The 72,089-nt window shown below is 37.9% G+C and overlaps 2 protein-coding genes and 1 non-coding gene across 5 annotated transcripts; 2 read left to right on the forward strand and 1 right to left on the reverse strand.

Annotated features, from left to right (window-relative positions):
- Window positions 1–25,977: 25,977 nt before the first annotated feature.
- Window positions 25,978–26,083, forward strand: LOC133035271 (small nucleolar RNA R71). The gene has a single exon (XR_009686548.1). It is a non-coding gene; the product is annotated as a small nucleolar RNA R71 (small nucleolar RNA).
- A 5,037-nt stretch (window positions 26,084–31,120) lies between these two features.
- Window positions 31,121–36,776, reverse strand: LOC133034994 (RNA-directed DNA methylation 4). 3 transcript variants are annotated; one of them, XM_061110612.1, is made up of 11 exons: window positions 36,558–36,776; window positions 34,206–34,404; window positions 34,037–34,117; window positions 33,858–33,949; window positions 33,673–33,747; window positions 33,511–33,552; window positions 32,735–32,886; window positions 32,539–32,654; window positions 31,884–31,962; window positions 31,717–31,787; window positions 31,121–31,632 (listed from the first exon to the last, which is right to left on the reverse strand). In XM_061110612.1, exons 2-11 carry the CDS (start codon window positions 34,312–34,314, stop codon window positions 31,367–31,369), a joined length of 1,083 nt encoding a protein of 360 aa, XP_060966595.1. In that variant the 5' UTR covers window positions 34,315–34,404; window positions 36,558–36,776; the 3' UTR covers window positions 31,121–31,366. The 3 variants fall into 3 exon arrangements, with proteins under 3 accessions (XP_060966595.1, XP_060966596.1, XP_060966594.1); XM_061110613.1 differs by lacking the exon at window positions 36,558–36,776 and having other exon boundaries at window positions 33,858–33,946; window positions 34,206–34,537; XM_061110611.1 differs by lacking the exon at window positions 36,558–36,776 and having other exon boundaries at window positions 34,206–34,533.
- A 1,583-nt stretch (window positions 36,777–38,359) lies between these two features.
- LOC115719965 (uncharacterized) lies at window positions 38,360–42,310 on the forward strand. Its single transcript, XM_061109439.1, has one exon. It carries the CDS (start codon window positions 38,360–38,362, stop codon window positions 42,308–42,310), a length of 3,951 nt encoding a protein of 1,316 aa, XP_060965422.1.
- Window positions 42,311–72,089: the final 29,779 nt, after the last annotated feature.

Here is a 72,089-nt window from a genome sequence, read left to right on the forward strand (position 1 = left end):
ACAACACCGATAAGTGACACGCTAAATCACAACGGGGACAAAGGTTCTAAAGCCAAACTTAACCTACTGTAACTTAACACAAAATACCCCCAAACTAGCAGAGAACAAACTGTCTGAAAACCCGAAACTAGCACGAAACGACAAGTTGAGAAAAACCGGTTTCTCACCCTACTGCAAAATCCGGGTAACCGGTTTTACAAGCAGTGTAAAACCGGTTAGCCGGTTTTACCCAGAAAAACCACAAAAATCAATTCTCCAACCAAAACGTTTCCAAACTCAACCAAACTTTCCAGACCTGCTAATTAGACCCTAATAAACATTTTCCAGGTGATAAAACAAAGCTTCATGCACAGAATCAAAATTTGCCATTAAAGCTCAAGCTTTGAGTTCTAAACTCAAACTTGAGCAAAGCCACCTAGCATGCATTCAAACCCACTCAAATCTACATAAACATACATAAAATCACCTCTGAAAGCTAATCAAAACAATAGCAACATCACAGTAACAGATTCACAACATATCTTCAAAAATCACATTTTTGCATATAAAAAGCTATAGCTTGCTCAACCTAATAATCATGCATCAAAACAACTTTAAATAACCCTAATCTAACAAGCTTAAACCTCTGAATTTAACCTTGTTGCTCCAAAATTCGCCCAAAATACGTGGACCAGTCGAGAGGGGACACGTGGATCAGATAACTTGAAAAGATTTGCTAAGTCTTTTTATGCCACCGGGAAGCGGTGTTAGCATGGGTCCCGGAGGAGACACCCGGAGTACAAGGTACTCCAGGAAGCTAGTATAGCATGAAGGCTCTCCGGGATATGTCAGGTCTCTCCCGAGCAATCAAGTCGCATTTAATGCTGCATGGGAGGAAGCGTGTTGGAACTGTAACACGCAATAAAGTCTGACGGCACAACCCCCGAACAGCAGCGCTACAGTAATGATCATTTAAGTCTAGCGACGGCTACTCTGCGAAGAGTCACGTCAATCACAAGACAAAAAGGACATTCTCCATAAAAACCCTACAGCACCTAGGGATTTGACCATGCATTACCCATGGTATATTCATCGGAAATGCCCAACTTTATGGATACTTACAGACACATGTGTAAGAACAATTCTAGGGATTACCCCACCAAAACACTATAAATACCCCCTCAAAGCTCATTTAATGGGGTCGAGAATCTTGGTTGCAAAAGAGCAAGAAGAGAAAAAAACTCACCAAGAACATTCTCTGTATTTAAGAGAAAAATATTCTCTCAAGTGTAGAATCTGTATTAAATACATCCATTAATAGCAGTGGCTCGTGGACTAAGGCTCATTAACGCCCCAACCACGTAAAAAGTCTTCATCTCACTTTCTTACAGCTCCTTATTATAATTATATTTTAATAGTTGCCGAAAACCTCGGTCAACATATTGGTGCTTTCATTGAGAGCTGAGGAAAGCTGCTTCACAACAAGCATTTAACTTCACGACAATGGTGGAGACAAGAGCTACACGTCATCCTCGCCCTCTAGAAGACGCTCAAGATCCCAATGAGGAAGATGTAGCCTCAAGGGCAGCAGAGGAGTCCGAGGAAGAAGAAGAAGAAATAGTTCCCGATGAAAACTACGAGGAACACCTCGACGAGTATGCCTACGACGGAGGAAGCTACTCGGAACTGGTGCTCCTTAGACAAAAAGCTATCGATCATGAAGCTGAGATCGAAGCTCAGAAAGCGCAAAATCAAAAAATGCAGGAAGTGATGCTAGCCATGCAGAAAGCCATGGAGGCAGCTGGTATTCACGTGCATCCCAAGGCGATGGCCGCTGGACTCGACGGGGAGCCAGCAACGTCTTCGCCTAATTCCCAGCAGCAAAGGCCTAGGGAACCTAGCCCTATAAGGCACCCTGCTGAGGAAAACCAAACAAAAAACCCTACTTCGCACCCCGGTCGAAAGAAAAAGGCGCAGGATCCGCGAAAGGTCCGCTCGGATTTCCCTAAAGGGAAAGGTCCGCAGAGGGGCAAGCCCCAAAGAGGGAGTCTTGGCCCTCAGGATCGAGGGGACCGGAAAAGCGTTTCCGTGCACCAGGAACCAGGGAGTAGAGGAAGAAGAGGACAGAGATGTCCACCCATTGATCTGAGAAATCAAATCAATGGGAATCAAGGTGACCTCCGGGACCACCTTGACCAAAAAAGATACAGGCCCGTAGTCTCTTCGGGTACTGTAAACGAAGGGATTATGGCAGAACTTGCCATACTTCGAAAAGATATCGCTCGAGTCTCCCGGAGGCAGAAGGGAGATGACTCCGACTCGGACAGTGAGGATCGGGAGCCTTGTGCCAAACATATCCTGGAGGCGGAGCTCCCTAAAAACTTCAAAATGCCCGAAATGGCAGCATATGCGGGAACTCCGGCCCGGTGATCACTTGTCACGGTTCAACCGGTCATGACGATCATGCGGGTCAGCAATGACGCCAAATGCTTATGCTTCCCCCTCACTCTGAGCGGATCGGCAGAGGAATGGTTCAAGAAATTGGAACCAGGATCGGTGGGTTGTTGGAACAAACTCCAAACCAACTTCCGGAGACAGTTTGTCGCTGCCAGGAAGGTCAACTTGGAGGTTAGTGCCTTGACCAACATCAAGCAACTGCCCACCGAGACCTTGAAGAATTACATCAAGAGGTTCCGAGAGGAAGACTCGAAGACCAAGAAGGTCGACGACGGACAACAGCTTGCGCTTCTCCAAGCAGGAATCCACACTGGGACTCCCTTCTGGAACGAATTACAGCAAGAAGGCGCTGCTTGCCTTCAGGACTTCCGAAGCGAGTCCAAAAATATATTAACCTCGAAGAAGCCCAGATCGTGGCTTACGGAGGCTATTATCCCACCGGGATAGCGGGATACATGCCAGGAGTATCGCCCTCGGGTACTGTCCCGACCGCGACCCCTCCGGTAAGTGGCATACAGTTCTCTGCTACTCCGGATACAGCCAGGGCCAAGCTTTGGCCCCGGCATCTTCCCATTACGGCAACCCGTCCGGGGTGAATGGACGGACCCCTTCACAGGCTGCCCCGACTGCTAGCTTAACAGGCCCTACCCAGGGGTCGAGGAGCAAAAGGTCCTCCAAGGGCAGCACCCGAACGGGAGAGAAGCGCCAAAAGAAGGGGTACACACCCCAATACACCCAGTACACATAGCTCACGGACTCTCAGGAACGTGTATATTTTGCCACAAGGCAGAATACGCACTACCGGAGACCACAGCCATTGTACAAAGACAGCTCCCGGAGAGATCCGAGTAAAAGGTGCGAGTACCACAACGACATTGGTCACAGCACCAATGAGTGTAAAAATCTCAAAGACGAGATTGAGAATTTGATCCGTTTGGGCCACCTCTATGAGTGGATCAAAAATAGGTTGCCCCACCTTAATCCAGGGCAGGTGGCAGGGGGTATGCCTCCGGGAACACCAGGGGGTATAGCAGGAGTATTGCCTCCAGCTGCTCCCGCAGGTGACACCCAGCATATACCCGAACTACCGCCCCGGCCTAATGGACGGGTAGCCATGATCTCCGGAGGTCCCCATATCGGAGGAAACACTCGCAAGGAGCGAAAGAGATATGCCGAGGCCGCAAGACACAGTGAGGTGTGGGAGGTCACTCAACTCCCGGCTCAAAGGCCTCGGCTAATGGACCAACCCATAACGTTCACGGAAGAAGACGCCAAGGCGGTGCGTTTTCCTCATCACGACCCGCTGGTCATAGAGACCCCCATCGCAAATAAGGTGGTGGCTAGGGTCCTGATTGACAACGGGAGTTCCGTGAACTTGCTCTTCAAAGAAGCCTTCACTGCGATAGGGTTGACCGACCGGGACCTCTCGCCTAGTGGATCGCAGCTCACAGGGTTTAACGGGACGACGCTAATCCCGATGGGAAAAGTCAGGCTCCCGGTCACTCTGTGCCCCGATACCCCCCAAAGCACATTCAAGTATTGCACCTTCGTGGTGGTAGACTGTCCAACAGCCTACAACGCAATCTTAGGCCGACCGGCCCTCGTCGACTTTGGTGCAATAACCTCAATCCGACATCTATGCCTAAAATTCCCTACCCAGGAAGCCGGAGTCGGAACGGTGAGGGGAAATCAAGGAGAGGCCAGGCAATGTTACAATGTTGCCACCCACTTGCCAGTACTCATGGTCCGGGGGCCCCCTGAGATAGAGAAGGCTGAAGAGGACGAGTTGGATCCTCGCATAGGGTCCGAAAGGGTCGTAGAACCAATAGAGGACGTCGAAGAAATACCAGTGTGCGACGACGACTCCACCAAAGTACTCCGGATAGGGAGAAGCCTGGATCCGGAGGAAAAAGATAAAATAATAAAAACACTGAAGGGCGCCATCGACATTTTCGCATGGCGCCAAGAAGACATGACCGGCATCAGCCCTCATGTCATCACCCATGTACTCAATGTCAACCCGGACATGCCCCCTGTCCAGCAAAAGAGACGCCCGCTCGACTCGGTGAAAGCCGAGGCCTTAGAGAAAGAGGTGGATAAACTTTTGTCCAATGGCATGATCCGCGATGTATACTATCCGGAATGGCTGGCCAATCCGGTCCTGGTGCCCAAGCCGAACGGGACCTGGCGGGTTTGTATAGATTTCACGGATCTAAACAAAGCACTGCCCAAAGGCCTTTCCGCTGCCCAGGATCGACCAGATGGTAGACGCCACGTCCGGATTTAAGCTGTTGTCTTTCATGGAGGCCTCTGCTGGGTACAACCAAATAAAAATGCATACGGCGGACCGAGTGCACTAGCTTCGGGACCGATAAGGGGGTATACCGTTACCTAGTCATGCCTTTCGGATCGAAAAACGCCGGAGCAACCTATCAAAGAATGGTTAACCGGATGTTTAAAAGCCTCCTGGGACGAAACATGGAGGTATATGTAGACGACATGCTCGTCAAATCCAAAGCATGCAACAGCCATGCAAACGACTTAGAGGAATGTTTCGAAGTCGTCCGGAGATACGGCATGAAGCTCAATCCGAAAAAATGCACCTTCGGGGTCAAGTCGGGAAAATTCCTGGGCTTCATAGTCAGCCAAAGGGGGATCGAGGCGAACCCGGAGAAAATCCAAGCTCTCCTGGACATGCCATCCCCCAAGAAACATAAGGACGTGCAGAGTTTGACCGGAAAGGTAGCCGCACTGAGCCGCTTTATCTCACGGTCCACGGACAAGTGCATACCCTTCTTCAACATACTGAAGAAATGCCAAAAGTTCGAATGGACAGATGAATGCGAGGAGGCATTCAAAAGGTTAAAAGACCACATGGCCAAACCTCCTATCCTATCAAAACCCGTCCTTGGAGAAGACTTGTTCCTTTACTTGGCCGTCTCCGAGCATGCGGTCAGTGCTGCACTGGTCCGGGAGGAAGAAAAAATTCAGCACCCCGTGTACTATGTTAGTAAGCGCATGGTAGGGGCCGAGACAAGGTACCCGGTTATTGAAAAATTAGTATTCTGCCTCCTGATGGCATCAAGGAAGTTGAGACCATACTTCCAAGCCCATCCGATCAGAATCTTGACCAATCATCCACTCCGGCAAGTTCTCCAGAAGCCTGAAGCATCCGGAAGGCTCCTCAAGTGGGCGATGGAGCTGAGTCAGTTCGACTTACATTACGTGCCCCGGATTTCCATAAAAGGCCAAGCCTTGGCGGACTTCATCACCGAATGTAATGAAGCCGAGGCGGCAGCCAATACACCGGAGCCACCCATCCCCACTTGGAGAGTATTTGTGGATGGAGCTTCTAATGAGAACGGTTCGGGAGCCGGAGTGGCTATGATATCACCTACTGGATTGCGGCTCCAGGCAGCACTCCGATTCAACTTCACAGCTTCGAATAATGAAGCCGAATATGAGGCCCTGATAGCAGGGCTAAAATTGGCTAAAGCTGTAGGAGCCAAGAGGGTGGAAGTCTACGGCGATTCTCAGCTGGTCGTAAACCAAGTTTCCGGAGAATACCAAACTCGCGGCGAAAGGATGGCCGCATACGTAACAATAGTCCGAGAACTACTCCACGAATTCACGGACTATAAAATATAAAGAATCCCCCGAGAAAAGAACGCTCACGCGGACTGTCTGGCTAAGTTAGCCTCGGACAGCGAAATCGAAGAGCTGGGGGTAGTACCAGTGGAACGCTTGGCAGAGCCAAGCATCAAAATAAAAGAGACCACACAAAAGGTTGGGCAAGAACCCAGCTGGATGGTCCCCATCATAAAGTACATAACCACAGGTGAGTTGCCCCAATAGAGGGCACTGTCTCGAAAGATTCAGTATCAGGCTCATCGTTATGTAATGATGGATCAAATTCTCTACCGGAGAGGACTCAGCATGCCTTATCTAAGGTGTGTATTGGACCCTGAAGCTAGACAAATCATGCTGGAGGTCCATGAAGGGTTCTGTGGAGATCATACGGGAGGACCCAGCCTCTCAAAGAAAATATTGAGGCAGGGGTACTTCTGGCCAACAATGAAAAAAGATTGTATAGACTATGTCCAAAAGTGTGACTCGTGCCAAAGGTACGCGAACATACCGAGAGCTCCTCCAAATGAGATCACTTTGATGACCGGCCCACGGCCCTTCGCGGTCCGGGGGAATAGATCTCATCGGGTCTCTACCTACGGGAAAAGGAGGGGTAAAGTATGCAATAGTAGCAGTGGACTACTTCACCAAGTGGACAGAGGCTGAGCCTATGAAGACAATAACTGCTAAGAAGGCATTGGACTTTGTTATCAAAAACATAGTGTGTCGATACGGCTTGCCTCACAAGATAGTCTCAGACAATGGAAAGCAATTTGATTGCGAGGAATTTACTGATTTTTGCAACCAACACGGAGTGGTAAAAAGCTTCTCCGCGGTAGCCCGGCCTCAAACAAACGGCCAGGCAGAAACAGTCAATAAAATCCTAAAGGTCACCTTGAAAAAGAAGGCACAACGTCTGTAAAAATAAGCGGCCAGAAGAATTGCCAAGGGTATTGTGGGCCTACCGGACGACCCCCAGAACCACAACCGGTCACTCGCCGTTCTCAATGGCGTACGGTTGTGAAGCAATGGTCCCGGTGGAAACATTATTCCCATCCCACAGGAGGACGACTTATGATCCGGCCACCAATCAGGCCCTGCTCCAAGAGGCTCTGGATCAAGTCGAAGAACTCCGGGATGAGTCCCAAATACGGATGGCTGCTTATCAAAAGAAGGTGACCAAGTATTTTAACTCCAAGGTTAAAAATAGAAAATTCGCTATTGGGGATATGGTCCTAAGAAGGGTTTTCCCAGCCACCCAAGAACCCGGAGTGGGGGTACTTGGACCAAATTGGGAAGGACCATATGAAATCGAGGACGAAATCGGTTCTGGCACTTACAAACTGAAAAGAATGGACGGAACTACTGTCCCAAGAGCCTGGAATGCCGATCACCTCAGAAAATATTACCAGTAGCGAATTAAACTTAGATTTTGTTCAAAGGGTTTGTACCGTCCAAATGTATGCCTCCTCTATATTAAATAAAACTGAGTGCCTTAAAAACAAAGTTTCTATGCCACTCAGGGGGGTACTAGGGTATACCGCACGGACAAACAAAAACAAACTAAGTAAAATATCCTGACCCAAAGGGCAGGTCAATCTAAGTAAAATATCCTGACCCAAAGGGCAGGTCAAAAAATATGCGCAAAAATAAAGAGCATAAGTATAAAAACCCTGAGCCAAAGGACAGGTTAAAATACCTAAGTGTGACAAATAAAGATCGCATATATATAAAAAAAATATCCTAGCCCGAAGGATAGGTCATACACATGTAAATGGCCCGGGGACAGGCCTTAAGATATAATTGTCTCCCCTTCAAATAAAAGTTGCCGCCTATATGTAAATTGTTCTAAGGCAGCAGCAAATATGTACAAACAAAAAAAAAGTTATAAGAAGAACAGGTAGAATCTGGGTCAATAATACGGTTGCTCAGTCAGCCCGCGGAGGAAGACGAGGTCCAATCCGTGCCTCAAGCGCAGCATCAAGCTTCTTCTTCTTTTCTCGAAATCTGGCAATCATTTCCTCGGGTTTGGGATAAAAAGTAAGCTTGATACTCTGATCATTGGTGGCCCAAACCATGTAGACACCATCATCAAAGCGCTTCGGGCACCGGGCGCAGGAAACAGGAGAAAGGAGCTCGGCCCTCTTGGCCTTCCTGGTAGACTGATCTTTGTAATCCCTAAGCTCCTTCAACTCCGCAGCTAGAGCGGCCTTGGATTCGATATCCGACTGGTGAGTCTCCTCTAGAGACCTCACCTTGGCGGCCATTTCATCCAAAGCCTCCCTGGCCTCCCGGAGATCTCGCCTGGCCTTCTCGACAGCCTCGGTTTGAGCCCTTAGTTCCTCCTGGTGGTGGGCCTCCATCCTGTCTCTCCGCTGGGCCTCGTCCCGGATCATGGCCTCCGCCTAAGCCTCCCTCCGTTTGGCCTCCTCTTCCTTGGCCTTGGCCGCTGCCTCCTGGCGCTCGGCAGCCTCCTGGTAGATCTGCCTCTCCGCTGTGAGGTCCTGGAGGACCTTCCTGACGTCGTTCATGTCCCCAAAGTCGGACAGAGCGAAGCCATGGTTTATGATGTTCCTGGAGAGGCGACCAGCCTCAGCAGCAAGCTGAACCATAACGAGATATAAGGAAAAATTTCTCAAAGGAAGAAAACAAAATACAAACAACAAAAAGGAAACGCAAAAAATTGCAAAGTACTTACCACTGTGAGAGAATGGCTGAGGTCCTGGACCTGGAAGATAGAGTTCAGGGAAGCACAAGTGGCAAACCGCTTGGGCGCACAACGTGTAAGCTGAGAAGCGAACTCACCGGTCATCTCCGCGGCAAAGGGAGCCAAAGTGGGCCCCAGGAGGGGACGGAACCAGTCCGTTAAGGGGTCCAGATTGAGGTTCCACGGATCATGATAGTCCGGGTGGTTGATGCTTGCCTCAACCTCGGCTCGCGAGAATCCTCCTAAGGGCCTCCACTTCGGCATACCCCCGGGAGTACTCGTCCATAGCATAGTTGTGTTTGGCTATGCGAAGCTCCTGCCTCACCTCATCCCCCGGAATCGGGGTAAGATCAATGTGGGGAGGAGCAGGATTTTCCTCCATCGGGGAAACCCCGCCGTCTAGGCCATGAGCAGGAGTGTCGGCCCTCCGAGGCCTCTTCGGCTCGTCCTGGGCAATCATCTTGCCCTTACGCTTGTGAATCAGAGCCACTTCAGGCTCCTCCTCGTCCTCCTCTGCTACCACCGGAGGGGCTTGAGGCTCTCCAGTACCCTCAACGGCTTCCTCCGAGAAGTCCCACCCTTTCCCTTGGCCTTCTCCCGGAAGCACCTCCTCGTCATCCACTAAGTCAATGGTTTCGGGAGCGCCGAAGGAACCTTCAAGGAAGGAGCCGGGGAGAGGGGGTGAAAGCCGGAGGAGCCACGGGAGTATGAACCCCGCAAGTCTGTTCTAGGATGGCATCCATGGAGGTACCTGTTCCAATAAAATAAGCAAGTGTTAGAAGTTCGTGAGGAACCGCTTATAAAAGATGCAGCAAATAAGCTACTCCTACCCGAACTTCCTAATTCGGCCCTAGCAAAGTCCCGAACTTTAATGCTGGCAGCATCATCTCCAAGATAACTGTCCGAGGGCCGAAACCAGCTGGACGCTATGTAAGCCGACGGACCTAAGGGAATAGGTTCGGAGGGCGGAGCCCATCCGGGACCGACCTAGGTAATCTCCTAAGTTCGTAAAATAAAATTCCTTCAAATGATCCCCCACCGGTCGACGGCATCTTAAACCTACGGAGACGCTCGTCGAACCCTATGGGCCTATGACTGGTATATTCATCAACGGAAGGAACATAGCGAATTATCAAGGGAGACTTACCACCGGCACCGGAAGTGCTAGCACCGGGAGCACCCGAGTTTGGTTCGGGGGCTGAAGGCCGAGGCCGGAAGTTCGATTCTCGAAGAACCTTCAAGACGAAGGGGCCTCCCCGGAAGGACCCCCAATCTCTTCTTGAAGTATCTTGTCAAAAAATTTAGCCTCGGACTTCCCGCCAATGGCTTGGCTCCTTCGCACCACCGGACTCCCCACGCGAAGCCCTCTCCCAGGGGCAGCCTGGGCCTTAGAATATGCCTTCTCCTGGGCCTTCCGGTAGAGATAATCTTGGTACTTCTTCTCTGCCGTAGCAATGAGCTCATCCCGGAAGGCCTTCTCCGCAACCGGCGCCCTCACATTGGGGCAGATGACCCGTGAGAGGTTGGAGTCATCCACGGATTGATGAGAAAGGATAAGTTTGGCCTTCCTACAATTCTCCGTGGTGACCAGGCCCCCGACATCAAGATCGGCATGGTCGTAGGAGGCGAAGGCTTGGGCCCTTCGAAGGAAAGCCTGAGTGGGAAGCGTCCGCTGGTAAGGTGGGATCCGCACCCACTCCGTGAGAAGCTCCGGGTGGTCCACGGCCCTGAACCCGGACGAGAAGAAAAAGCGGTGGCGGTACTCCTTAACATGAGTCTGCCTATTATATGGAACCACCCCCTCGTTAGCAGGGTGGATCCGGAACCCATAAAAACCATCCTTAAGTTTGTCCCCTTTCTTGGGGACGGATACAAGTTCATAAAAATATAAAATTTCCGCCGGGCTGGGAGACCCCCAGCCACGGGCGGTGTAAAAAATGAATAAGCCTGAGAGCAGGCGGTAAGCTTGAGGAATAAGTTGGTATGGCGCAAGGCCGACAAATACAAGAAAATTCACAAAGTAATCTTGGAGCGGGAGCATGGCACCGGTCATCAAATGGGTCTGACTCCAAGCCCCGAAGCCCTCATAGTTGTGGTTAGGCGTCTCCGAGTCACGAGGAGGCCGGTGGAAGGTCCCCGAGGTGGAGGGTTTGATCCCAGCCACATTAATAATGTTCTCCAGCTGGTGAGGACAAGTCAGGGTCGATCGAAGCTCGGCCGCTTCCCAACCAGTTGCACGGGACTTGTACCCCTCCTGGGCAACGGGTCCCAGAGAAACCTCCTCCAGGGTGGCCATGCTTTTCCCTTTCTTCTTCGAAGATTTCGAGCCAGAAGCAGACATTTTATGTTCTGAGAAAAACAAAAGGGAAAAAGAAAAACCCAGCAGTTAGGTCCCATACCAAACCCTAAATCAAGAAAAAGGGAGTGGGGGTCCCCTAACCGCTGGAAAGAGGCCCCCTCCGGACACGTGTCACCTGGGAAACTCTGGAGAGAATCCCTCAACAAGTGTCGGGTGCAGTGAAATCGCAGAAAGTGGTTTCGCAAAAAGAAAAAAAAAGGAGAGAAAAGCCATCCTATGCCCTAAGCAACTGTTAAACGAAGAACACATGGCCCTCTTCAAACAGAACTGTATAACTACAACAGGGGCATGATAAATGGCGATTCTACAACTAATGCAGTAAACATAAAAAAAAAAAAGAACTCGAAGAACTTAAACACTCACACACCCAGAAGCCTCTAAGTGCGAACCCAGAAAACGAACGAAGTAAATATAAGCATGTTATTATCTAAGGATGCAAGAAACTTACAGTCGATCGTTGAACTGGAGGAACTGAAAGGTGGTTGAGTGAGAGTTGAGAAGCTTAAGCAAAGTCAAACACTGGAAAATTAAATGAAGTGTCTGAGTATTAAGATAGTTCGTGCTACTTCGAGAAATTTTCTCTCTAGGAAATTCGAGCAGAAATGGCAAGGAATGGAAAGTAACCGAAATGAAGGAAAGGTGGTGGCTTTTATAGGCAAAAGTGCATGAGGAACAGGCGTCTTCACCTACCAATCGCACGGTGGGGGAAACGCACGATTCGAATTTCCAAAGATCAACGGACCAGATCAATCTACCATTAAGGCGGTGGAAACGTTTGAGTATCCGTCTGACACCATCAATGCGCCGCATCAATCATGGGGCGTGAAACGAATCGACCTCTGCAAAAGTGAATCGCTGCATTTAATGCCATTATCAGACACACCTCCACGCGCCCCCAAGTCGTATCAGAAGACCGAGGAGGCGGCTGGAAACATTCCTGCAAAAAGCATATCGCTGCATTAAATGACATCATTTAATTTGCCCCCACGCGCTCGAGGCTCGAGCTAGGGAAACGAGGGGTCAACCGGAGACACTTGAACAAGCCTTGGTTTATTTTTACTAAGTAAACAAGGCTTGGGGGGTAAATGTTGCTCCAAAATTCGCCCAAAATACGTGGACCAGTCGAGAGGGGACACGTGGATCAGATAACTTGGAAAGATTTGCTAAGTCTTTTTATGCCACCAGGAAGCGCTATTAGCATGGGTCCCGGAGGAGACACCCGGAGTACAAGGTACTCCAGGAAGCTAGTATAGCATGAAGGCTCTCCGGGATATGTCAGGTCTCTCCCGAGCAATCAAGTCGCATTTAATGCTGCATGGGAGGAAGCGTGTTGGAACTGTAACACGCAATAAAGTCCGACTAGACAACCCCCGAACAAGCGGGCTACAAGAATGATCATTTAAGTCTAGCGACGGCTACTCTGCGAAGAGTCACGTCAATCACAAGACAAAAAGGACATTCTCCATAAAAACCCTACAGCACCTAGGGATTTGACCATGCATCACCCATTGTATATTCATCGGAAATGCCCAACTTTATGGATACTTACAGACACATGTGTAAGAACAATTCTAGGGATTACCCCACCAAAACACTATAAATACCCCCTCAAAGCTCATTTAATGGGGTCGAGAATCTTGGTTGCAAAAGAGCAAGAAGAGAAAAAACTCACCAAGAACATTCTCTGTATTTAAGAGAAAAACATTCTCTCAAGTGTAGAATCTGTATTAAATACATCCATTAATAGCAGTGGCTCGTGGACTAAGGCTCATTAACGCCCCAACCACGTAAAAAGTCTTCATCTCACTTTCTTACAACTCCTTATTATAATTATATTTTAATAGTTGCCGAAAACCTCGGTCAACAAACCTCAATTCACAGCAGCAAGAACACATTAAAATCAAGCATGCATCATCACCTTTTCACACATTTTTTTTCTAAAATTATAAAAAGAGAAGTTTAGAAACTTTACCAAGGATGAAGAATACTTAGAATGCAAGAGAAATAGCTTGAAATCAGAATTTTCCAGCCCTTGGAACACCCTCCAGCCGAAAGAGAAAGAGAGGAAAAGAGAGAGAGAGAGTTTTTGCAATTTTTTCTATTTTCTAAACTTATGATTTTGAGTGAAATGGAAATAAATAAAGAGAAGGCTTTAACTAAAAATCTATTTCAGCCAAATAATAAAATAAATAACATTTATTTTTCAATAATAAAGTCACTAAAAGACAAAAGTCATTGGGGCAAAAAGACCATTTTGCCCCTCCACACTAAAATCACATAAAAATCACTAAAGGGGTATTTTTGGGAAATTCTAAATTCCCGGCCATTCCCGACATTCCCAATGTCTAAAAACCCGCCCCAAACTACTAACATACTAAGTTGTGATTTCTACTGAGCCAAACGCCGAGTTCCAAAATACCGGGCACCGGAAATGCAAAATATGAAAACTACTGAATGACATAGCAATGCATTTCATAATTCAATAGATAACAGTATAATAAATTATTTAAATGGCTATAAATAATTTCCGTAATTAAACATAAACAACTGCTAATTTCCAAATTAACTAAGCGGGCTTTACAACTATCCCCCCCTTAAAAGGATTTCGTCCCCGAAATCTAACCTGAATAACTCTGGATATTGAGCTCTCATATCTGTCTCTAGCTCCCAGGTGGCTTCCTCCACCTTGCTGTTTCTCCAGAGTACCTTGACCAATGCTATGGTCTTATTCCGAAGGACTTTATCCTTTCTATCCAGGATCTGCACTGGCTGTTTCTCATAAGTCATATCTGGTTGTAGCTGAAGGCTCTCATAACTGAGTATATGAGAGGGGTCTGAAACGTATTTTCTCAACATCGAGACATGGAATACGTTGTGAACTGCTGATAAGGCTGGAGACAATGCTAACCGATATGCCACTTGACCTATCTTCTCGAGAATCTCGAAAGGTCCTATAAATCTAGGGCATAACTTGCCTCTTTTCCCGAAACGTTTAATCCCCTTCATCGGAGATACTCGTAAAAACACATGGTCCCCTACTCGGAACTCAACATCTCTGCGTTTCGGATCTGCGTAACTCTTCTGTCTGCTCTGTGAGGCAAGCATTCTAGCTTTTATTTTCTCTATTGCCTCATTGGTCCGCTGCACTGACTCTGGACCTAGGTATTTCCTTTCCCCTGTCTCCTCCCAGTGGATAGGGGATCTACACTTCCTACCGTACAACAGTTCATAGGGAGCCATTCCTTTCGTACTCTGATAACTGTTGTTGTAAGAAAATTCTATCAACGGTAGATACTTACTCCATGAGCCTTCAAAGTCCATAACACAGGCTCTCAACATGTCCTCCAATATCTGAATTGTCCTTTCGGACTGACCATCTGTCTGAGGATGGAATGCTGTACTGAATTTCAGCTTTGTACCCATTGCCCGTTACAAACTCTGCCAAAATTTGGAGGTGAACTTCGGATCCCTGTCCAAAACTATAGACTTCGGTACCCCGTGAAGTCTCACTATCTCTCTGACATATAACTCTGCCAACTGATCCACTGTAAATGTTGTTCTAACCGGCAGAAAATGAGCAGATTTCGTAAATCGATCCACCACTACCCAGATGGAATCAAATAAACCCGTGGTCCTAGGTAACCCGACCACAAAATCCATCGTGATATCCTCCCACTTCCATTCTGGTAGGGTTAGAGGCTGCAACAACCCTGCTGGCTTCTGATGTTCAGCCTTAATCTGCTGACAGGTGAGGCATCTCGATACGAATTCTACCAAATTCTTCTTCATACCGCTCCACCAGAAGTACGGTTTCAAGTCTTGGTACATCTTAGTGGTGCCGGGATGCAGAGAATATGGGGTAGAATGAGCCTCCTCAAAGATCTCATTTCTAAGTTCCACACAGTTCGGAACACAAACCCTGGATTTATACAAAAGCATCCCACTATCTGACACTGAAAAGTCCTTGGCTTGACCAGCCAACACCTCATCTCGGATCTTTACTAGCTCCGGATCTGTCATCTGAGCGACTTTTATTCTTTCTAACAGATCAGATTGCAGCGTTAAGTTGTGTAGCTGACCTACCACAAACTCAATGCTGGATCTAACCATATCATCTGCTAGCTGAGGTGAGATCTGAACCATACTAGCTATTTGCCCGGGACCCTTTCTGCTCAGGGCATCGGCCACTACATTGGCTTTTCCGGGATGATAGAGGATCTCACAATCGTAATCCTTCACTAATTCCAACCAACGCCTTTGTCTCATGTTCAAATCTTTCTGAGTAAAGAAATACTTGAGACTTTTATGGTCGGTATAGATCTCACACTTCTCTCCATAAAGGTAATGCCGCCAAATCTTCAGTGCAAAAACCACTGCGGCCAATTCTAAATCATGAGTCGGGTATCGCTGTTCATAATCCTTTAACTGACGGGAGGCATAAGCGATAACCCGGTCGGCTTGCATCAACACACACCCCAAACCCTGTTTGGATGCATCACAGTAAACCACGAACTTCTCTTTATCCGAGGGCAAAGCTAGCACTGGAGCAGTAATCAACCTCTGCTTTAGCTCTTGAAAGCTAGCTTCGCACTTGTCTGACCAGATAAACCGCTGATTCTTCTTTGTAAGTTCGGTTAGGGGCATTGAAATTTTGGAGAACCCTTCCACGAACCTACGGTAGTACCCAGCTAAACCCAAGAAGCTTCTGATCTCTGTCACTGTCTTCGGTCTCGGCCAATCCCTGACGGATTCAATCTTCCCGGGATCTACCTTGATCCCATCTTTACTCACAATGTGCCCTAGGAAGGACACCTGAGACAACCAGAACTCACATTTCTTGAACTTGGCGTAAAGCTTATGTTCTCGAAGTCGTTGCAGTACCATCTGAAGATGTAACTCATGCTCCTCTTCTGATTGAGAGTACACGAGGATGTCGTCGATAAACACAATCACACAGATATCGAGGAAATCCTTGAATACTCTATTCATCGTGTCCATGAATCTTTGCTGGAGCATTGGTTAGTCCGAATGACATAACCAGAAATTCGTAATGTCCATACCTAGTGCGGAAAGCCGTCTTTGGAATGTCCTCCTCTCGGATTCTCAACTGATGATAACCCGAACGGAGATCAATCTTAGAAAAGACCGTCTTCCCCTGAAGCTGATCGAACAAGTCATCGATTCTAGGTAATGGATATTTATTCTTCACCGTCAGCTTGTTCAACTCCCTGTAGTCGATGCACATCCTCATAGATCCATCCTTCTTCTTGACGAATAAAACCGGGGCTCCCCAGGGTGACACACTGGGCCGAATGAACCCTATGTCAAGCAACCCTTGGAGCTGAATCTTTAATTCCTTAAGTTCAGCTGGAGCCATTCTATACGGGGCTTTGGAAACCGGTTCCACCCCTGGTGCCAAGTCAATCACAAAATCAATCTCCCGCTGAGGTGGTAACCCTGGAAGTTCTTCGGGAAAAAACGTTCGAAAATTCCCGAACCACTCTAATGTCTTCTGGCCGAATGGTATCTGGCCGAGTGGTGTCCACCACCACGGCCAGAAACCCTAAGCAACCGCCGTGCAACAATTCTCTCGCTGACATAGCCGAGATCACCGGGATCCGAGATCCCTGAACTGAGCCAACAAATACAAACGGTTCTTCACTTTCCGGTTGGAAGACCACCATCTTCCTTTTACAGTCAATGCTCGCCGAATATTTAGATAGGAAATCCATTCCTAAAATAATATCGAATTCGACTAAACTCATCTCTATCAGATCATCGCTTAACTCTCTACCATCTATCCTGATTGGCATAGACCTAATCCACCTATTGGAGATAACCAATTCTCCGCCAGGTAACAGGGTTCCAAACCCTGATTCATATCTATCATAGGGTCTACCCAATTTACTAAAGACTCTGGCCGCCACATAAGAATGTGTAGCCCCAGAATCAAACAGCACTGAATATAGCGAGTTGTTAATAGAAAGCTGACCTGTGACAACTGATGGGCTGGCATCTGCATCAGCCTGCGTGATAGCGAACACCCTGGCTGGAGTGGGTATCGCTGGAGCTCGCGGTGCCTCTGGTCGGAGCGGGGGACAGTCCCTCTTGAAGTGTCCGGGCATGCCACAATGAAAGCATCCCTGACCTTTGCACTCGCCCCGATGGTGCCTCTTGCAGCTAGGGCACTCGGGATAGGAGAATCGGGTCTTAGTACCACCAGGACGACTCCCTCTGCTCTGGTTCCCCCGGAACCTTTTGTTCTGACTCGAGCCACCGGAAGCAGTGGGTGCTCTCTTCCTCTGATCAATGGCCGAACCACTACTCCCCCTGCTATAGCCTGATGCAGGAGGGGTAGGAGCTCCGCCACTCACCGGAGTACCTTGGGCGGTCGACATACACCCTACTGCGCCCTCAGCTCGCAGTGCCTTCTCCACCATCTGAGCATAGGTGGTGCTGTCGTCGGTGGTGATCATCAGGTCATGCCTGATCTTGGGATTCAACCCGTCCAGATACTTCTCCTTTTTGCTGAAGTCGGTCGGCACAATTCCCAAGGCTAACCTCGCCAACCGATCAAACTGAGTAGTATACTCAGTGACGCTCATGTTCTCCCGCTGGGTCAGGTGAGCGAACTCTTTCCTCTTGGCGCTTCTAACCGCCTCATTGTAATACTTTGCGTTGAAGAGTTCCTGGAACCTTTCCCAGGTCATGGTGGTGACGTCATGGATCTGAGACACCATGTCCCACCATACCAGGGCGTCCTCCTGGAACTGAAATGTGGCGCACACCACTCTATCGTTGCCGGTGACACCCATGAAATTCAGAATCTTGGTGATCACCGTCAGCCATTGCTCAGCTTTCATTACATCCGGACCTCCCAGGAAAACCGGAGGTGCTTGCTTCCGGAACCGCTCATACAAAGGTTCCAATCTATGGGCCGCCACCACTATCTCGGCCTGGGCAGCAAGGGCAGGTGCCACGGGAACTATGGGCACTGGAACTGTAGGAGCACCCTGCTGTCTCAACCTCTGAATCTCGAGGTCTTGTTCTTTGATCCGGGCTTGCATTTCCGCAAACCGCAACTCCCAATTCGGGGCTCCCTGATCGGCTGAGGAGCCTGGGCAGCCTGTGGCGGGTTCTCATCACCCCGGCCACGAGCCCTGCCTCGGGGACCTCTACCTCGGCCTCTAGCAGGTGGGGGAAACTGAGCTCCCTGTCCTTGGTTCGACCCTACGGAGTTGCCCTGACTCCTGGTAGTCCGCCTGGCGTCCATCTAGTTAGAACCGCCTGCGAAACCAAGAGTTGGCATATCAGGTCGTATTCAAGGAGAGCTTACTAATGCCGCTTAATTTGGAAATTAAAAAAAACGAAACATGCGCCTATTCTACTATCAGGCTACTAACATGCTTCCTAACAGGCTTTTCTTTTTCATAACTGAATAAAATAAACTACTAAAGCAATAAAGGCTTACTGAACCGTGAACCGAGCTAACTGTTGATGATGATTGTACATGTCGTGACGATCTTCGGAAGACAACCTGGCGGCTCTGATACCAAATTGTGACACCCTAACTAACTTAGGCGTATTACGTGATTTTTAAACGTACTGTGCAGCTTGTTGCTAATCAACGAGGTTTATGGAAAAACGTGATTAATTAAAATTTTGCTTTTTAATTAAACTTATAAAACAATATTACAAAAGACTCGGGATCCCGATTATAAAATTATTTACAAAAAGTTTTAACTGTTTAACTGTTACATAAAATAAGGGTCGTCTAACGACCAGTTACAAAAATCAGCCTTGCTGTCCCGAGGATCGTACGCTCCAGGCCTAACCGCCCCGACATGTACAATCTCATAAGCTCGCTCACGGTCCATCAGCTATAGCCTTGCCTTTACCTACACATAAACGTAAACTCTGAGTCGACAGACTCAGTAAGAAAAGCATAATAATACTCATACATAATTCTAACTGCCGTGTCCAACACGATACTGAGTCCCGCTACTGCCATGTCCAACATGGTGCGAGCCACTACCGCCATGTCCAACATGGTGCGGGTTTTGAACGTTCACGGGGACGGTACTATTGACAAGTATCCTCCGATCGGTCAAAGCCGGTCATACTCCGGCCGTCGGTCATACTCCGGCAAACTGTCGTACCGACGGGATAGGTCAATAGCACGGAACCACCAACCAAATGTCGGCTGATCGGTCGAGCCGGTCATACTCCGCCGTGGTCATACTCCAGCCTGTACCGACGTGACAGGGTTGGATGGTTCGAAGCCTATATACATAACTAATGTAATCTAACAGGCTTCCTACATGCACGCTAAACATGTAATCTACATATGCATACTGTTATACTAATCTTACCTAGATTCTGAATTCAGGTGTGCCGGTCAACCTGACTGGAACTTAGCTGAGCGGCGGATTACAGGCTCCTAAACCGTAAAAATCACAACACCGATAAGTGACACGCTAAATCACAACGGGGACAAAGGTTCTAAAGCCAAACTTAACCTACTGTAACTTAACACAAAATACCCCCAAACTAGCAGAGAACAAACTGTCTGAAAACTCGAAACTAGCACGAAACGGCAAGTTGAGAAAAACCGGTTTCTCACCCTACTGCAAAATCCGGGTAACCGGTTTTACAAGCAGTGTAAAACCGGTTAGCCGGTTTTACCCAGAAAAACCACAAAAATCAATTCTCCAACCAAAACGTTTCCAAACTCAACCAAACTTTCCAGACCTGCTAATTAGACCCTAATAAACATTTTCCAGGTGATAAAACAAAGCTTCATGCACAGAATCAAAATTTGCCATTAAAGCTCAAGCTTTGAGTTCTAAACTCAAACTTGAGCAAAGCCACCTAGCATGCATTCAAACCCACTCAAATCTACATAAACATACATAAAATCACCTCTGAAAGCTAATCAAAACAATAGCAACATCACAGTAACAGATTCACAACATATCTTCAAAAATCACATTTTTGCATATAAAAAGCTATAGCTCGCTCAACCTAATAATCATGCATCAAAACAACTTTAAATAACCCTAATCTAACAAGCTTAAACCTCTAAATTTAACCTCAATTCACAGCAGCAAGAACACATTAAAATCAAGCATGCATCATCACCTTTTCACACATTTTTTTTCTAAAATTATAAAAAGAGAAGTTTAGAAACTTTACCAAGGATGAAGAATACTTAGAATGCAAGAGAAATAGCTTGAAATCAGAATTTTCCAGCCCTTGGAACACCCTCCAGCCGAAAGAGAAAGAGAGGAAAAGAGAGAGAGAGTTTTTGCAATTTTTCTATTTTCTAAACTTATGATTTTGAGTGAAATGGAAATAAATAAAGAGAAGGCTTTAACTAAAAATCTATTTCAGCCAAATAATAAAATAAATAACATTTATTTTTCAATAATAAAGTCACTAAAAGACAAAAGTCATTGGGGCAAAAAGACCATTTTGCCCCTCCACACTAAAATCACATAAAAATCACTAAAGGGGTATTTTTGGGAAATTCTAAATTCCCGGCCATTCCCGACATTCCCAATGTCTAAAAACCCGCCCCAAACTACTAACATACTAAGTTGTTATTTCTACTGAGCCAAACGCCGAGTTCCAAAATACCGGGCACCGGAAATGCAAAATATGAAAACTACTGAATGACATAGCAATGCATTTCATAATTCAATAAATAACAGTATAATAAATTATTTAAATGGCTACAAATAATTTCCGTAATTAAACATAAACAACTGCTAATTTCCAAATTAACTAAGCGGGCTTTACAATAGGATTTTTAGGGGTGTTTTTCGTGGCTGTTCGTTGCTGGAAAAAGAAGAAGAATGAAAATTTGAAATTTTCACTGGGGACGAAGCCCTTTTTCCCTGATTTGGGCTTAGCGTGCCGCGGCATGCTTAATAAAGGGTGGAGTATGCCGCGGCCCGTGTCTCCTTGCAGGCATCTTCGAAGTGGAGCATGCCGCGGCACGTGTTTCAGCATGCCGCGACCCGTGTGTCCTTCATGTGATACGACATGTAGTTTCCTGCAGGGTTAAAGATTAAAGATTTTTTTTTTTTAACACTAAAAATTAATTAAATTGACTAGTTTTCACGATTTCCACGGTTTTTACACAGCCCCTTTTTTTTAACTAAGAAAGTAAAATTTAAAACTAAAATTTACTAAAAAAAACTCAAAATAAATAATTTAAAATGCTGAAGGTCCCCTTTACAGAGGCACCAATTGAATAACTTTCTTGGCTTCATCAATATGGCCTCTCAAATAAGGCTTCAATCGTTGACCATTGACTTTGAAAGTCTCTGGTTTTTCTCCTTTAACTTCTACCGCGCCATATGGGAAAACTTGAACCACAGTGAACGGTCCTGACCACCTTGATTTTAATTTTCCAGGAAAAAGCTTCAATCTGGAATTATATAATAGAACTTGTTGGCCAGGCTGGAACTCTTTTCTTGCTAAATGTCTATCATGCCATCTTTTAGTTTTCTCTTTATAGATCTTGGCATTTTCATAGGCCCCGTTACGAAATTCATCCATCTCATTAAGTTGTAACAACCTCTTTTCTCCTGCTGCCGCCAAGTCCATATTTAATGTCTTCATGGCCCAGAATGCTTTGTGCTCTAATTCCACTGGAAGATGACAAGCCTTACCATAGACCAATCGATAGGGAGACATTCCTATTGGTGTTTTGAACGCTGTTCTATAAGCCCATAATGCATCATCCAGCTTCTTCGCCCAATCTTTTCTTGACCGTTGAACCGTCTTCTCCAGAATTAATTTAATCTCCCTATTGGAAACTTCTGCTTGCCCATTACTCTGAGGATGATAAGGGAGTGCAGTTCTATGGCGTACTCCATATCTTGCAAGTAAAGCTTCAAACTGTTTGTTGCAAAAGTGGCTCCCTTCATCACTAATAATTGCTCTAGGCGTTCCAAATCGAGTGAAAATATTTTTCTGAAGAAAGTTGAGCACTGTTTTACCGTCATTCAAATGTGTTGCTGCTGCTTCTACCCATTTGGAGACATAATCTACAGCTAGTAGTATGTAGGCATTGTTGTAAGATGACGGAAAAGGTCCCATGAAATCAATGCCCCAAACATCAAAAAGTTCCACTTCCAATATTCCAGTCAAAGGCATTTCATTCCTTCTCGAGATATTCCCAGTTCTTTGACAACGATCACATGATTGGACAAATTGGTGAGAATCTTTAAATAAAGTAGGCCAAAAGAATCCACTTTGTAAAATCTTTGCAGCAGTTTGATTCCCACTAAAGTGTCCCCCACATGGCAAGCTATGGCAATGAGTTAATATGGAAAACATCTCCTCTTCTGGCACACATCTTCTAATAATTTGGTCAGCACAATGCTTATAGAGGATAGGCTCCTCCCAATAATAGTGTTTGACTTCGGAGTAGAATTTCTTCAATTGTTGCCTTGTCAAGTCTGGTGGTATAATGTCCGCAGCCAAGTAGTTCACATAATCAGCAAACCAATGTACAGTAGAATTCAAGAGAAATAGTTGCTCATCAGGGAAGTCCTCATTAATCTGAACCTCCTTTGTATTCTGATTCTCTTCAAGTTCCAACCTTGATAAATGATCTGCCACTAAATTCTCCGTGCCCTTCTTATCTTTTATTTCTAGATCAAATTCTTGCAAAAGAAGAACCCATCGAATTAGTCTTGGTTTGGCATCCTTCTTAGTCATCAAGTATTTGATTGCTGAATGATCTGTATACACTATCACTTTATTGCCTATCAAGTAGGGTCGGAATTTGTCGCATGCAAACACTATCGCCAGCATTTCTTTCTCTGTAGTAGCGTAATTCAGTTGAGCATCATTCAAGGTTCTGCTTGCATAGTAAATAATTCTGAATACCTTGTCAACCCGTTGTCCCAACACTGCTCCAATCGCATAATCACTTGCATCACACATGATTTCAAAAGGTAATTCCCAATTTGGTGTAGTCACGATCGGTGCTGAGATTAACTTATCCTTGAGAATCTGGAATGCTTCAAGACAATTTTTCCCAAATTCAAAAGGTACTCCACTAGCGAGAAGATTAGATAAAGGTTTGGCAATTTTGGAGAAGTCTTTGATAAATCTTCTGTAAAACCCGGCATGACCCAAAAAGCTTCGAACTCCCTTAACTGAAACTGGAGGGGGCAAGTTCTCAATTGTAGATACTTTGGCTCTATCAACCTCAATACCTTCTTTTGAGATCTTATGTCCCAACACTATTCCTTCCGTCACCATGAAATGGCATTTTTCCTAATTCAACACCAAATTAGAATCTTCACACCTAGTTAGTACCAATTCCAAGTTGCTTAGACATTGGTCAAACGATGAACCAAATACTGAAAAATCATCCATAAACACCTCGATGCATTTCTCTATTAGATCTGAAAATATGGCCATCATACACCTCTGGAATGTTGCTGGAGCATTACACAGCCCAAATGGCATTCGTCGAAAAGAAAAAGTACCATATGGACATGTGAATGTCGTTTTCTCTTGGTCTTCCGGTGCTATAGCTATTTGGTGATACCCTGAATAACCATCAAGGAAACAGTAATACTCTTGGCCTGCCAACTTGTCTAACATCTGGTCAATGAATGGGAGTGGAAAGTAATCTTTTCTTGTGGCTTTGTTGAGTTTCCGGTAGTCTATGCAAATTCTCCATCCTGTGACAGTTCTGGTTGGGATGAGCTCATTCTTTTCATTCTTTACCACCGTCATCCCTCCTTTCTTTGGAACAACCTGGACTGGACTTACCCATTTACTATCTGAAATAGGATACGCTACCCCAGCATCTAACCATTTTAAGACTTCTTTTCTGACAACCTCCTTCATTGGTGGATTTAATCTTCGTTGTGCATCGATGGTAGGCTTCACTCCTTCCTCCATTAGGATTCTATGCATTACAGTTGAGGGGCTGATCCCCTTTATGTCTGCCAAAGTCCATCCAATGGCTTTCTTATGCTTCCTTAGAACCCGTAATAGCTTATCTGTCTCTATAGAAGATAGGGAAGATGCCACAATGACAGGAAGTGTCTTATTTTCTCCCAAATATTCGTACCTGAGATGATCCGGTAGGACTTTTAACTCTAGTTGAGGAGGCTTTTCAGTAGATGGGGCTGGCTTTGTAGGTATGACTCCTAACTCTTCATAGTATCTTCTATTCAAAGGTCCATAAGAGTCGAGCCACATAGCATACTCATAAGCTTCCTTACATTCTTGTTCCACCACCTCCTCTTGTACCAAAGTCAAATTAAGAGGGTCTTCAATGTGCGTCTTTGTCTCCACCAACTGGTCCACCACATCAATTGCGAAACAGTTGTCACTTGTCGTAGGGTAAGTCATAGCTTTGAGTACATTAAATACAACTTCATCTCCTTGTACTCGCAACTTTAACTCTCCTTTCTGGACATCAATTAGTGCTTTCCCTGTTGCCAAGAAGGGTCTCCCCAGGATGATAGGAACATTGTTGTCTTCTTCCATGTCAAGAACTATAAAATCAGCGGGAAATATAAATTTGTCCACCTTGACAAGAACATCTTCGATTACTCCTCTTGGATGGGCTAAAGAACGATCAGCTAGCTGTAGTGTAACAGTTGTAGGTTTTGCTTCTCCTAGTTGAAGTCTCTTAAATACCGACAAGGGCATAAGGTTGATACTAGCCCCCAAATCACATAATGCATGAATATTCTCAATCTTTCCAATAGTGCATGGTATGGTAAAACTCCCAGGATCTTTCAGTTTAGGAGGGAGTTTCTTTTGAAGAATAGCACTACACTCCTCTGTTAGGGCCACTGTCTCAAAGTCTTCCATCTTTCTTTTCTTTGACAAAATCTCCTTCATGAATTTGACGTAGCTTGGCATTTCTTCAAGAGCTTCTGCAAAAGGAATGTTGATGTGCAGCTTTCTGAATACTTCAAGGAACTTACTAAACTGCTTGTCTGTATTAGTCTTGTGCAACCTCTGAGGATAGGGAATCTTTATATGATGGTCAATACTAATAGGGGGAGAAGTTTCTTTTTGCTGAAGACCATCAGTAGTCTTCTGCTTTTCTGGTGTAGGTGCTGGTTGTTCATCTTCATCATTCTCTGGCTTGGCTTGGCTCGGGCCATCATAACTCTTTCCACTTCTCAGAGTAATTGCTTTACAGTTCTCCTTAGGATTAACTTCAGTGGTGCTCGGCAGGTTTCCCAGAGGACGAGTTGCTATCTGAGTTGCTAGTTGCCCCATCTGAGTTTGCAAGTCTTTAATGGAAGATCTCGTCTCTGTCATGAATTGCAATAGTAAATCTGTTTGAAGACCAAAATTTCCACTATAGTTTTGAGTCTGAGGTTGCATCTGTGACTGGTTCTGATTTCTTTGTTGATAGAACCCATTATTTCTACGATTACCTCCTTGATTAAACCCATAGTTGTTGTTGTTTTGAGAATAATTTCCAATGGCTTTCGCTTCATCCATTGGCAAATCATCCACATCTGCCTGACACTCAGAAAAGTGATGAAGACCTCCACATATCTCACAAACCACTTGAGCTTGTTTTACTTGATTGGACATCAATTTTGTTAGGGCCTCTACCTGAGCTGTCAACTTGGTAATAGCATCCACCTCATGCATACCTGCAACTTTTTTAGATGGACCTCTTTCTGTTGACCATTGTTGGTTAGTCATGGCCATCTCTTCAAGTAGATCAAAAGCCTCATTAGCACTTTTCCTCATGAAAGCTCCACCAGCAGCAGCATCTATGAGTGTTCGGGTTTCATTCATCAACCCATTGTAAAAGTTGTGCACTTGCAGCCACTTCTCAATCCCATGATTAGGCATTTTCTCAGTAAGTCCTTGAACCTCTCCCATGCTTCATACAGAGATTCACTGTCCTGCTGGGTGAAGTTATTGATATCAGCTCTCAACTTGGCAATCTTTGCAGGAGGAAAGAACTTGGATAGGAATTTCAGGGCCAATTCCTCCCAAGTGTTGATAATAAACCAACTTTTGGCTCGTTCCCTTAGTGAGAATGGGAACAACCTTAGTCTGATGGCGTCGTCGCTAACTCCGTTCATCTTGAATGTTTGGCACAATTCTTCGAAGTTGGCGAGGTGCATGTTTGGGTCTTCTGACGGCAGTCCCCCAAACTGGACTGAAGATTGGACCATCTGCAGTATGGCTGGCTTGATTTCAAAATTATTTGCGTCAACAGCAGGTGGCCTTATGCAGGATCGGGCCCCTGTCAAGTTAGGAAGTAAGTAGTCCCTCAGGCTACGGTCATTGTTGTTATGTCCATTAGCCTGGTCTTCTACACCTCCTCCGTTGTGTCCATTGTTACCATTATTGGCGTTGTCAGCCATGACTTCTTCTTGTTCAATCTCTAGTGCCGCTCTTTCCAATTTTCTCCTCCTTCTGTTTCTTCTACAGGTCTTTTCTATCTCAGGGTCAACAGGTAATCTGGCAATTGGTCCTTGACTTCTCATAAACTATTGAACCTGAAAGCAGAATAAGATCTTGAGACAACAGAGTTAGTACTTAAATTAGAAAGAAAAATCAAATTAGAACAAAATTTAATTTTTAATAATATTAACTATCACTCCCCGGCAACGGCGCCAAAAACTTGTTGCGATATTTAGCACACGCAAGTGTACGTATCGTTTCAAGTAGTAGACTCACTATGAGTGAGGTCGATCCCACAGGGAGTGTAGTTAAGTACTTTGAAATTAAACTTTTACTTCTATTTGATTAAATAAAAGATAGGAAAAAAAACAATGAAGTATAAGAAAAATAGTTGGAAGCAACAATTAGAGAAAATTAATAGTTAATAAACTAGGGTGTCGATTTCAATTGTTTCTATTGAATATGGTCTAATATGATTATTTTCCTAATATTAATTCCTATGCAATAGCAGGTTTACTAAGGTAATTTATAGTCTTCTCAGATATATAAACCTCAATTACATGCAAACTTTCTACTCTCGTGATAAATTTAACATGCAACAGGCATTAAACACAGAAACCCTATAAGCTATCTAAACCATATAGGTACTCTCGTCCTATATCGAAATTCAGTTCTATTCTACTATAGCATATTTGATACTCACTTCTCAGACCTCGCATCAAAATCATAAACAGTTAATTGGTGGCCAGACAATTAAAAGTAATTAAGCACAAATAAAATAAAATACATAGAAATTAGGGGGAAAATAAATCATATTAAAACCATAAACAATGTTAAACAATATCCATCTAACCCTAATTAAAGTGTTTAGTTACTCATGTTCAATGAAGCACAAATACACATATTAACTGATAGAAAAGAGATGAAAAATACTGAAGAGAAGAAAAGATGAATGCTGAAAAATCCTGAGCAGTATGTCTTCAATATTGCAGCTGATCTCCTTATTCTGTATCTGAACTCTCACTTTTTCTCTCTGAGATTGCTTGCTTAAATCCACTCCCTACTGCCCTTTATATAGGTATTCAGGTCCCTCAAAAGGTGGAAAACCGCACTGTTTAAATTCAATTCGGATTTGAATTATCTGGAAAAAATCTCGCGCCAGCTTTTCCAGATATTTCTCTCTGTTGACAAAGAGGCGGGCCGCGGCATGCTAAGTCCATGCCGCGGCCCGTGTGGCCTTTAGTTTGCTTACGTGGTCTTCTTCCAAGTAGGCGGGCCGTGGCATGCTAATACCATGCCGCGGCCCGTGTTGATCTCTGCACCCAACCTCCACTTGTTTCTATCTTTATCCGAATTTGATTCTGATATTTTCCACCAGGATATTTTCATTCGATATTTTATCATTTTTCTTCTGATATTTTCTAACTCTTCATCTATTTTTAAATCTGCAAAACTAAAAGATAAAAGCGTAAAAATGCTCCAACCATAATTTAAATTAAACCGAAAAATGTGCTAAAATTAACCTAAATTAAATACTAAAAATATCCTAACAATATGTATATATATAAAGAAATGAATATTCATGTTACATAACTAAATTAGGAACATATTTAAAAAACATTTACATCAATTAGGAGAAAATAAGAAATAAAATTAGAATCATATTTATATTTTTTCTGTTAAATAGAAAGTTTAACAATCAATAACTTCTCTCAAAAAGCAAATATATAATAAGTAATTTTGACATGCAAATATATAATAAGCAAATAGAATAGTAATTGATCATATTACATGTGAGATATTTTCATAAGTAATTTTGATTTTATTTTTCTCTTTAAAAAATTAAGAAAAAAGAAGATAAAAGATATATTGATGTGTTGATAATGATCAATTATTACCATATTATAAAATTTAGAAATTTTATACTATCACAATTATATATATTGTTAATAACAGGTTATAAATATAGAATAATAAAATATGTCACTAAATTCATTTTAAAATTCATCATAATAATTCTTTTTTAAGTAATTCTTAACATTTACTTAACTTTAAATATGAATATTTTTTATTTAAATATTAAATAGATATAAATTTAAATGAATAATAAAATAATAAAATACAATTAAAAAAATATTACAACTAAATTCATTTTTGATTTTTTAAAAGGTTTATTATATCATTGTTTGGCTTATGTTTTTTTTATTTACTTTTGGTACAAAAAGTAATTCTAATATCAATCAAAAATGTAACATGCATAAGAATATTAATTATATTTTTATTTGTTCATTTAATACAAATATAAATGTAATAAGTTTTGTACTTTATAATCTTTCTATTAGTACAAATTATTTTGAATGACTTTTGGTTTTCATAATACCTATTAATATTAATTGATATTTATAGACACATAATTTCTCCCTCTTATAAACTTGATTAAGTTATTATTGTTATTATTACTAACTTATTGATTATAGATTATTATGATGTAATTGAATGAAAAAGTAATTTAAAAATTAAATAAATGTGAAAAACGGAGATAAGCAAGAATTAGAAAGAAACTTCATATAAGATGCCACCTAGAATGCTTTGTGTGCATTCCTTTATATTAATATGTAAATATTTTTGTTAATTATTTATCATCAGAAAATTTTGAAATTTTTGTTAACATTATTTAAAACTTAAGAATTTAAAAGTAATAATATTTTTTAGGTGATTATTTTATTATTAAAATATAAATATAAATATAATATACATTGGGGAAGTTCTATTTGCACCTGATAAAATGATAAGTATACCCTATTATTAAAAAAAATAAACTTAAATAATTTTTAAATATTACTCTTAATATTTTTTTAAAACAAATTTCCTCATATTATTTTATGTTAATTTCAATACTTACTTTGATTTTATTTTTATTTATTTTTTTCTAAATCATATATTTTTTTATTTTTTTTTTCTAAGAAAATTTCATATCATTTTTTATTTATTTTTTTCGTAATATTTAAAATATAATTTATTTTTTTAATAGGTATATTTTTTAAGAATATAAATTGGAAGAAAAAAAAAATTAGTACAATTAAAGATATAAATTTTATATAAAATAAAAATTATTAAAATTGGGTGTAATTTAAAAGTGTTTGGGGTGTAAACAAAATTTCTCTATAGGGATGTGATTTTGTCCCGTGATATACTTTCACGGAATGTATTCCGTGGTACATTAGATGGGTCTGAGGGTACATTAAATGAATGTCAGGGTACGTTTCTACTTTTTAACCCTAATTACCCCTAGATCAATCTCAGCCGTCAGATCAAATAACTTCCTCATCTGACGGTTGCCGTACATCACGGATTACAATCCGTGAAAGTACAATAACGGGACAAAATCATATCCCTATATTTTTATATAGTATAATATATAGATAAACAAATTACAATATATTTATATCATAATATAAATTGTGGTTGTTGTATAATAATAATGAACTTAAAAATATTTATATATTATATTTAATATATTTAATTCAATTTTTAAAATTGATATATAGATTATATATTAAAGATAAACTTAGTTGAATTGTATTAGATATCGTTTTTCTAAGTTTTTATTTGTTTATATATTAATTTATAATTCAAATATTTTTTATGATTATTTTATAATATTAGCCAATTAATTTGTAGTATTGCATTTGTTTAGCTGATATAAAACATGCTAGAATATATATATTTTATTATAAAAATAAAATAAAATAGGTTTTCTTATAAATGAATATTACAAAAAAGTGATGATTTAGATCTTTATTTATAATATACAGAATAAAATATTATATTTTAAATTATATCATTTAATTAATAAAAAAATATTACAAAAGTAGGATCGAACCCACGCGGCATAGTTCCCTAGTTGTGTTATAAGTGGATGTATGATTTCATTAAATAAATAAATAATTATGTCAAGTTAATAGCCAACCGCTCTACCACTGAGCTACTGAGAAACAATAAGAAATTAGATCTTATAAAATTCAATTCTCGTTCTCAACACATAACCCATATGAACTCAAAATTTCCTTTATAACTCTCGAAACTTCTTTTTTGTGGCTCTATTCCATGCCTCATTTCATAACGAACCTCAAAGTGGCTCTATTTCATTATATTCCATCAACATTCTAATTTCATTCATTTAAGATTCCTTTAGTGTCATTGAGATAAGAGATGTCGTTTCTAGTTTATCTCTTTTTATACATGAAAAATTCAAAAATCATCATATAATAATCCAAAAATAAAAATAGAAAAGAACAAGTAGAGATTTGGGAAGATTTTTCAATCTTTTATGCTAAGTTAACTTTTGAATTTGAAAATTCAGTTAAACTACATAACAATCTGTTTAAACACAACTAAACCATTTATATAATAGGTAAGATTAAGATAAATATATAATTAGACTTTCATAAGCTTTTTGTTTTTACAAAACGGATTTGAATCCATAGGTTTTATCTAGCATCTCTAATGTCTAGATATGCACTGAATAAAAGTAGTTATAAATACAAATAATAGAAGGCAGAAGCTACAAAAGTTGAAAGCTATAAAAGTATTATTAGTGTATTCAAGTTTGTACAGAGAAAACCAAATTCGGGTGATATTAGTTTCAACTACTATTAATTTGAAAAAGTAGTTAAAATTAATTGTTAGGTGTAAATGCTCCTAGCATTACTGACTTCAAACAACAACTTACTAACATCTAATGATAACCAAAATTAAGAGCATAAATTCTAGAACATAGTTGGAGTCGACTTACTTAATGTGACCATATATCAATCTTTACCGTAACCACCAACATCATGGTCATCATCATCAACAAAATCATCACTGTTACCTTCTTCATATTCATAATCATCTTCGTAGAATAGTTCTTCCTCTTCATGCAAGACCTTCAATTCTGTGTGCTCAGATTCTGTCGATTCATCACTAGCACTTTCTTCTCCTGCTTCTTTATCAGAGGCTTTACTATCCACTTCTTCATCCTCGTCTTCTCCATCAGATATCTCATCAGGATAATCATTCAGTGGATTATTTTCATCTGCGAACCACAAAAAGAGGGAATTTGTAAATACAACGTTTTGAATGCATTAAATGGAGAAAGAAAAGCTATTATCATAGCTACCATTTGAATCATCGCTTCCATATTCTGAAGCATCAGGCCCATCGCAGTAATCCTCCTCATCTACTTGAACCCTGAACAGAAGATATAATTTACATCAATATAAGCACCACTTTTTGTTAATAAAGAAATAATTTTGTTAGTTTTATAAACAGAAACAAGTTACTTACAGAGGAAAGGGGTGCAAAGCATCTACAGTGGCCATGTCTACCTCATTGTTTATAGTATAAAAATCATACACATAGTCCTCTGCATTTGCACCATTAAACACAATAGAGAAACTCAACAAACAGAATATATTAACATAGACAAAAACAAATACCAGTAAGATAAAGAATGGAATAATACATGGATTACTTTAGTCATCTTGAAATAATCACTTAAGTTGATTATTAAACTATACCCTAAGCCCCAAGGCAGACCAAGTAGGAATTTACAAGTCCAAGCAGACAACATGAAATCGAAATATCAAATTCAAAAGTCCAGACTGCATGGACAGATTTGCTTATAACACAACAACTATTGACAAAAATGGTCAGGAAAATTTTTAAGCAATGGAAGAACGGCAAATGTACAAGACTTCTGAGAAGTGGGCTGTCAAAAGGTATGCCTCCCATAAGAAACTTAAAAATTCTTTCCTTTTGCAAGAGGAAAACTTAAATCATCATACTGGCACGGACTATGGATGAACTCAATCCAAAATGTTTTTCTAGTTAGGGTCAGCGCTCTTAGCCATTTATCTTAATCTTAAACAAAATGAGCACAGTGGGAGCAGTAGAACACATAAAGGCATACGAAAGAGGGGATATGCTACCAATCAACAACCTCTTCCAACTTTGTAGGATTGTAAATCTGATTCAATTTCTTCTGCAGCACTTGGGATAAACTCCCTCAGAAGAGGCAAATAACTGCACATAAGCTTGTGGTCTTCTAAAGTTTCTCTGTAAATTAGTGATAAATCATTTTCCATGAATTTTGCAAACACAGTTGGAAAAATTACTTTCATAAGTTCAAATCTTACTCCTGCTGTCGCTTCTCATTGGCTCTTTCCTCATCATCTACACGGACAACATCATAGAAATGGCACATTTCATGTAATTTGCCATGCATAACCTCTTTTGCCCCCTTTCTGCTCCTCCATATTTGTTCAAAACGAGCATTTTTTGCAACTTCCTAAGACAATGAAAGATGGCTAGAAAATCAAATTTCGACTTAGTAAATTTTAGAATATGTGTATAGACTGGCAAAGGATTGGTTCAATGAAATCATAGTCTAAGGAGGATCAATAAAATATGTATTGGTATTCTCTTCAATATTTTGGGAGGACAATATATAAAAAGATTTGAGAATTTTTAAATAAGAAACTGCAATATATATAGCAGCCAAACTCTGAGCAAATACTGCTCCACTTATCTATCATGCACAAAGTAACAGCTTGAGTTAACTCATTTAATGTGATAATCTATCATTATATTCTTGTTGGCTACACAAAAATTCCAATGAAAATAGGCCTTGTTGCTTATAGCTCTTATTTCAAACTCCACTTAATGGTTTCATGATCTAAAATAGAGATAATCAATAAATAAATTCCACAAACAACATAGAAGTAGAAAGTTTAAAACAATTGTCAGGAATTGGTGAGAAAACAACTAGTAAGAAAGAAAAGCAACAAAATTTAATAAAGTTCTATTTCAAAGCATGCAAAGATCAAACAGAACAGATGTCATTAGCTATCAAGGGTAACCAAAGAATACATTGAAAATAAGAAGCGAAACAAGTTCATAATTTTGAACATACCTCCTGTGTTTTCCTGGCTTTAGACAAAAGCTGATCTTGTATCTATTATGTAAAATAGGAAACCAAATTCTTAGATACACTACTTAAGTATCTATTTTAATGAGAAAAGCTAGCTTCTTCATCTTCCACAGTAAGTGAATGAAAACAAAGAAGAGAGCTCACATTCTCCTTCTTTAAATTGTGTTTTCGTTCCTCGCCCTTCGTTTTCGATCCAGTTGCATCAGCAGAATCTGATTCCTAAAGAATTTAAGCCAATGATACCTTGTTATGCTAAATTTAAACAAATCCCAAAACTATATGCATATGTCATAAATTTACAAGAATGGCAATTGGACTTGGACACTGACCACAAACAACTGTACAATATCAATGGTGGCCTCAGTGCTGCTCGCAGTCTCCAGATGCCGTACCAAAACCTTCTTACTCTTAAATTCCTCTACTGCAAAAGAATAACAACACATAAAAACTTGAATGTTCATACAAAAGTAGGACATTAAATCCCAACTCCAATAGAAGAAAGAAATACCTTTTCCAGATGAACCAGTGATTGAAAGATTCTCAAAATCCAACAGTGCGCGCTTCAGGGGCCTCTCATTAATCTCAAGCCCTAAATTACTCAACCAATTTAAAATATAGTATGAAAATACAAGCAAACAACTTGTAAATTATTTACTAATTGAAAAAAAAAAACTCACAGAAAGCATCGAGTGGAGACTGAAATGCTTTGCGCTTAACCCTAACGATCACGGGCTTAGCATCCGTGGTTTGGGACGAAGAAGAAGAGATTTCGCCAATTTTCGCCATTGAAATTGAACCGGTCTCGCCAGCCAACCAGGGCTGGGACGGTCGAAGGGGTGGGACGTCGTTGAAGTAGCTGCTGCAGAACTCCCCTTACTGTTTATTTTATTTTAGGGATATTGGCGGCTAAACCACCTGAATTTTACGGTTTGTAACACTTAACCACAAAAACTGAATTTTTGGCGGCTAAACTACCTAAACTCTGGTTCCGTTTTGCTCTGCACACCTCCGTCCAAAAATCACAGTTAAGTGCCACGGTGGATTGTCCACGTGTACACACTTGTACATATGGCAAATTTTTAGTGGTCCACGTAATATTAAATTTAAAAAATAATTATAAATATTTAAAAAAAAAATTAAAATCATATTAAAAAAAATTAATTTTTTTTTTTACTTTTTTTTATTTTTCTTTTTCTTTTTCTTTTTTTTTTCTCTTTTTCTTTCTATTTCTCTTTCTTCTCGACAGAGAACGGAGAACGAAGTGGAGATTCTTGATCGCACGGAGGAGGGAGGCTGGATCGGGTACGCCGTCGTCGGTGGTGGTTAGGTATTCGTTTCCAACTACAATGGCGACTACGGAGGTGGCGGGGATGAAAGGAGCAAGGCGAGTGGTGAACCATTGGTCGGCGAAGGAAGTGTTGGAGCTAATATTGAATAAAATTGAACAGCTTGCTTGAAGGGCAGCGACATTCGTGGCCGTGGGAAGCACTAACACCAAGCGAACCTTCTCAAAAGGGTCAACAGTCCACAGATAAACTCCCTCCAATCAAATAATATAAAATTATAGTACCAAAAAAATATTTTAATTTTAAAAAAATTATAACGAAAAAAAATACTGAAGGTTAGTAAGAATTGGACAAATTTGGGTGTACCTTGACAATGTGCTACTGGGTTTCCTCAGAATTCAACAACAACATCCATAGGAACCACAATCTCTCTCGCCTGAATCTGAATTCTCCTAAGGGTGTTTGCTGATCTGGGTTCAAAGAAATTTGGGCTCATTAATGGATGAACGATTTCTGTATATGGGGAGACTTTTATGTACTTGTCTTCCTATTTTTGAGGATAATGTTTGGGATTTATGATTATTGGGAAGAATTTCTATCGATAGGAAGAAGAAGAAGGATGGCAGAAGAAGAAGAAAGAGAAAGAATAAGGGAAAAAGGAAAAAGGAAAAAAAAAAAAAAAAGGAAAAAAAAAAAGTTAAAAAAAAATATTTTTTTAATCTGATTTTTTAATTTTTTTTAAATATTTATAATTATTTTTTAAAATTAATATTACGTGGACCACTAAAAATTTGCCACGTGTACAAGTGTGTACACGTGGACAGTCCACCGTGGCACTTAACTGTGATTTTTGGACGGAGGTGTGCAGAGCAAAACGGAACTAGAGTTTAGGTAGTTTAGCCGCCAAAAATTCAGTTTTTGTGGTTAAGTGTTACAAATCATAAAGTTCAGGTAGTTTAGCCGCCAATATCCCTTTTATTTTATTTACTTTTAGTCTAGTTTGGAGTTTCGGAGGAATAAAAATATAAAAATAAGGAAGGATATTGGCGGCTAAACAACTTTACGGTTTGTAATACTTAACTACAAAAACTTAATTTTTGGCGGCTAAACTACCTAAATTTTGGTTCTTTGCACACCTCCGTCCAAAAATCACTGTTAAGTGTCAATCACTGTTAAGTGCCACGGTGGACTGTCCACGTGGAAAATTTTTAGTGGTTCTCGTAATATTAGTTTTAAAAAATAATTATAAATATTTAAAAAAAATTAAAAAATCATATTAAAAAATATTTTATTTTTTTTTTTTTACTTTTTTTTTTTTTCTCTTTTTCTTTTTCTTTCTCTTTCTTCACACAGAACACCTTTTGGTTAGATTTTCAAAGAGACATTTATTCAAACAGTTTGTGTGCATTTAACAAAATATGTAAAGAATGATAAATGGGATTGCAGGCAACAGTTTCATACACTAAAATGATGTAAAGAATCCATTAACGAAATAATCGACCATATATAAATGATCAATTACTCATGTATCAGCATTTGTAAATATTAAAAATCCCTAAATTGGGCAAAATCATCGAGCTTAGCATCTACGGCGAGACTCAATATAAAGATTTTAAATTTTATGGTTTACAGAAAAAGAACTTTGACATAGTCGAACAAATTTGATTGATGAATAAAAAATTGAATGAAATAGGAATAATACAATTAGAGGGGAATAATACAATTAGAGGGAGAGAAAGAGACCGTTTTTCAAAAGCTTCGGCAGCTCTGGCACGAACTTCAGCGGCGACTAACCTTTCCTCTTCTTTCCTTTGTTGCTTCTTCTTTTCGTCCAAGCAAGACACGCACTGCCCCAAGCAAGACACGTCGGAGAGATCAACAGTAACTCCGATTCGACGAGAGTGCCGATTCGACGGCGGGCGCCATCGGTGGGAGTTGGGGTGGCAGCCGGTAGTGGCGGAAATTTAAGTTGAGGGGGGCAACACTTGTTTTTTTGAGATTTTTACACTTGGTGTCCTTTTTTATCCTTTTTTTACTTTTTTGTCAATGATAGGTTATTTAAACTTTTTTAGCAAATAATACATGTTGAGAAACTAGACAGTTAAGTCGTCAAGGTATGAAGTAACTTAAAAATTAAAAACTGGTCGTATCCTCTGATACGTTTGGCTGTCGCTCGGTGTCGAGTGTTGTTGTTTGAGTCTTGTTCGTGTGGTGGTTGTCATGGCGTCTAGCAGTGATGAAGGAAGGGCACTGGGAGATGTTGTTTTTCTAGAGGAAGAAGACGATGAAGTGCTACGAGTGCCAGTAGGGAGGGCTGAGGAGGTTGCGATTGACACAAGATGGTGCTTGGTGGGCAAACTTCTTACTGGTCGTGTTTCGGATTTTAATGTTTTCCAAAATATGATGGCTTTTCTATGGCAACCGGGAATGGGAATGTATGTCAAGGAACTCAATCCTAATCTATTTCTCTTCCAATTTTACCATGAAGTTGATATACAAAGAGTCATCGATGGAAGCCCGTGGACTTACGATAGGAAACCTTTTATTTTTACAAGATTAAAGGAAGGCGAAAATCCTCGGTTTGTGGAGATTAATCATGTCGATATGTGGGTGCAACTCCATAATTTAAAATCCGGGAATATGACACTCAATGTAGTCACGGCCCTAGGAAACTTTATTGGATCGTTTGTGGAATCGGATCCGAATAACTTTGTGGGTGTTTGGAGGGACTATTTACGTGTTCGGGTTCGACTAGATGTTAGAAAACCAATCAAGCGTCGTATGAAGATCATCAACGAGGATTCTTCGTGGTACTGGGTGAACTTTAAGTATGAGAGGTTGCCTACCTTCTGCTTCATATGCGGCATCATAGGCCATTCGGAGAAGTTTTGCCCGAGGTTGTTTCTGAAGCCATTACACCTCCATGAGAAGCCTTACAGCTTGGAATTGAAGGCAACAACTCAACGACGTCAATCTACATTTGGGGCGCAGTGGCTCCGGTCGGAAGCTGCAGTACGGGACGAAGCTCGGCGTGAAGGCCAACCTAGCAAAGTTGATCCCTCAACGATTCTCATCCCTAGAAATCCGGAGGTAATGGGGGAATTAGTTGGTAAATTCCAAGATTCTACAATTACTCATAATCAGCCACAAAATGAGGGATATGGCAAAATCAAAGAGAATATGGAAGTTAATGGAGAAGAGTCAACCTTGAATGTTTCTAATAGAGGAAACTTTTTTGATTCCTCTATCACCAACATGATTGACACCAAAAGAAGGAGACCAGATAGTATCATGGGACACGTGGGCTCCTTGGAAAAGATTAATAGCAATGATATGGATGTTATGGACCATGACATTGGAGAATTTCCAAAAAATGGATCTTTGGCGGGCTCTGGTTTTCAGGCCCGCCCAGAGCCATGAGTTGCTTAAGTTGGAATTGCCGTGGGCTTGGGAACCCGCGGGCCAAACAATTCTTAGCGGACCTTGTGTTCCAAAAGAAGCCCGATTTGTTATTTCTTTGTGAGACTTTATGTAATAAGACAAGTATGGAGTTTATTAGAGTCCGTTTGGGCTTTGATAGTTGTTTTGTTGTTGAGGCCCGTGGGCATAGTGGGGGTTTGGCTTTGTTGTGGAAAGAATCTAGTGACGTGGCTATTCAAGGGTTTTCCTTTCATCATATTGACGCTATTGTTCAATTGCAACACTGTGTTCAATGGAGGCTTACTGGAGTATATGGGGAGCCTAGAAGAGAGCTTCGGTTCAACACTTGGAACCTCTTTCGCTCTATTAAAGATGCAAGCAACCTTCCTTGGTGTCTCATGGGAGATATGAACAATTTAAGCTCTAATGATGAAAAGAGAGGCGGCAGGCCATACCCAGACCGACTTATTGATGGCTTTGTAGAAGCTTTGAACGATTGTAACTTAACCGAATTGCCTCTGGTGGGTTACCCTTTTACTTGGGAGAATGGAAGGAATGGTGATAATTGGGTTGAAGAAAGACTCGACAAGGCGCTAGTTACTTACACATGGTTGTCTTTATTCCCTCAGTCGACCCTATACAACTTGGAAGTCTCTACTTCAGATCATTGTCCCATATTCCTGGTACTTAAAGGTGTGTCTCCTTCTGTTTCTTTTAATACTTTTCGTTTTGAAAATGCCTGGATTAGAGAGCCTTTATGCAAGCAGCTGGTTCAAGGGTGTTGGGAGGGTTCGGGTTCTAGTAATATTCAAGAGAAATTACATCGGTGTGGGGAGGTATTGGGAAGATGGGGAAGGGATATCACTGGGGACTTCAGAAAACGTATCGACAAATGTAAGAAACAGATTAGAAACACCAAATGGGGAAGAGATCAGAGTTCAATTCATCAACATAATGAAGCGAAAGACAACCTTTCTGAAGTGTTGGCTCAGCGAGAAGTCTTTTGGAAACAAAGATCGAAGCAATTCTGGCTAAACTCTGGTGACAGAAATACAAAATATTTCCACTCTGTTGCAAGTGCTAGAAAGAGGAATAGTGGAATTGGGCAACTTAAAAATGAAAGTGGTACTTGGGTGACTTGGGGATCGGGGTTAGAGGCAGTTATCACAAGCTACTTTAGTGATCTCTTTCGTTCAACAAACATTGATTTGGGAAACATTTTAAATGGTGTTCGGCCGACCGTTACAAGTGAACAAAATGCCCAGCTCTTGCTGCCTATTACGGAGGATGAAGTCCGAAATGCATTATTCCAAATGCATCCAGATAAATCTCCAGGGCCTGACGGTATGACTCCGGCTTTCTTCCAAAAACATTGGAGCATAGTAGGCTCGGATGTGGTTAACTTTGTTCGGGATTTCTTCAATGAAGGCAGCTTCCCCACGGGTATCAATGATACTCACATTGTCCTAATTCCTAAGAAGAAAAATCCGTCCCAAGTGGGTGACATGAGACCGATATCGCTTTGTAATGTCCTATATAAAATTGCTTCTAAGGTTGTGGCCAATCGAATGAAAGGAATCCTAGACTATGCTATCTCAGACACCCAGAGTGCTTTTGTTTCAGGAAGATTGATTTCAGATAATGTTATGGTGGCTTTCGAGGTTATGCACTACTTGAAGAGGAAAACAAATGGAAGAAAAGGGTACATGGCTCTCAAATTGGATATGAGCAAAGCCTACGATCGCGTTGAATGGGGTTTCTTGGAAGCTATTCTTCGTGTGATGGGTTTTTGTGAACAATGGATTGGCCTCATCATTGGGTGTGTCAATTCGGTTCGATATCATGTGATTAACAATGGGCAAAAGATGGGTCCGATAATTCCAACTAGAGGCATACGCCAAGGGTGCCCGTTGTCGCCTTATTTGTTCATTGTATGTGCTGAGGGTCTCTCTTCTTTGATCAAACACTTTGAAGCCCAGAAACTTATCACGGGATGTAAGGTGGCTAGGAGTGCACCTCCTATTTCCCATCTTCTATTTGCGGATGATAGCTATGTGTATTGTCAAGCGTCGGAGGAGGAAGCTAATCATGTTCTTACACTCCTCCAACTTTTTGAGAGAGCTTCGGGACAAAAAGTTAACCTTAATAAGTCGTCAGCCTTCTTCAGTTCAAATACAAGGGCGGATATCCGTAGTAGAATCTGTGGTATGATGCAAGTCCAGAAAGCTGGGGCCGATAGCATGTATCTAGGACTTCCAAGCACGGTTGGGCGAAACAAGAATGCAGTGTTGGGATTCCTAAAAGAGAAAATGAAGAAGCGAATAAGCAGTTGGGAGGGAAAATTCTTATCTCGTGCTGGTAAGGAGGTGCTCATTAAATCGGTAGTTCAATCGCTTCCCTCTTATGCCATGAATGTTTTTCTCTTTCCTATTGGTACATGTAATGAACTTGAGAGAATGATGGCAAGCTTCTGGTGGAAATCAAAAAGAGCTAACAACAATGGGAGTGGCATTGTATGGATGAACTGGGAAAGAATGACAAGATCAAAAGCTGCTGGTGGAATGGGCTTCAGAAACTTGAGAGATTTTAATCTTGCTATGCTTGGAAAGCAAGGGTGGAGACTCTTATTCCGACATGATTCTCTTGTGAGTAAAGTTTTCAAGGCTAGATACTATCCACAGGGTGATTATTTATCTGCTGAGTTGGGTTCTAATCCTAGCTTTATTTGGAGTAGCATATTTGCCGCGAAGGACATAGTTAAGCTCGGCTTAAGGAAGGGAATAGGATCGGGATTGACTGTGCAAATAACCACCGATCCTTGGTTGCCTTCTCTTGACAGACCAACGCCAATTCCCAATGTCCCGGGTCTTGAGAACTTCATGGTGAATAGCTTGTTTCAAACACATAGTCGCTCCTGGGATGCTGAAGTTGTTAAAGACCTTTTTACTTTCGATGATGCTGCTTTAATCCTGGGCATCCAAATAAATCAGGTGGTTCAGGACGACTTTTGGTACTGGTTTGCAGAGAGAAACGGACTTTACTCTGTCCGAAGCGCCTACCAATTGATTCAAGATTATAAGCAGCCCCCATCTCCCTCAGAAGACCACCGGTTTTGGAATAAATTGTGGTCACTTAAAGTTCCTCCCAAAACTAAAGATCTAGTGTGGAGAGCGGCGTCAAATTGCTTAGCAACCAAATCGAATCTCTGCATCAAGAAGGTACTGAATGATAACAATTGCCCTTTGTGTGGCGTCTTCGCCGAAACTGAGCTGCATTTGTTAGTTTCTTGTCAATTTGCTTGGGCTTGTTGGGAGTTTTCTGGTTTTAATGCAGCTGATAGAAATCCCGTGTCCTTGCTGTCATGGCTTAGTTCCAATGCTGCCCGAATGGATGATGAGAAGCTAAGCCGAGTTGTCATGTTGTGTTGGGCAATATGGTCAGCCAGAAATGATCTCCTTTGGAAGAATCGGGCTCGAAGTGTAAAAAGTGTGGTTGATTTTGCTCAATCAAGTTTGCACCAGTTTTTGAAGGCTCAAGGCAGAAGCAACTTACCTCCTCTGTCGCCTCCGAAACCTGGTGATGCCTCGGAGATCTGGACCAAGCCGACTGTAGGCATCAAGTTGAACGTTGATGCAGCTCTCTTTGATCAAGACCTCAAGCATGGATATGGCTGCGTGATTCGAAATACTGATGGTGACTTGGTTTCTGTTTTCGCTGGTGCAAAGCAAGGCAAAGTTTCTCCTGAAATTGCAGAAGCTATGGGCATTAGAGAAGCTTTAAGTTGGTTGAAAAATCACAATTTTTCCCACGCTACTGTTGAAACCGATAGCCTGGTTTGTGTGGCTGCCATCCGAAGCAATGAGAAGCTTAACTCTGGGTTCGGTTTTATTGTGGAAGAGTGCAAGTTAATCCTTAGAAGTTTATTAAATGTTACTTTATGTTTTGTCAAACGTTCTGCGAATCGTGCCGCGCATTATATTGCCCGACACTCTTTGTCTCTAGCTGAACGTATGTTCCCTATTAATAGTGTTCCTTCGGAGTTGTTGTCTATTCTTTCGGGCGATAGCTCTTGTTAATAAAGAACACTTTTCTTCAAAAAAAAAAAAAAAAAAAAACTTTTATACAAGTTTTATTTTTCAATTTTACATTTTTAAAAGTTTCATAATTACAAATATACCTATCCCTATGCTTATGTCATGTTTTCTCTCTTCTTACACTCCACCACTTCCATAACTCCTCCTTTCTTTTTTTGTTTTGTTTTTTTTTTTTTATTTTCTGTTTCTCTTTCCTTGGTTCTTCATTACCACAACCCACGATCATCCCGTCCAAAGCCCTAACCCATGATTTTTCAACCTCTCATCTATGTCACTATCTCCATTATCTTCCATAAGCTCTGTAAGTTGTTCCTCCCACATTGTCTTCTCTTCTTCTATAAATGGCCACCACATAGTCGGGTTCGAAGTTACCTTCCCCAGCTAAAAAAATTTCTAAAATTTCTAAGAAACCTCCTACAAATTTATCATTTTATTGAGTTTGTTTTTACAGTAACTATTTTGTTTTTTTTTTTGTCAATGTTTTACTTGTTTATCATGACGGTTTTATGTATTCTGTCATTCTTTTTGTATTTCTTTTATGTATTTTTGTTGATGTTATTTTTGTGTTGTTATTGAGTTATTTTTTAGTTGTTTTTATATTCATCTATTGCTGTAGTTTTTTCTTTGTTGTTTTCTGGTTGTTGTATGGTTGATTATGATGTCACGGTCCCTATTCCTAGAAAAAATGTATCGTCTTGAACTTATCCAATTGTGTGCGCAGATAGTTGTTGCTTGGAAGTTGTTGCCGGGTTGTTTCCGCATTGCCGCAAATGCCGTGTCTTTGAGTTGTTGTCATCCCAATGCCCATTGCTCTGTACCAAAATTTGTAATGGTTCCGTATCCTGAAATAATGTAAATTATTTATTTGTTTCAATTTCAGAAGTTGCAAACAACTATTTCAATCTGGCAAAACAACTACTAAACAACTCTTTCTAACAACAACATTTGCAGATAACATTTTGATCTGGACGACTATTTTAATCTGTCAAATCAACTATTAAACAACTATTTTAAAGCATTCAGTAATTAATAAGAATAGATTCATCATTTCTCGTTTGCAGATCCCAAACAACCATTATTTTACTGGAAAACAACTTATAAACAACTGTTTGCATATTAAAACTCTGTAGCATATAATTATATGCATTAATATTTGTTTTATGCAAACCGTTGTTGTTTTTTTGTTCAAATTCACCAATATTTTATTATTATTTCAATTTATTCCAGTTTTCCTCAATTAATAACAAATTCTCATTTATGTAGAATAAAAGATTGGAAGATGTTCATGAAGAAATTGTATTACCTTCAATTATTTCTCTGATTCAATCATGGGTGAGTTTCAATGATTACAGATCTCCTTCTCTTCGATTCTTCTCCTCTGAACGCGTTGGGCTTTTGACTGAATGTTGTTTTTGAGTTTTTTTTTTTTTTTGTACAACAATGGAGGTTGGATAATTTTTTTCCCCTTTTGTATTTGGATTTTCGGGATCTGAGTAGTTTTTCTTTGAGATCTACATTTTTTTAGATATGATTTTCCTAGTTTTGAAATGAAAATGGTTGAAAATGGTTGTTGGGGTCCTACAGCTGGGTCACGAAGAAGGAGGATTCCCTCTGTTTTTTTTTTTGGCAGGTATTTTTGTAAATAACAACTTTTAGTTTCTATTTTTGTTTATTTTCTCTATGTAGGTCATAAATGTAAATTTTTTCCATTTTCAGTTTATTATAGAAAAAATCCCTTGTTTTTTTTATAAGTGAGGGGTGCTTTTTTTTTTCTACATTACATAACATGACCTCCTTTAGATGCATGAAATGACTTTACCATTATACCAAAACTTATTTAATGTGTATAGATATAACTTTTATTTATAAATAAATGTTGTAACTAACTAAAATGTATATATATTTTTTTTTCAGGGTGGGCGACTGCCCCACTTCGCCTCTATGTGGGTCCGCCCCTGCTCCGGAGGAGTGGTGACGAAGAGAGGGTGGGTGGTGGATTTTGATGTTGGGGAGCTGAGGGTCGGCAGAAAAAGAAGAAGAAGAAGAAAGAAGAAGAAGAAGAAGAAAAAGAAAAAAAAATTAATTTTTTAATTTTTATAAATTAAAAAAAGTAAAAGAGAAAAAGAAAATCTGATTTTTTAATTTTTTAAATATTTATAATTATTTTTTAAAACTAATATTACGTTGACCACTAAAAATTTGTCACGTGTACAAGTGTGTACACGTGGACTGTCCACCGTGGCACTTAACTGTGATTTTTGGACGGAAGTGTGCACAGCAAAACAGAACTAGAGTTTAGGTAGTTAAGCCGCCAAAAATTCAGTTTTTGTGGTTAAGTGTTACAAACTGTAAAGTTCAGGTGGTTTAGCCACTAATATCTCAAATAAGAATAAAATAAAATAAAATAAAATTTAAAAAATATAGAAAAAAAATTATAAAATTATTATTATTATTATTATTATTATTATTATTTGAAACATGGTTGTTTTATAAAAGCAAATCAGCTACAAGTAGGGACAAGCTCCCTACTATAACTACGACTTGAGTATAAACAGGCATTCCTAGCCAAAAAGTTAGCCGCCTTGTTCGCAGATCGTTTAACAAAATTAACAGAAACACTCCTTAAATCATTCATGAAAGAGACACAATTAGCAACTATTAAACAAAAAGGAGAATACATAGTTACTTTGTTTTGAATAGAATTGACAAGCACTTGACAATCCGACTCCACCACAACTTGTGAAAAATTAGTAGTTTTAAGCAAACTTAGAGCCTCTTTGAGTCCTATGGCTTCAGCCATAACAGGCTCGACAGCAACCGAGTGTGCCACGGCTGAAGCATAAATTACCCGCCCCTCATGATCTCTTACCAACCACCCAAAACCAAACCTCTTATCAGAAGCAAAAACTGAAGCATCTACATTGACTTTGATCGTGTTCAAACGAGGAGGATCCCAGCGCGGAGAGGTGATTACACCAGTAGGCAAATCACTCTCAAAAGATTGAGTTTTCACACTTTTCCATTGATCAAAATACGCTAATGCAGATTGCACCACAGCATTTGCAACCGGCTGGTTATTGTTCCAAACTAACTCATTCCTTGCTTTCCATATAGCCCAGCAGATGACTGCAACACTGCCCAAATCAAAAGAGGAAAAACTGCTAGCCATGCTCAAAAACCAGTCGGCAAAATACGCACCAGCAGAACCTGAGAAAGAAGAATTAAACTGCTACCAACATTGACGAGCAAATGAACAATCAACAAGCACATGCTCCACAGTCTCATCTTCTAGGTGACAAAAAGGGCACATCAAAGGGACATCAACATGCTTCACTTTTAGATTGATACATGTTGGGAGGTTATTTCGGCAAGCTCGCCAAAGAAAGACAGAGATTTTTGCTGGAATTTTCAAGTTCCATAACTTCCTCCACAACCCCGAATTATCTCCAGCAGACCATCTACCATTCACAACTTGAAGCCTTTTATAAGCACTTTTTATTGAATATTGACCAGAAGCTTCGAAAAACCAATATCTAGAGTCAAATTCACGAGACGAGCTGATCACAACCCCCCTCACAAGATCTCTGTCAACATCAGAAAAAAGATCATTAAGAATATCCTCATCCCACCTTCTCTCATTCGGAACCATTAATTGAGATACTTTTGCATTCAATAAAGCAGGATGAGTGGATGTAATATACGGATTATCTTTATCCATCAACCAAGGTTGGTTCAACACATCCACCAACGAGCCATTAACTATACTCCAACGAACACCAGACTTGATTAAAGATTGACTCTCAAATATGCTACGCCAGACATAATTGGGATTATTCCCAATGCTTGCATTAAGAAAAGATCCAAGAGGGTAATACCTTGACTTAAAAATATGTCCAACCAACGAGGATTCATTAGTGAGAAGACGCCAACCTTGCTTCCCCAACATAGCTATATTGTGATCATGAAGGCTCTGAAACCCATCCCACCAGAGTGCTTATGAACCACCATCCTATCCCAAGATTCCCAAGTTATACCTTTCCCTTGATTTGGAGAAGAACGCCACCAACACGAACATAAAATTCTTTCTAGCTCATGGCAAACCTTCAGAGGTAAAAGAAATACACTCATTGCATAGCTAGGCAAAGCTTGAGCCACAGTTTTGATTAAAATTTCCTTACCAGTTCGAGATAACATTTTAGCATCCCAACTTTCCACCCTTTTTCGAACCTTGTCCTTTAAAAAGCCCAGAACAACAGACTTATTCCTTCCTATGGTACTCGGAAGACCAAGATATTGTTGGAAATTATTTTACCAGGATCTTAGATCTACTCACAAGTATGTTGATTAACACCCTAAATATGAACTTTCTAAAACGATGAAATAAACACATATAAAGTTTAGGAAACCTTACATTGGGTGCAGCGGAACATAATGACTCATTCCGTTCAGATATCTAGCCCTTGATTCCTTTCTGTAGCAGAGCATTATCAATATCTGAACCTGGATCTCTTTCTCTGATTCTTTAGTGCTGAAACTCTTTCTTGCTGAAAGTCTTTCTTCACGATCTTTCTCACTATGGTTGAGGTATCACTTGCTGTGTGTGGGCACTACTCTGACACTAAGATTTTCGAAATTGAAGAGGGAAGGAGAAAGAGAAGGGTCGGCCAAAGATAGGGAGAGAGAAGGCTCAGTTTTTTCTGAATCAGAAGTGTAATTTTTCTGAAGCCTTCACTATCTATTTATAGCATTCCACTAGGGTTAGGTTTGAATTATTTTGCATTAAAATAATGAAAATATCAGTTTAAATTCCCTACAAAAGTGGTCGGCCATGCTTAGTGGATTTGGGCCTCACTTTTTGCAATTTTGCAGTTTTATCTTTTCTGCATATGATTTTCTCAAAAACGCCAATTTTTAAATTCAACCATTTAAATGCCAATTCTAACTATTTAATAACTATAAATAATTATTAACTAATATTGTCATTTATCATATTTATTAATTGAACCATACAAAGTATCATAATTAACAAATATGCCCCTAAAACTCTTTCTTTACAATTTCGCCCTTACTTAGTGAAAAAATTCACATAGTCTAATTTGAGAATTATAATTGATTAATCAAAACCAATTATATGAGTCTTACAAGCAATATTATCTCAACTAGTGCGGGGACCATGGATCTATATAACCGAGCTTCCAATAAGTAGATCAAGAATTTAGCACTAAAATTCACTAACTTATTAATTCTTCGTTGAATCCACGCATAGAACTTAGAATTGCACTCTCAGTATATAGAATGTTCTATATGTTCCACCATATAGACGCATCATTAGTTATCCACTGTTATAATCCTAATGTGATCAATGATCCTCTATATGAATGATCTACACTGTAAAGGGATTAGATTACCGTAACACCCTACTATGTATTTTATCCTTAAAACACTTGACCCCGTATAAATGATATTTCAGCTTATGTGAAATGAGTACTCCACCATTTATGTTCGTTTGGTCAAGCTCAAAGGAGATCATCCTTTGCTTACTATTCGCCAGATAGAAGCTATAGATTCCATGTTTATGTTAGCGCTCCCACTCAATTGCACTACCGTGTTTCCAAAATGTATGTATCACCCTGACCTAAAAGTAGGCTTAACTAACAAATCAAAGAACACGAATAGCCTCTTGAGATTGAGCCTAATCATAACAGGATTAAGATCATTTGATCTAGGATCAACTAGGCGATATTGACTTGAATAGATATTACGGTAAGTTTAATAAATCTAAGTCAAAGTTCAATATCGGTCCCTTCCGAGGCATACTCCATGCATCCAACCTGAGCTTTACTTTAACCAATGCTCTGGAAAGAACATAGCATTTCTCCAAATGCAAGTAAACTCTTGTTGTAGATTATCATATCAGTAAAACCTTGTGTCTGATAAATCTAGGAAACTTTATTCACAGAGTCATGTTTACTTTCCAATGTGTTGACAGCACAATAAACAGGATCAAGTATGTGAAAAGGGTTTCAGATGAATTCATACATTATGTACATATAATCATGAAATAAATCATGTGAACCATGCAACATTAAATGTTATTTCTGATCTATATTAATAAGTAAATCTGATTATATTGAAATGAGTTTTATTTAGAGCATAAAACCCAACAAACTCCCACTTGCACTAATATAAAACAAAAAGTGTGTTTCAAATAATCTCAACACCTTGATATACAAATCAAGTGTAGTAGTAGTAAACTCCTCGTAATAGGATCTGAAAGGTTGAATTAAACATAACCTTTTCTCCACCATTGCTCTTCCTTAATCACAAAATCATTGATAATGTGAAATTCCTCTCTATATGTCTACTCTCTTGGGATACTGGATTCTATACATTTGGCAATGACTACTTGGTTATTCAGGAAGTAACACTAGTAGTTAAGGCAATTTGGAATGGTGCCAAAGATGTATAGAACTTTCCTTAGACTGAATAAGTACCTTTCCTGCAACTTTAACATTCAATCCCTCTCTGGTAGACCTAGAGACTTCAGATAGGTTTTTACACTTCTCCAAAATCACTATTCCACCCCCATAGTAACCACCATCTTATCAGAAAGATTTACTAGCACAAAGGCAAATTTCGAAATCTGATATGGTGTAGTCTAAGAGTTTTAAACACACCCTTATAGACTAATATATAAGTCCTCTTCTTAATCTTAAGATTTACTTGATTGTCTTCCAATGTTCTTCTCCTGGATTAATCTGATACCTACTCATTACTCCCACTCAACAGCAGGTGTCTGGTCTAAGGCATACTAAAGCATATCTGAGACCTCTCACTGTTGATATAAAAAATTCTTTCATGGCTTTATCTTTTCTGGAATAGTTGAGACTTTTCCTTAGATAAATAAAATCTATGCCTAGAAGTCGAGAAGCTTCTATAGATTTCCATTAGAAAGAAAATGCTTCAGTATCTTACTAAAGTAAGTTGCTTGCATTAGAGTAAGTAATTACCAGGTATACCACAAGCCATAGGTTTAGATAAACTCAAACCTATAATACTAGGAACAGGAAGTTTTGTTAAGTCCATTGAATAGACTTATTAACTAAAATTTCCTTTTATGTCCTTGTAATAGAAAAATTTAGGTTACTCCATGTGAATGAATTAAACCATAGTTCTATTGGCTTTCTTCTTAGTTTCTTATCTTGACAATCCATTACTTGTTTAAACTCACAATGGATTTTAAAACACTAGTGTCTCCCAAGTCATAAGAAGGTGAGTTCCTAGAAACTCTCCCACTACGACAAGGTACCGTGAATTATGTCTAAGAAAATAAATGGTATTAACCTCTATGGTTGTGACAAGACAGCAGAGGCAGTGGGATCATCATATGTCATATAAGATGATAGAACACTTTTGGAATCAAGAAAAATATATCCTTTATTTGCTACTTGATTTTCAGACTTAGTCATTTTCTTAGAAAAGTAGTATTTGTTTGAACAAACACTTTCTTATCTATTGACAATGGGATGGTCCACCCCTAATCACTTAAAACAGCTAACAAACCATGGTTAACAGTTCTAGCTTTTCTTAAGATTTTGATTAGGTCATCCATGAATCTAGTAATGATTTACATTAAGTATACAACCATTACATCATTCTAAAATTGTATTACCATAGAAGGAATTAGGCAACGACTAGTAACTAATCATCAACATGCAACTCGAAATTTCTGGGGAGGTGAGTTTGGATATAATTCAAAAATCAAATTAATGATCTTTGAACTGCATATCTACTAACTATTTCTCCACCCCTATCAGTTCGCAAGATCTTTAACCACTTACCTTAATGGTTTTAACCATTGCTAGAAATTAATGAAATTTTTCAAACATTTCAAATTACTTGCTAAAAGGTATATCTAGAGTTATCGTTTTAAGAATACAATGAAAAACTCATATCCACCCCTGAATGTACATCCATCTGCGAATGAGATGATTTACTTTCAGTGGATATAGGCATATTAACTCTTTGTAGAGATTGATCTTGTCAAATCCACTATGAACAAGATACAAATGCCATAGATTAATAAAAATATGGTTGTGTCTTTTTGATGACTTAGGTATAGTTACATCAAAGAGTTCTTAGAATAGTGCAAGTGGATCCTGGTCACAGAATACCAAACTCATATTCCATACAGTTTGAGTCCATTAATAGAAGATGGATATTGAACACTTGGAAAGTGTAACTGTATTGCTTCCTGGAAATAGAAATATAAGAAAATTTCTGTTTGGATTCTAAAATTAAAGTCAAAGACTTAAATTCAACCAAATATAATGAGTAATTCTTTCTTGGACCACCACTACTAACTCTAAGTCAAATTTGCCCATAAAGTAGGAGATTTCTAAGATTGAGGATTTATATCAATTGGGAATAGAATTTCGGGATTATAATTATATGCGTCTTTTAATTTCTTAAGAGAAAATATAGAATGACATGAAATGATTTATAGACCATTCATCCAATGATATGTTATTGAGCTAATTTGAAATGAATAAGCTAAGAGGAATTAGGATAATTTCGTATATAAATAAGAATCCAACAAAAGTAATCTTATTTATATAATCTTCTTGTTTCATATCGTAAAAATATTAGTCTAAGGTGTCATCTATTGATGAACAGCTAGATGTCGCATATACAATATTTATCTTTCGAGATCTAACACTATTATGAATGTCTAATGGTGAAAATCCACTCGAAACTTCAAAAAATCATAACTAATTCAAATTAAATTGAAATTGAGTTCTGTAAAAAAGTAACTTGCTTAATTTTTTCCATACTATCCAATAAAAATAATTCAAGAAACAAATATTCAATTATTTTTCACGAAAATTCACAAACATCAATCAATCATTAAATAACACTCAATACAACATGATACCACCCAAAAAACATCAAACAATCGTTTTAAAGTCCAAATTTCTTGCAAGCAAATCAATTATCATGGCTCTGAGGCCAGTTGTTGGAAATTATTTTACCAGGATCTTAGATCTACTCACAAGTATGTTGATTAACACCCTAAATATGAACTTTCTAAAACGATGAAATAAACACATATAAAGTTTAGGAAACCTTACATTGGGTGCAACGGAACATAATGAATCCTTCCGTTCAGATATCTAGCCCTTGATTCTTTTCTGTAGCAGAGCATTATCAATATCTGAACCTGGATCTCTTTCTCTGATTCTTTAGTGCTGAAACTCTTTCTTGCTGAAAGTCTTTCTTCACAATCTTCCTCACTATGGTTGAGGTATCACTTGTTGTGTGTGGGCACTACTCTCACACTAAGATTTTTGAAATTGAAGAGAGAAGGAGAAAGAGAAGGGTCGGCCAAAGATAGGGAGAGAGAAGGCTCAGTTTTTTCTAAATCAGAAGTGTAATTTTTCTGAAGCCTTCACTATATATTTATAGCATTCCACTATGGTTAGGTTTGAATTATTTGGAATTAAAATAATGAAAATATCAACTTAAATTCCCTACAAAAGTGGCCGGCCATGCTTAGTGGATTTGGGCCTCACTTTTTGCAATTTTGCAGTTTTATCTTTTCTACATCTGATTTTCTCAAAAACGCCAATTTTCAAATTCAACCATTTAAATGCCAATTCTAACTATTTAATAACTATAAATAATTATTAAATAATATTGTCATTTATCATATTTATTAATTGAACCATACAAAGTATCATAATTAACAAATATGCCCTTAAAACTCTTTCTTTACAATTTCGCCCTTACTTAGTGAAAAAATTCACAAATAGACATAGTCTAATTTGAGAATTATATTTGATTAATCAAAACCAATTATATGAGTCTTACAAGCAATATTATCTCAACTAGTGCGGGGACCATGGGTCTATATAACCGAGTTTCCAATAAGTGGATCAAGAATTTAGCACTAAAATTCACTAACTTATTAATTCTTCGTTGAATCCACGCATAGAACTTAGAATTGCACTCTCAGTATATAGAATGTTCTATATGTTCCACCATATAGACGCATCATTAGCTATCCACTGTTATAATCCTAATGTGACCAATGATCCTCTATATGAATGATCTACACTGTAAAGGGATTAGATTACCGTAACACCCTACTATGTATTTTATCCTTAAAACACTTGACCCCGTATAAATGATATTTCAGCTTATGTGAAATGAGTACTCCACCATTTATGTTCGTTTGGTCAAGCTCGAAGGAGATCATCCTTTGCTTACTATTCGCCAGATAGAAGCTATAAATTCCATGTTTATGTTAGCGCTCCCACTCAATTGCACTACCGTGTTCCCAAAATGTACGTATCACCCTGACCTAAAAGTAGGCTTAACTAACAAATCAAAGAACACGAATAGCCTCTTGAGATTGAACCTAATCATAACAGGATTAAGATCATTTGATCTAAGATCAACTAGGCGATATTGACTCGAATAGATATTACGGTAAGTTTAATAAATCTAAGTCAAAGTTCAATATCGGTCCCTTCCGATGCATACTCCATGCATCCAACCTGAGCTTTACTTTAACCAATGCTCTGGAAAGAACATAGCATTTCTCCAAATGCAAGTAAACTCTTGTTGTAGATTATCATATGTAAAACCCTGTGTCTGATAAATCTAGGAAACTTTATTCACATAGTCATGTTTACTTTCCAATGTGTTGACAGCACAATAAACAGGATCAAGTATGTGAAAAGGGTTTCAGATGAATTCATACATTATGTACATATAATCATGAAATAAATCATGTGAACCATGCAACATTAAATGTTATTTCTGATCTATATTAATAAGTAAATCTGATTATATTGAAATGAGTTTTATTTAGGGCATAAAACCCAACAGATATGTACTATTGTCCTCAGCCTGAGCCATTCCATTAATTCTAATAATTTGATCTCTCTTGTCGTCATCTGTATTACTCTTGAAGAAAATTGATGATTTGGCAACATTCACCTTCTGGCCTGAAGCTAACTCAAATTTCCTCAACAGGTCCATAATGTAAGAAGCTTCCACCTTTGAGGCTTGACAATACAAGTAGCTATCATCCGCGAAAAACATATGAGAGATAGTTGGAGCACCACGCGCAATCTTACACCCATGGATCCATCAATTAGCTTCATATCGTTGAATAAGGGTCGAGAAACCTTCAGCACAAAGAATGAACAAGTAAGGAGACAAATGATCTCCTCGACGAATACCCCGAGAAGCTAGAATCGGGCCTAACCGTTGACCATCATGGACAATGTGATACTGAACTGATCGAACACAAGCCGAAATAAGATTGATCCACCGCTGATGGAAGCCCATTGTAACAAGAATCGCTTCTAAAAAAGGCCACTCAACCCTATCGTAAGCCTTGCTCATGTCCAATTTGAGAGCCATATATCCTTTCTTCCCTTGACTTTTCCTTTTGAGATAGTGTAAAACTTCAAAGGAAACAAGAATATTATCAGATATCAAACGACTGGGGATAAAAGCGCTTTGGTATGGAGATATAATTTGATCAAGAAGCCCCTTCAATCTATTGGCAAGGACCTTTGAAACAATTTTGTACAAGACATTACAAAGCGCAATCGGACGGAGGTCCCCCATCACAATCGAATTCTTCTTCTTAGGAATGAGGACAAGATTCGTATCATTGAAACCAGGTAACAACTCACCCGAAGCAAAAAAATTCTGCACGGCAGCCACAACATCCGCCCCAACAATGGCCCAACTTTTTTGGTAAAAAGCTGGAGTCATCCCATCCAGTCCTGGAGATTTATCGGGGTTCATATCAAACAATGATGCTTTAACTTCTTCAGCAGAAACCGGGTTAAGGAGCTCTTGATTTTGAGAAGCCGAGACTAATGGAAGAACACAATCAGTTATCTCATTCCAATTAGAATAACCAGATGTAGAAAAGATGACTATAAAGTAGTTCAACAAGACCTGATCAAAACCTCTTCCCCATTCAACCCAACCACCATTAGCATCTTGAAGTTTATGAATAACATTGTTTTAATTATGCATTGAAATAATTTTTTTTTATTTTAAAATAGAATAATTGACTTACAAAAATATAGAATAACTAAAATGATAAAAAGATCATTCCATTAAAATAATATTCTAATACTTTAATATATAAATAAACTAATAAATAAAATAAAAATTATTTTTTTCTATTTTATTATCTCTAACCAAACGTCAAATATTTTAATGTATATTTTATTTTAATTATGTATTTATTTTTGTTGCAATAGTCCTTTAATTTTAGAATAATTAATATTTATGCTCTATAAATTTATAACAGTACTAAATAATGTCTATATAGCTATGTGGCTTGTTAAAAATAACCCTCAATATGATAGAATTGTAAAATTTGCTTCTTCTGCTAAAAATCCAAATTTAAAATAAATATCATATAACTAAATAATAAAATTCGATTATATCCTTTTATTTTATATCATCTTTTAATTTAAATACATTATCCTATAATATATTTAATTCAAATAATTAAAAGATAATTATCATTTTATTTTAATTTATCTTATTAAGTAAAATAATCAAAATAAATAAATAGACTTTTCTATGTCACCCTACATGTGTGGGGCTAAGCTCCACATGTCTGGGCCATATTTTAAAACCTAAAATTGATTTCTCAATTTTTTTATAAATAAGATTTATTATTTATTGTAAAATAAATAATAATTGATTAATTCTAATCAATCTTTTATTTTATTATGATTAAAATAAATATTATTTTACACTAAAATAATATATTTCTCTCTTTAAATGTTATTTAAGAATAATATTATATTTAACTAGTTAATATAGTTTTATTAAATAAAAATAAGAGAATGTTCAAAAATACTCTTCTTTTATGTTTTATTTACAGTTTTACAACCTAAAAATTTTAATTGCAAAAGTATTTTTGTAAAATTTTAAAATTACAAAAATACACTTTTCTAAACAAAAAATCAACTAAAAAATAACGATAAATCAATCCTACAATAACTATAAATAAACTGTAAAGCAACCAAAAATAATCACAAAAACTACCAGTCCATGCTTGACAAGTGGAAGAAACATATACTTTTTATTAGCTTTTTATTGTACCAATGTAGTTCAATTTTTTTACTAATAAAATTTTAATTCTCTACTTAAAGTATATAATAACTGATTTATAATATCAAAAGTCTACTATATGTAAAGATCCTCATATTTCAAAATAAATTTGAAATATAAAACTACCTTTTTGTATAATTGTATTATACACAACAACACTACAATGTAACTACTAAATACAAATTTTAGATCTATGACTGTTGTATGACATTCAAGCCAGATACTAGCACAATAGAACATTTTGAACCACTACAAAAGGAGATAAACTATAAATATATATGTACATATGGTCTAGGTTCTACTCTAACTTCTCACAGTATAAAGCAATGGTGTCCACCGTTAGGCTAATGAATAGGCAGTGAGTATCACTGATGTTCATTAAATGGGTATATAATTTTTTATTCATTAAAAAATTGGATATTATACTTTTTTTCTTAAGTATTAGTAAAATAAATTAAAACAGTGCATTCTGGTACCTTTAACGTTCTATTAGTGTTGAGGAGATAAAGACTAGACATCCTCGTGTTTTTGTGGGTAATAAAAGCAATGTGATTGGTTTGAAGGGTAAGTTTCTTTGTTTAAGGATTCATCCTCTCCAAGTTCAACTTTTTCGACGAATCCTGCGAGCCAGGGTTGCCAGTGTAATAGTCAGGGTCGTCATGGTGGAAATATTCTTCTTAGTTTGCAAGGTCAGTCGTCGTTTCAGGAAATAGCTAAAGTAACGTACTCGCAAATATTGTGTAGGTATGAGACTACACAAGTAAAAGGAGGGTGTTACAAATGATATTAGAACCTTGACTCAACTGGAATTGATAAAAATTATTAAAAAAATAAAAAACTTAAAATTATATAAATATTTATAAGATAATACTTAAAATCATGCAAATCTTTATAAAATTACAAAATTATTATAATTTTTCTTAATAGGAAAGAATTTATTCAACCTATCAAAGAAAATTACACAAAGGAAACTTCAACTACAACAACAAGTCAAGAAAGAAATTTTTTAAACCAACACTGAAATAAGTCATGCTTATAGGCCATGGAAATAATCAGGTAAACAAACTTATTACAACAAATAGGAGAAAGAAAAAATAAGACAAAATAAAGATGAATAAATATTTAAATATGAGAGATGATAAAACCACAATTCTCTATAAAAAATACTCACTAATTATAATCATCAACATGAATGTGTATATCAAGATAGAGAGCTTTGCAAATAGCAATGTTAACTTTAAATCGAAGGAAGCCTTGCATAATTATTTGAGTAGGTGACTCAAGAAAACTAAATTTAGAATCTGGCCAACATGCATGAAAGAAAATTTTGAGGATGTTCTTGGCAGTGAGGCGATTAATAGAAATGTCATAAGTCCAAATAAAAAAGAAAAGAAAACCATATTCATGTTCACAAGATTTTGGACAATTAATAGTAAATTCAAAAATAATCCCACAAAAATTCATGAACGAGGGTATACCTCATCTTATAAAAAAATACAATGCTTAATATCATGCAAATCTTTATAAAATAATAAATTTTATATAAAATTACAAAATTATTATAATTTTTTTTGTTATTTTAAGGAAAAAAATTTATTCAAATTACCAAAAAAAATTACACAAAAGAAGCTACAGCTGCATCTACTAACCAGAAGGAAAAAAATATAAACCAACACTAAGATAAATTATATATGTTTGAAGGTCATAGAAATAATCAAATGAACAAACTTATTGCAGCAATTAAAAGAAAGAAAGCAAAAAAAAAAGACACAATAAAGAACAAATATATCAAATATGGGAGATGATAAAACTATAATCTCTTAAACATATAAAAGGTATTCATTGTTTAGTCTCTTCTATTCTTTGATTGTGTGACTAGGTGGAGTTCTACATTTTTAATGCTTAGCACAATGTTGAATGTGTAAGACTACGTTAGTTGCGATTGAGGTGTGTCCATTTAGAAGTTGTTTGCCAAAATTCTCAACAATTATGTGAGAAGTTAGAAGTATTTATGAAGTGGCAGAATTATTTTTTAGAGCAAAGTATCATATTGCTAACATTTTTTTGCCCAAAATATGTCAAATTAAGAAAAAAAAAATAAATTATAGATGTCATAAGATGTGCCTTTTATTAAGGATATGACAATTAAAATGATGTTTAAGTTCCAAAAATATTGAAAAAAGAAATTATAGATTTATGTGTGTGGCGGTTGTTTTAGACCCCAGGTATAAGTTTATGTTGCTCGAATATTATTTCACTGCAATTTATGGTGACGGACAATATGAAACTGAAAGTGAAAATGTCCATGAGCTTTGTTATAAGCTATTGGAGGAGTACGAGTATAAGTTTCTTTTTTTGAGAGAAAGAAGGGTTTGGGTAGAAAATGTATCAACATCTTTTTCGACGAATAGATGACCTTTCTCACTTTGACATATTTATTAGAGTTGTCTATCAAGTAAAAAATGTGAAGTCTGAATTGGATTTATATTTAGAGGATAATTTGTTACATAGGTTTGAAAAGTTTTTTGATGTATGCAATTATTGAAAGGTAACAGGCCTTAAATACCCTTTGTTGAATATGATTGCCAAAGATGTATTTTATGTGCCTATTAACACTGTTACTTATGAATCTACATTCAGCACTGGTGGTAGACATGTGAGTCCACATCAATCGAACAAATATATTAAATAGGGCAGATGATAAAACTATAATCTCTTAAACATATTAAAAGGTATTCATTGTTTGTAATTATTCACACGAATGTGTATATCAAGACCGAAAATTTTACCAATATCAGTGCTAACTTTGAATCAAAAGAAGCCTCTCATTATTGTTGAAGTATGTGACTCAAGAACTAAATTTAGAATATGGCCAACATGAAGAAATTTTTTGATGGTGTTCTTGACAGTGAGACGATTAACAAGAACGTTATAAGTCCAAATCTAAATCAAAAGAGAACAAAATTTATGTTTCCAATATTTTGGACAATTAATAGTATATTCAAGAATGAGCACACCAAAATTCATGAACTAGAGCATCTCATTTATTGTAGAGCTTATAATCTTATTAAATTGGAAAGAAAAGAGCAATACTTAAAATCATGCAAATATTTATAAAATAATAAATTTTATATAAAATTACAAAATTATTATAATTTTCTTTTTTTGAAAGGAAAATAATTTATTCAAGTCACCAAAAAAGAATTGGGGTTCTTTTTAGAGCTTGGTATTGAAAATTTATGGATGTAGAAATTCATTTTGACACAAAAGAAATTTCCAACCGCATCTACAAGCCAAGAAGAAATTTTTTTAAACCAACACTGAAATATTTTTGTAACGCCCCAATATTTTGCCTTATTTTACAAAGTGCTAATTTTGATGCATTAATTAAAAAGAGTCAAAGCTGTTTGAAAATACACAGTGGGTTTTACAATAAATAAGTGGAAGAACTCTCTTACCTCTTGATGACTCTTCTTAATCAGTGCTAGATCTTCAAATCTCAAATTATTAGAATGGTGATGATGATCTCAATCTTATGTTGATAAAAATCATGAGTGTTGTTTGGCGAAGAGAACGAAACAAGAAGGAAAATTATAAATCTTTGATAGATAGCGAGATGAATAACTTGTAGAGTATAGGATTTTATGAGTGTATTCTCTAAGAATTGTGTTCAGGCTAAAATTGTGTTTAGGCTGAAAGAAAGAGATTGAGATTGAGTTTTATTTTTCTTAGGGTTAGAGGCTCTACATATTACGTATCAAGAATGTGATAGATTTAGGTTTTATAATCTAATTAAACCTATAAAAGAAAATAATAAAATAACCCCTATAATCTGATGCTAATTTAACTCTAAATAGAATAATTAAATAAAAATCTTATTTGTTAGATATAAGTTTTAAATTTGAATTTTAAAACTTAGGGTTTCTATACTAAACTTAACAGGTCGTCACTTTGTAGCTTAATTTTGACCCCAATAAAGTTAAAATTACGATAAATCTATTTCTACATAATTGATAGATCTTTGAATTATCTTTCCAACGCCACTAAAATCACCTCAATCCGAGCTCTAGAACTCCAGATATGATCGTTTTAGTAAAACAGTTTTTAATCCTGCGAATTTATCCAAACCTACGAATTTTTAACATTAATTCTATAATAATGTTATTTGATATCACTTATACCATTAATTAAAATTCACTAAATAATTTATAAAACCCTAATAAACTTTCATATTGGGCTTTAATTAAATGATTACCTACGTTGTAAAAATGCCATAATATTTTACTTTCGTAGTTAATATAACTTTCACTCTCTCTAGAAAATTGGTACAATAATCTAAGCAACAATCTCAACTCACTAACAACACAAATATATAAGATAATTATTCTCACACAATTAATATCCCAAGGAGAGAAAAAAAAATTTAAATACTATTTTAATGTGGATATTACATTCTACCCTCCTTAAAAGAAATTTCGTTCTCGAAATTTAACTTACCAACACTTGGGGTGTTGAGTCTTCATGTCTTTCACCACTTACTGCATTACCTCCTTATCTACAATATATATGGACCCAATAAACATGCATTTAACCTATGTCTTATCGGTCAATCCATAACACATAAAATATACACAACTTAATTAAGTATTATTATTTCTCTATACATTACTTAAATACCAAAATGTACTCCATCATAATAACTTACATATACATGCTTTAAATACATAAGTTTTGCAATCACATGCTCGTAATATATGAAAAGTTTTTCTTTCTCTTATGATCATCCTTACATGCCATTAAGAGTGAAATTATTTATTCTTCTATGATCATTCTTACATGCCATTTAGAGTAACACTATTTATTCTCTAAATGAACATCCTTACATGTCACTTGAGAACACATTATACAATACAAAATGACAAACACAAAGTGTAGGGTAGAAGACCTTATGCAAACTTGTCTTTAATCATTTCCATTCTTTAGTTGAATGTTATTACCTATAAAAATCTTACTTCTCTACTTGATTTTCTACTATAAGGCTACAATGTCATTCTTTCAATTTCATAGATGTTACTCACTCATCGATAGACACTTGTTCCATAACACTTGGAAATAAACATTTAAGCTCTTTAAAAGGTCTTCTATATATAAATATTTAATGATCCATTTCGACCACCTTTTTTTCTAACATTCACTTCTTGATATCATTTATCCATGTATTCATTGCACTTGTCACGCTTCCCATTTTTCTTAGGTAACCGCTGTCGGTTTCTTTTGTAGTCTCTTTCTTGTATCACTCTATTGTATTTTCTTTGATAATCTCTCCTATGGTGCTTGGTCCTCCATTACCCCCTTCAATCAAGTTGACTTGATTATGAGATTAGCTAGTTTTCTATACTAACTTTTATCTACTTTGGTATTATCTTGCTATAGTGGTGAAGTTTGAATCTATAATGCCGTTAGATTCTGATAGTTATGTTCAATGATTGCTTCTTCTAATATACTAGCCCTCTGAGGTATCACATAACTTCATACTTATCATAGCATTGATTATTCCAACCATATTCATGCCCTGTATATTGTAGCCTTCTTTAACTCACCAAAAAAATATCTCAACTTCTTAATTGTACTTCTAAAACTTTTAAATCTCTTAAACATACATTCCAATACTGATTATTTACTTAAGGCTATACCATATATGTATTAAAACATAGAAAGCACACTAATAACCCCTTTAAAATAAGTTCAACCCTACCATGGCTTATTGTAGCCTAACTATTTATTATCTGTTGACTTTTTACAATAAGTCAACCATACCAATCTCATAATGTATTGATCAGCCAAGTTATCAGGGTAAGGATACTATATATATAATTGGCAAACCATGTCGAACAGGCCTTACTCTGTCCATCATTATTATACCTCCTATACCCCCACTTGTATTTGATTTACTACTAGAGACTCAGTATTTATAATTCCTTAGTGAGGGATCCTTGACTCTTATTTTCTAAACTACCTTTAAAAATAAATTTATAATTCACTTAAGCATTTTATTCCATATTTGAATGCAATTATGTTATCAATATATCCATTCCTTTCCTTATAAGTTCCTTACTTTCAATTAGATGAACTTTAGTTATTTTCCAAATAATGGCTATTGTCTCATTCCAGCTTAGATGTATTCTTCTAGGATTCTCCATTACTAGCCCTCTAGGTCAGAAAAAATATCTATATTTATAAAAATTCATTCCTCTCAATAATTTTAACTTTTGTCAGATCCATTGTCATTCTCTTCTCGAGCGATGTAAGGCGTAGAAATACCATCACTTTTAATCAAAGTTGCACTCTTTGTGGATTTTTTTTTTCTTAGTTGACTCATATGATGACACTCCAACATACTTATACTATTGTCCATAAAGCAAATTGTGAGTGGATTGTAGTTTTGTTTGCTTACGATGTGCCTTGAATCCATTTACGTTTCATGAGCATTTTCTAATCCCAACACTTCTCAAAGACTCGTATGGCCCTTGTCATGCCATGAAATTCTTTAAGATACGTCACTTTGGCCTTATATGTGTCTAACTTTTCCCATGTCTCGAATATTAGGGAGTCTTCCCTAACGTTTTCTCCTCAAGCTTTGCACTACCCTTCTATTGTTGTGTCGATGGGTATGTACAATCTAAGTATTTCACTCGCGAAAGTTAATTTCTCTTCTTCCTCTTTTGAATTTGTGATCTCCTCTCTATAGCTGTTTGTTGTACCAGCCACAATAAATTTGTATTCACAATGTATTAGTTGTGCAATTGTTACCTATACCAAGTAGTTGTCCTCTTGTTGTCTCTCCTTCATGTTGTACCTAAATTGTTAGTCGTGCCTAGACCTTCTTAGTCTTTCTCCTTTGAAAATGTCACTGTCGAAACCATGCACATTTTACTTTATTGTCTCCTCCACCAAGTAGATGACCTTGAGTTTAAAGTTTACAACTTTCCTTCGGTAATCTTTTATTTGTTAATGCTCTGTTTATCTCTTAGTGTTTAAGATACCTTCATAAGCTATTACCTCAAGCAATTTTTCTAACTTCTTATTTTTGGATTCTATTCAGCACACTACACTCCTTTCTATATGATGGCATCGTCCTCTCCTGACTCATTTCTATAACAGACTTCTCTCTAAAGTCTTTGCATACATTATTCATATTTCTTACCATCTAACTTAGGAGTGTGTAACTTATGGAATATCCAACAAGATAGTACTTGCTCCTTAAAGATCTATTCTTTCATCCTTCTTAATAAGTGGGTTTCGTAAAATATACTGTCCCAGTCTGGTATAACTTCTACTATTCTAAGTCATCCCTACTTCCTATACGTTGGGCGTCCATTCATAGCTAGGTGCAGAGACCGCTTCTTCAACCATTCATAGATAGGTGAAAATATATGCGTAGTTGGCTATTGGTACATTTCATTATGTGCTTCAAGTTCCACTACTAGTGTTGGTGATCTATTGCGCTGAGCCTGTGAAAACTTCTTCAACAAATCATCTGAATCATGCTCGTAGTCCTTCCAATGCCTCTATTAGATCGTTAGCCTTACTATTATTGGGTTCTCTGGAACATCAACCATTTGTGGGTCAGCGGAACACACATCCTTAGCCCCTACCTCTATTGGTCGTTCCTTTCACATTGATTCTAACTCATCTTCTAGTTGCATGTGTGAGCTCTTACATGAAAGGTTGATTTAATAGAAACAAAAGAGTTCAATTATTGAAAGAGAAGATTTCATGTACATATCTAAACTTAATATTGTCAAGCTTAACTAGTAATATTCTATTTATCAAACAAAGTCTTATGAATTCCTAATATAATTTATTCTAAATTTTCAAGAAAGGAACACTGTCCTACCTAGTTTAAATTCAAGACAATAAAGAAATATAAAATTTATTCATCTTCTTCGTAAAAGTGTAATCAATCATAAGAGGTAATATACTCTTAATTTCTCTACGCACCCACTACAGATGAGACTCTAATTTTAGGAAAGACATTTTAACAAAAATCTATGTATCACATATAAAACTATTAATGGCAATACTGAGCATATTAAAACTAACACTTACATTATAGTGAGAGGGATATTTTCAGTCTTCTGTATGTATACTGTGAGTATCCTTCGGGCTAAGGAACGATCGGCTCTGATACCAACTGTAATGCCCCAATATTTTGCCTTATTTTACAAAGTGCTAATTTTGATGCATTAATTAAAAAGAGTCAAAGCTGTTTGAAAATACACAGTGAGTTTTACAATAAATAAGTGGAAGAACTCTCTTACCTCTTGATGACTCTTCTTAATCAGTGCTAGATCTTGAAATCTCAAATTATTATAATGGTGATGATGATCTCAATCTTATGTTGATGAAAATCATGAGTGTTGTTTGGCGAAGAGAACGAAACAAGAAGGAAAATTATAAATCTTTGATAGATAGCGAGATGAATAACTTGTAGGGTATAGGATTTTATGAGTGTATTCTCTAAGAATTGTGTTCAGGCTAAAATTGTGTTTAGGCTGAAAGAAAGAGATTGAGATTGAGTTTCATTTTTCTTAGGGTTAGAGGCTCTACATATTACGTATCAAGAATGTGATAGATTTAGGTTTTATAATCTAATTAAACCTATAAAAGAAAATAATAAAATAACCCCTATAATCTAATGCTAATTTAACTCAATAATTAAATAAAAACCTTATTTGTTAGATATAAGTTTTAAATTTGAATTTTAAAACTTAGGGTTTCTATACTAAACTTAACAGGTCGTCACTTTGTAGCTTAATTTTGACCCCAATAAAGTTAAAATTACGATAAATCTATTTCTACATAATTGATAGATCTTTGAATTATCTTTCCAACGCCACTAAAATCACCTCAATCCGAGCTCTAGAACTCCAGATATGATCGTTTTAGTAAAACAGTTTTTAATCCTGCGAATTTATCCAAACCTACGAATTTTTAACATTAATTCTATAATAATGTTATTTGATATCACTTATACCATTAATTAAAATCCACTAAATAATTTATAAAACCCTAATAAACTTTCATATCGGGCTTTAATTAAATGATTACCTACGTTGTAAAAATACCATAATATTTTACTTTCGTAGTTAATATAACTTTCACTCTCTCTAGAAAAATTGGTACAATAATCTAAGCAACAATCTCAACTCACTAACAACACAAATATATAAGATAATTATTCTCACACAATTAATATCCCAAGGAGAGAAAAAAAAATTTAAATACTATTTTAATGTGGATATTACAATTTTATACTTAAAGGTTATGAAAATAATCACAAACAAACTTATTACAATAATTAGAAGAAATAAAAAGGACAAAATATATAACAAATATATTAAATGTGGGAGATGATAAAGTCATAATATCTTAAATATATAAAAAGTATCTATTATTTATAATCATCAAACGGAAATGTGTATATCAAAATAGAGAACTTCTCTAATAGCAATGTCGACTTTAAATAGAAGGAAGACTCATTATTATTCAAGTAGGCGACTCAGGAACTAAATTTAGAATCTAGCTAGCGTGATAGGAAATTTTTCAAGGTGCTTTTAGCGGTGAGACAATTAACTGGAATGTCATAAGTCCAAATCCGAATAGAAAGAGAACAAAATTCATGTTCTCAAGATTTTGGACAATTACTAGTAGATTCAAGAATGAGTGCACCAAAATTCATGAACTAGAGCATCTCATTTCTTATAAAGCTCATAAGCTGATCAGATTGAAAAGAAAATAGCAATACTTTAAATCATGTAAATCTTTATAGAATAATAATCTTATATAAAATTATAAAATCATTTTAATTTTTTTAAAAGGAAGCATTTATTCAAACCACTAAAAAAATTACACAAAAGAAGCTTCAGCCGTATCTATAAGCCAAGAAGGAGAATTTTAGACTAACGCTGAGATAAGTTATGCTTAAAGGTCATGGAAACAATCAAGTGAAGAAACTTATTACAATAACTAGTGGGGTCTCACGTGTTTCGCATGTGTGGCTCTTAAAAATATTTATGTGTAACTATTTTAAAAAATAATTAGCATTTTGTGTCTAAAATTTATGATACTACCAAATTATATCCTTTAAAATGTAAATTATGATGATAAAATTTTGTTAACTTTTCTATTTACAGAAATATAGTATTTTTGTTAGCTTTTGTTTTTTTTATCATTTCATAGTTAATGTGTTGTTGTAAATTAATTATTTTTCTCATAAACATTGACCACTACTAAAGTATATTAAAAAAATCCAACCTAAAGTATATTATTGTTGATTTAGATGAGAAATTTGCACCTTCATTTTATGTTTCTTATGTTTTGAGAATATCAATTTAGGTTTGTAACTGAAAAAATATCATAAAGAATATAAATATGAGTTGCTAATATGAAGAAACTTGAACCTGATTTGTTTAAGTGAACTTACTTTTTTAGAGAAAGAATTTTAAATCTTTTTTTTTTTAAGATTTATTGGATTTTTGAAGAAAATCTATAATAATTAAATTAAATTATATAATTACTCTTGCATATTATTATATAGTAATAAAAATGAATAAATATATTAGATCATTAAATATATACAACAGTATTTAATATATTGTATCACTGAAAATTAATATACTGTAGTAATAACATTATATACCACAAAGAAATTATAACAATACTAAATTAATATTTAAAAAATATATATATCATGTTAACAAAATTATATATACCAATATTAAAATATGTATACATACCAAAAAATTTATATATAATAAAATAAAAATTAAATATCATCTTAAATAACTCATATACTATAGACAACAAAAACCATATATCATACAACAAAACATATATACCTACAATAAAAAATAAAATAAATTAATATAATATTATTAAAAAAAATTATATATATCATATTAACAAAATTATATACAACTACAAAATAATTATACCATATTTACAAAATTATATATTACTTTTATGTATAATAAAATAAAAATTAAACATGCATGATCAAAAATAAAATGATATATTATATAATAAAACTTATATACCATATAACAAAGAACGTAAACCTTACAATTGAAATATATATAATAACAACAAATAAAAATAAAAATATATAAGATGCTAATAAAATTATATATCATATCAACAAAAGTATAATAAAAAAATAGAATTCAAATATTATTAAAAAAATGATATAAGGTATAACAAAAAATATATATACATTTACTAAAATATATATGAAAGTGCAACTAGCAGATTTTAATGATTCAAGTTACCAAGTTGTACATCTTTAGATTGATTGATTTCAAGATAAGAATTATGAACATGAATTAAAAGTCAAGCTGTAAATCACACATCAATTTACAAGCTTCATCTGCACTGAGAACACATCTCAGCCGACTAGTGCTTGGGTTCCCCGAACCAGGGTAAATTCATCTACTAATTATCAAAGGTTCATATTACAATTTCCAATTCTCTCTAAAGGAATCAAATACAACCTTTACAGCAATTAGTAATGAATTACCAATGACAATCAAGAACACTGATTGTTAATGCACAATCCCTTGTGCAAAGAATCGAGCTCCTCTTCAACATGTCTTCAATCTGAAATCCCTTCAGATCTGATGATGAAGATGACACTGAAATCCCTTCAGTTTGAACTCAACAATTCCAGATTCAGTTCATTCCGCCATTGATGAACACTCTCAAGCTCCAGGATCTAACCTGTAATCACAATAACAAGAAACAAGATACGACTATCTCTCCACAAACAACCGAAATAACTGTCTGAACGATTTTATGGATAACCACTTTACTAACAGAAATCGACTATATATATATATCCACAAAATAAGTCCAGCTGGCACTGACTAACACTTAAATGAGACTCTCGTAAATAAACGTTAGTGCAGATACAACAGACTAAAAATCCAGATACGACTAGACATTGAACAGAACAAACACTGTCACAAAATAATAACACTAGCATTCTCCCCCTTGACAGGTTATGTTCAATGACTAACACATAAAACTAAAGACCAAAAAATATTAATAAACCAGATATAAAAGTCTTTAGGAATATAATCAAAGCCACTACAAAAGCGAAACGAAATACAAATATCTCCCCCTTCATTGAATATGATCTGTGGGTTCCTGTGCTGTGCCAGACTCCCCCTGGGAAGGTGGTCCTGTCGACACAAAGGGTGTTGCAGTGTCAGCTGGAGGATCTAGATCAGGTTGTGCTGAACTAGTGACAGGATCAAAGGCTGAAGGCTCTCCCTCCATATGTGCATTATTCCCAGATGTGTCTGATGATGCACCAAACGAATCACGATGAAACTCAGGCAGAGAGATGTCAGGCAGAGAATCCCCAGGAAAATGGTGCAAAAGAGTGGACTTGATAGAGCGAACCATTTGATACATTGAGGCCTCAAAGGCAAGCTGACGCTTTTGATCCTTCTTATAGCGTTTGGCAAAAGATTGAAACTCAGTAAACATTTGTACCTGCCAGCTGGAATCCGAAAGTCCTTTGAACATAGGAGACTTGCCTTTACTCACTGTGGTTCCTGAGGGAGTGGTTGAAGAAGGCTTCCTGTTGACCACCGAGAGAAAGCTCTTACTGAGAACTGGATTCTGAACTTGATAATCATGTGTTGTGAGTGGAGGGTGAGCATCCATAAGAACTCGTTGAAATAAACTTGGAAATGGTAGCTTGTTACGAGTGCCAGTGGTTTCTGAGGCTTCCAGTACCCGTTCAAAAATGAGCGAGGGCAGATCAATGGACACATTAGTGCCTACAGCATACAAGAACTTGCCAATCTCAAGTGTAACAGCAGACAAATGAGAATTAGGAAACCAATTGTACAAGGCTACTCGATGAAGAACCCTATAGAATGGAGTCAAGTGAGTGACCAGAATTTCCTGTTTGTCCCAAATATAGTCATCCCTGCCAGTTAGCACTCGACCCATCAAAGATTGATCTGGATTGAAGTGTTTCCCATATGTTGGTTTCCTGATGGACTCAACTTGCAATAAGGACGCAATAGTGGATGGACCAAAAGGAACTCTATGACCCCTAACAAAGGCACTCACACACCCTGGATGACCCTCAGCAATAACAGTTCTATCCAGATTGGCATAGAATTCTTGAACTAATATGGGATGGGGAGCAGACAAGTTAGTGACCGTGTTGACCCATTTCCTAAGTTTTAAAAACTCATGCAGTTCAGGAAAATCATCTAATTTGACCACTTGTTCGAACCAAAGCTCACGACTGCCAAACCACCGTTGATAGACAGAGGCGACTGTAGGAGGTACTGTAGGATCATCAGTCGACTCCACGGATGGAATAACCATGGCAACATGGGTTACTGCAATGGGTGTGATATTCTCCATGATAGAGAGGAAAATATTTGGATGATGCAGAGCTTAGGGTTTCGGAGAGGAAAGTGAAGAAGTGAAACTGATCACTTTCCGTAAGCCTTAAGTATAGGCACCCTGACACAACTGACCCGGCAAAAAAAATGATGATGATTTTTTTAAAATTTGATTTTTGCCAAAGAAACCGTACGCGCCCAAATTGAATATTTACTACCACATTATACGGCACACTAAACGAAACAAACCAACGTCATCAGGCAATGAGTGTATCGAAGAAACCAGAATTGTGACAAATATACCAACAATATTTGCATTTAGCCCACACTTAGACAAAACAGAAAAAAATAAAAAAAACTTCGATATACTCAAATTTTAAGACAAAAAAAAGGATATCAGCTGATCAATGAATAGTGTTTCTGAGTACACACGTACTGCACATCTTGAGCAACAGATCATTCCCCTTCTCCAGCGACAATGATACTTACGAGAGCACTACACCTTGAATCTCCATTCGTGTGTGAACAGTGATCTCATGTGGTCCAAGAAGAGTGAAACTCAGCTGGACCACTCTCTCAACTAAGCAACAACTGATAGTAGAAAAATAACGATTTTTGTATTGTTTTTTTTTATGAAGCCTTTTTTTTTTATTATATCACTATGGCTTTTGCTTTAGTACCCAGACATGGCTTTCACTCTCTTCCAGAGATGTAGCCGTCCTCTTTGAGTACCAAGAACTAATAGAGAAGGAGCATACTACTTATTAGAACAAGGTGTACGAGAGCTCTTCCCATTGCATCTGGAAGAGGTAGCCTTTTTGACTGGGGAAGATTCAAGTGTAGTATCAATCAAAGTAGTATATAGTAGATGGGGAAGGACAGAAGAACCCATTGCTGAAGAATTGTGACAGACACGCAAACTCATAGGCAAAATTGATTGATCAGATGACACTAAGAATAGTTTAGATTGTACAGAGACCAATACATGTTCTTAAATGAGTAAAAGTTTGAGTATCTAAAGCTTTAGTGAACAGATCTGCTAATTGATTCGTTGTGGGCACATGAGATATTGACAGCATATTTGACTCAACTAGTTCTCGGATAAAGTGGTACCTGATGTCGATGTGTTTGGTCCGAGAGTGCTGCACAGGGTTTTTAGAGATGTTTATGGCGCTTGTACTGTTACAAAAGATGGTCAGTGTGTGTTGAGGATATCCATAATTAGTAAGCATTTTATTCAGCCATATCAATTGTGTGCAGCAGCTGCCCGCTGCAATATATTCTGCTTCTGCAGTGGAAAGGGAGATGGACTGCTGTTTTTTGCTATACCACGAGACTAGGTTATTCCCAATGTAAAAGCAACCCCCTGAAGTGCTTTTCCTATCATCTATACACCCTGCCCAATCAGAGTCACTATATCCTACCAAAGAGGTATTCGTGTCACAACTATACCAAAGACCATAGTTAACTGTCCCAGCTAGATATTTGAAAATTCTTTTGACTGCAGAGAGATGAGACTGTTTATGATTAGCTTGATACCTGGCACATAAACCTACACTAAAGGATATATCAGGATGACTTACTGTGAGATACAGTAAGCCACCTATCATACTTCTGTATAGAGTGGGGTCTACAGGGTAACCAGACTCATCTCGTGACAATTTGGACGTGGTGCCTATTGGTGTGTGTGCATGCTTGACCTGAGAGAATCCAAAATTATCTAACATAGACTTGACATATTTAGACTGTGAAATGAATGTGCCATGATCTAGTTGTTTTATTTGGAGTCCTAGAAAGAAAGTAAGGTCACCGATTAAACTCATTTCAAACTCATTAGTCATTAAAGTGACAAATGTTTGGACTTCACTATCACAAGTTGAGCCAAAAATGATATCATCAACATATATTTGGGCAACAAAAATTCCTTTGTCAATATGTTTAATGAATAGAGTGTTATCTGCAGTACCTCGAGTGAAGCCATGAGAGATGAGAAATGAGGTGAGTCTATCATACCACGCACGTGGGGCCTATTTCAGTCCATATAAGGCTTTATTGAGCTTGTACACATGGTGTGGATGATGTGGATCTTCAAACCCCTGTGGTTGTTTGACATAGACTTCCTCTTGAATTACCCCATTGAGAAATGCACTCTTGACGTCCATTTGAAAGAGTTTGATCTTCAAAAAGCATGCAATGATAAGAAGTAGCCGAATGGATTCTAATCGAGCCACAGGTGCAAATGTTTCATCAAAGTTGATGCCTTCGACCTGACTATATCCTTGAGCCACAAGTCGTGCTTTATTTCGAGTCACTGTCCCAAATTCATCAGACTTGTTTTTAAACAACCATTTTGTCCCTATAACATTTGCACCATCTGGTCGAGGGACCATTATCCATACACCCAGTCTCTTGAAATTTCCCATTTCATCCTGCATGGCAGCCAACCAGAACTCATCTAACAACGCATCTCGAACACTTTTGGGCTCAATCTGTGACAGATAGCAGGCAAAGGCTAACAAATTCTGCAGTTTACGTCTAGTGACCATGGTATCATTCGGATTTCCTATGACAGTGGCTGAGGATGAGCTTTCTCAACCCAGGATGGGGGTCCATTTTTATGTACTTTGACTTGTTGGGGTTCTTTGGTCAGGGTACTATCAACTTCATTTCCTCTTCCTGGACCACTGGCACTGGCTTGATTGTCACCTGATACGCCTGATGCTGTATTTAGAGACTCTGTAGGAGTGTCAGGGTACACTTGAGGCTGTCTAGTGAGGACTGGTCTAGAGCCTGAGAGAACAGGAGAGTCATCTTCGATCCACACTTCTTCATGTCCTTCTAAATCATCAAATTTCACATTCATTGATTCGACTACAGAGAGAGTCCGTTTGTTAAATACTCTGTAAGCCCGACTGTTGGTGGAGTACCCCAGAAATGTTCCTTCATCACTCCTGGGATCAAACTTGGTCAAGTGATCCCGATCGTTCAGGACATAACACGTACATCCGAAAATGTGCATGTGGCTCACGTTAGGAGGTCTTCCTTTCCATAGCTCATAGGCAGTTTGAGAGGTACCAGTGCGAAGATGAACTCTATTGCACACGTAGCAGGCAGTATTGACAGCTTCAGCCCAAAATCGTTTTGAAATATCTTTGGCCTGCATCATGACCCGA

The sequence above is a fragment of the Cannabis sativa genome, chromosome 2 (assembly GCF_029168945.1).
Source record: "Cannabis sativa cultivar Pink pepper isolate KNU-18-1 chromosome 2, ASM2916894v1, whole genome shotgun sequence".
NCBI lineage: Eukaryota > Viridiplantae > Streptophyta > Magnoliopsida > Rosales > Cannabaceae > Cannabis > Cannabis sativa.

Excerpts from the sequence above, each read along its gene's own strand:
- LOC133034994 (XM_061110612.1), bottom strand. The coding sequence starts at position 34,314 with ATGGCGAAAATTGGCGAAATCTCTTCTTCTTCGTCCCAAACCACGGAT. Across the intron at positions 33,950-34,036 it reads CACTGGTTCATCTGGAAAAG|TAGAGGAATTTAAGAGTAAG; the intron begins GTATTTCTTTCT and ends ATTCTTTTGCAG. Across the intron at positions 33,748-33,857 it reads ATATTGTACAGTTGTTTGTG|GAATCAGATTCTGCTGATGC; the intron begins GTCAGTGTCCAA and ends TAAATTCTTTAG.
- LOC115719965 (XM_061109439.1), top strand. The coding sequence starts at position 38,360 with ATGGAGTTTATTAGAGTCCGTTTGGGCTTTGATAGTTGTTTTGTTGTT.